Source organism: Myxocyprinus asiaticus, chromosome 1 (assembly GCF_019703515.2).
Source record: "Myxocyprinus asiaticus isolate MX2 ecotype Aquarium Trade chromosome 1, UBuf_Myxa_2, whole genome shotgun sequence".
Lineage (NCBI taxonomy): Eukaryota > Metazoa > Chordata > Actinopteri > Cypriniformes > Catostomidae > Myxocyprinus > Myxocyprinus asiaticus.
The window spans coordinates 28,322,495-28,394,583 of record NC_059344.1 but is presented as its reverse complement, the minus strand read 5'-3'; the positions used below and the strand labels follow the sequence as shown (position 1 = coordinate 28,394,583).

At 39.4% G+C, this 72,089-nt stretch overlaps 2 protein-coding genes across 10 annotated transcripts in view; both read left to right on the top strand.

Annotated features, from left to right (window-relative positions):
* Window positions 1-6,294, top strand: part of LOC127438995 (E3 ubiquitin-protein ligase Arkadia-like) — a 69,023-nt gene extending 62,729 nt beyond the window's left edge. For 6 of the 8 annotated variants that reach the window (XM_051695407.1, XM_051695005.1, XM_051695171.1 and 3 more), the window contains 7 exons: window positions 636-761; window positions 876-993; window positions 1,453-1,530; window positions 2,535-2,630; window positions 2,951-3,037; window positions 3,560-3,663; window positions 4,642-6,294. In XM_051695407.1, coding sequence (XP_051551367.1) covers window positions 636-761; window positions 876-993; window positions 1,453-1,530; window positions 2,535-2,630; window positions 2,951-3,037; window positions 3,560-3,663; window positions 4,642-4,759 — 727 coding nt within the window. In that variant the 3' untranslated portion in view covers window positions 4,760-6,294. The remainder of the gene's footprint in view (window positions 1-635; window positions 762-875; window positions 994-1,452; window positions 1,531-2,534; window positions 2,631-2,950; window positions 3,038-3,559; window positions 3,664-4,641) is intronic. The other 2 variants (XM_051695577.1, XM_051695490.1) reach the window with 1 other exon arrangement.
* Window positions 6,295-28,414: 22,120 nt separating this feature from the next.
* Window positions 28,415-58,426, top strand: LOC127447358 (SAFB-like transcription modulator). Of its 2 annotated transcripts, none has more exons than XM_051709298.1 (20): window positions 28,415-28,598; window positions 29,278-29,362; window positions 30,782-30,837; window positions 33,209-33,236; window positions 34,370-34,934; window positions 35,563-35,606; window positions 35,999-36,096; window positions 36,251-36,400; window positions 36,637-36,737; window positions 36,843-37,003; window positions 37,106-37,203; window positions 37,276-37,332; window positions 37,452-37,591; window positions 37,699-37,879; window positions 37,966-38,090; window positions 49,427-49,597; window positions 49,748-50,068; window positions 53,686-53,824; window positions 54,037-54,194; window positions 57,639-58,426. In XM_051709298.1, exons 1-20 carry the CDS (start codon window positions 28,464-28,466, stop codon window positions 57,733-57,735), a joined length of 2,910 nt encoding a protein of 969 aa, XP_051565258.1. In that variant the 5' UTR covers window positions 28,415-28,463; the 3' UTR covers window positions 57,736-58,426. The 2 variants fall into 2 exon arrangements, with proteins under 2 accessions (XP_051565258.1, XP_051565180.1); XM_051709220.1 differs by having other exon boundaries at window positions 28,416-28,598; window positions 54,034-54,194.
* The last annotated feature ends 13,663 nt before the right edge of the window (window positions 58,427-72,089 follow it).

The window sequence follows — 72,089 nt, the reverse complement described above, 5'->3', positions numbered from 1 at the left end:
ACTTCTTTTAATAATGTATTTTAAGGAACAGTTGATAAAACATTGTAAACATGCTGTCCTCAAATCATCTGTCTCACAGTATTGTTTTGAAATCTGCAACATTACAAAAGAATAAAACAAAAAACAGGTATTGGAATCAGCAAGTATCAAAATGGAAGCATCTGTACTCGTACTGTGTCTCCAAAAAATGGTATCGGGACATCCCCATAATTAAATTGTTGTGCTGTCTCAGATGTTCATATATTGACTATTTTAGAATGACTTCAAATGTGGCTCATCCAGTCAGAATTATGGAATCTGAACTGTTTGGAATCATTTTACAATTATTAGTTTAACTTTTTAGAGTCTTGTTTTTTAACTCATGTTTTACATAATGTGAAGCGATATTGTGATATATACCATAACTATGATATAACATTACTCATACTGTGATATAAGATTTTGGTCATACCTCCTACCCTTCATCTCAAAGTAATATGTATTAAGAGGCTCTCTGCTGCAGAGGAACTGTGTGCTTTAGTGCTTAATGTAATTAAGTAATCTATGACAGAGTCCAGAGTATTAGCTTAAGAAATGGTACAAGGTCTGTGGGTTATGTCTCTCAATCTCTCTAACAAATATTCTTTCCTTTCAAGGCGAGCACACGAGAGGCCTCCGCCACATCCCCATAGAATGCACCCTAACTACGGTCACGGACATCACATCCACGTCCCACAAACTATGTCTTCGCACCCTCGACAGGCTGACCAGAGGACAACATGGTAGAGTGCATTTAAAGTAGAAAATGTCTTTAAATGAATGGTTCAAATGGATTAAGAAGCATTATATTGTTTGCAGTATGTGATATGCTGTATTTTGGTCTTCTTGCTGTTTAGGGAGCTGGGCATCGAGGCTGGTGTTACTGTAGCTCCCTACCCTTCAGGGCACCTGCACCCCCATCTGTCTCACTATCATCCTCCACCCAGACTGCACCATTTTCCCATCCAACTGATGGTGAGTCCCCCTCTCCCCTCCATCAGCTGCTCGCAGCAGAAATATATGCATACATTAGCATGAATAAAAAAGGCCTGATTTGTTCTCAGGTATGCCGCAGATTAATGGTGGCAGCCCCAAGCCGTCCTATCAGTAACATCTGTTATTTCAGGAGTGATTTGTACAGATGCATGAATTATGCATTGCAAGTTATAATGGAGGCTCATTAGACATTTCAAGTGTGGAATTTGAATTTGATGTATTTGAAAGTTTAAAATTATATTTGAACCATACAATGCATGCACAAACATGTGAATAATGTCTGATGCCTCTCATAAATCTGGCCAATTTTGGGGAGTCTTTTACTGAGCTGGTTATATGTGTTAATGCTTAGCAATCTCTCCATGTGTATCTTTCTTTCTATCTGTTTCTTTCTCATACTCTGTGCCCTCACTTACTCTGTATCTCTGTTTCCTTCAGCACACTGGCATGTCTGAGGTGACATATCCACACATTCGCTACATCTCCTCCAGAATGACTTTTGGACGCACCTATGAGGTAAAGCACAGAGACCGAAATCATTAGTGATCAAAAGATGCTTCTTTACTTAAATCATTTTAACCGAAAAAAACAAACAAAAAAACCCCCAGCACAAATACCTTAAATTAAACTGGTTCTGGATCATATTGTCTTGTAATTTTGTGATAAATGATTCAGTCAGTCAATCCTGACATTACTCTCACTGACCTCAAGATTAGCATTTCTTTTAGTAAACTGATAATTAGTCCAAATGTTTTTTTAAATTTAACAATATATATTACAATATACACATTTTTATGGAAAAGTGATTTAAAAAAAGTGTCCAAATTAATGGTAGACCTTTCACTAATTTAAAGAATTTATTTTTTATTTGAATGGTCATGTGCAGTGCAATGAAACAATTATCAGTAAAAAAGATCATTATTAAAAAAATATTATTCACTGCTTAGCATTGTTTTTCAATCCAAGCAAAATGTATGGCTTTGTTTGCTTTGATTGTGGAGCAAACCCCTCCATCACATCACATATTTGTTTGTCCAATTCCACTGTTTGGATTTAGCCTTCCATTACTGATACTGGAAGAAACTTTTGGCAACTATATACTACTAAATGCACAGATGATAAAGGTATTAAGGCGGTAATTTGCTCTCCGTGTTAGATAGCGGCAGAATAGGCGCAGATAGGAAAGCTTGATGGTGTCAGCAGCAATAAGGGGAGCAGGACTTAGAGCATCATTTTCACACCACAGAGGATGCAGCTTCTTAACAAGCTCTTCCTCACTTTCTAAATGTAAAGTGATTGGAACACATTTTCCCTAGCATGCGATGGTATTTTGTATAACTGCAATACACAGACATTACAATACATTTTACTGGTTGATGCATTGTGCACAAATATTGTTTTAACTGGTAAATTGTCCAACCCAGTATGGACATACTTGAATTTTTTGATCCCATTAGTTGTATTAATACCAGTTGCAGCCACTGTTTAATGCACTAGTAACAGGTAATGTGTTTTAACAGGATCTGCTGCATTTAGAAGAGCGACTGGGGACTGTGAATCGAGGGGCCTCTCAGGGAACCATAGAGAGGTGCACCTACCCACACAAGTACAAAAAGGTGAGAACACATTCACATACAAACATCAGTGTGTTGTGTGAGGTGGTAAGGAGTGTGTAATGTCTGGTTTGGTGATAATGGACAGACAGTATTCAAAAAGACTTTATCTGAGGAAATGATACAGGAGCTTCCGGTTAGAAACAAAAAACTCAACCAGGAGCTGTAATTTAAAAACAATTGTCATCAAATACATCACAAATCCTCATCAAGTCCTTTATTGCTAAAATGTCACTGATATGTAGGAAAAGGTTCCATGCAGATGTCAGAATGCATTAAATATTTGAATGACAGTAATCTAAAACCCTGCCGCCCTGATACAGAAGGTGGTGGAGAGAGACACTGAGGAACAGTTAGCACCTGAAGCATGGGCATCTGTTGGGAAAAATATGCACTCAACCTCAAACTCGGTGAGAAAAAAAGTGTACAAATAGTTTGGGAGAATATGTTTTAGCTCAAATATTTTGTAGATGTTTATAGAGGCAGGAATAGTCAACAATGGCCAATGTAGTTGAGGAGCACATTGAAAACAAATATTTTTATTTTTTTATATATTATGTGGGTTGTCTGAAGTTAAGGTTTTGTTGCTGCTTGACATGCTGTTTAAATGATGAGCACAATGTTCATGGCAAAGAGACTATGTTCTTGTCCATGTTTTCACATGTGTTGAAGCAATCTCAAGTTTGTGTAACATGGCATGCTTATTGAACATGTTATGCTGCTCTTATTTAGTTACATATATAATTTTTAATTTTTTTTTTTTTACATGTACTTATTTTTTTTGTAATGGCAACATCAGCTGCAGCACATGATATTGAAATACCAAATTGAAAACATTCAGATAAACTATTTATATTTGGGGGAAGGAGTTTATCAGGATTAAGGTGCAGTGATGCTACTCAATGTCTGTTCTGCTTCTTTCATATGCACAGAGGAAGCTGCATGGTAAGCAAGAGGAAGAGGAGGGGGCAGAGGAAGACACAGAGGAGAAATGCACCATTTGTCTGTCTATACTGGAGGAAGGGGAGGATGTCAGGTAAACTCTCAGATCGCTGTGTGTGAGATTGTAGAATTTTAACTTTGCTTGATTCTTGCTCTTTTTCAAATAGTTTTAGAGAATAATTACCTTCACAACTTCAAGAAGACCACCTCTTTGTCATTTTGTTTTTTCTTTCAAGGATTCAGTTTAGATTTTTATATGTTACATTATAATGGACATGTATAGAAAGAAAACCCTCTATCTGCAAAAACTCATGAGAGTTGCATGTGACATTCATATGATGTATATTTGGAGTCCCACAGAAACCCTACACCCCATACCACAAACCCTAACCTTAGTAGTAGCAAATGTGACTCTCGTGGGACTTTGCCAGATCAAGGCATACCTTCTAGACATGACCCATTAGCTGATAAGGCACTCGATTGTTACGAATACTTTCTCTTCATATTCTCTGCTGCCCTCTGTTGCTGGAACATGTGAATTACTCAGTGTTCAGTTATATCAAAGGGGTCTTGTCATGCCTTTTTTTATTATTTTAATATGTTCCTTGAGGTTTACTTACAATATATTATATATAATATATTTGTAAAACATCCACCCTCTGTTGGAAACGCTTTGGTGGAGCTTCTTTAAGACTTGACCGTAAATGCCCACTGTTATGATTATCTCTCTGGTCTTGCCTGACCTGCTCTCTCTCCTTGCCATCTCACTGCTCACCACTACAGGGTTAGGTTATTGAAGTGATAAGGTAAAGTAGGTGTTGATGTGTTGTTGTGGAGGCGGTCAGATGCAAATGCCTACCACAGTGTGACATCACAATGTGGAGGAAGTAGAGGCCGAGTCATTTTGGCTGCTTGGTTTCAAAAAAGGCTATTTATTGGGGGGGGGGGGTTTAGTTCTGTAACTTACAGTATGTTTTTATGGCATTTTAGAAGCATTTTTTGTTGAAAAAAGCAAAGCAAGTAATTTGATGCATTTCTTTTTTCACTTAACAAAATGCTTGTTGTTTTGCAGGCGCCTTCCATGTATGCACCTCTTCCATCAACTATGTGTGGACCAATGGCTCCTCACTAACAAGAAATGCCCCATCTGCAGAGTGGACATCGAGGCTCAGTTATCTCCAGAGAGTTGATGCTATTTTTCTTGCAACCCTTTTGTCGGACGTTTATATGTTGTTTTCCTTTTAATTTTTGTCAATAACGCATTCAACCAAAGATGGCATGAAATACCTGCGCAACTATGGTAAATTAAAGAAAAACAATAATCCACACACACACACACACAAAAAAAGTATTGAGCCTAGCGTGCCAGCTATCATGTAGTATCAGTACATCTAGAAATAACATCACCTTCATTAAGGGGTTTGAATTGTATTGTATTTATAAAGGTTTATGTAGCTTTTGTCTTCATAATTGTTATTGTATTTTATTTTTGCATGGTTCCTTGCAATGCATTTCTTTGCACATATAATAAAATAGGCCTCAAAAGGCCTGAGAACTTGCAAATGAGGATTACTGCTCTAGTAAAGAAGCATTTTTACATACCTGATGCCTTGCTTTACTGGAATAGAATGTCAACCTCCATTTTAAAACATTGCAGGACTCAATTTATTGATCAGTATATTGATTAGTTTTGTTTTAGACAATGTGATCTGAAATAGATTTTTTTTTTAAGTGAATCAAGACATTCCTTAAATAGGAAACAAGATCATGGTTAAGAGATCAGCTGCTGTAACAGTGTTCACCCTCAAACAAATTCACTCTCGGCACGGGAACCTGGGGCTGGAGTCTGTTCCATTTCACTTCAGCTCGTTATCTGTACTAACTGAATTCAGGAAGTTTAACAAAAATACATGTTTCTTGTGAATTATAAATTATTTTCATTAGATTTTAAACTGCTAGAATTTAAATGAGTTCAACTCCAGTCCTGATGAGAACCAACTGCACACTTCACTTCCTTGAACGTTCACATGGTTGTGTTGTAATAGTCCCCTCTTAGCACCTCAATCGGCTGTCACATGTAACACACTTAATCTAATGTATTTTCAAAGAGATAGAAAAAAAATGAATGTCACCTCTCTGTATTCTGATTGTTGTTTTTGATAGTATATTGAGGTTTGATTAGGTAATTGAGAAAGTGTAATTCCTCAGACAAGCTCAATATGTTGACTTCTGTTGGGAAGAAACATGGCAACCGCAAATCTGGAGTACTGGGCGACAGCTAATTTCTCCTAGCTGTGTTCATTTATCTCTCGCTCAACAAATTAGAAAGTGACTCTTGTTAGCTGATTATTCCTTCTCATATATTGTCATTAACATGCATTTGTTCTGCAACTGTGCAGCAAACTGTTTTTTTTTTCTTCCCTTCTTTTTTACGCTGCTGTGAAAACCTAACACTAATATTAATCTCAACTAGCTAACTTGCATATACTTGCACATGAGAGACAAAAGACAGGAGTGATGTGAGAATGAGTGCACTGAGGCTGTGTATTTCCACTCTAATTGCCGAATTTTGAGAAAAACTGTAATAATTTTGAATGGAGTGTTGGAATGCTGTACTTAATGGCAGGAGTCCATGCATTCATAGACTTAATGGCCCCAGGATGATAATCCATGGGATTTATATTAGTTTTAAAATAATGAAATTAATAAAGTTAGGTAACTCTTTCATGTGTCCATTTTTTTGTGTCTCCTTGAACATTACATCCCATTCAAAAATTTACCATGAAAACCATAGACAATGCCAAAACACTGTTGTTATTCTTCAGTATGTGTGTGTGTGTGTGTGTATATATATATATATATATGTATATGTATATATATATATATATAAAAACTGGTTTCAGTTTACGGTATACTTTGATAATAATTCTAAAAATGGGAGATTCTCATGAAACCTGTCATATATATATATATATATACATTAATACATACACACACACGGGGTCAAAAGTTTGGAATAATGTACAGATTTTGCTCTTATGGCAAGAAATTGGTACTTTTATTCACCAAAGTGGCATTCAACTGATCACAATGTATAGTCAGGACATTAATAACGTGAAAAATTACTATTACAATTTAAAAAAAAAAAATTCAGAACTTATTAAATTACTTCAAAGAGTTCTCATCAAAAAAATCCTCCGTGTGCAGCAATGACAGCTTTGCTTTGTCTTTGAAGACTGTAGTGTACACCTTTGTATTAAATGTTCAGTTTATTGGCAATTTCAAGCATTGTATAGTCTTCATTCCTCAAAACAATGACTGACTGATGAGTTTATAGAGAAAGCTGTTTCTTTTTTGCCATTTTTGACCTTAAGACATGCCAGTCTATTGCATACTGTGGCAACTCAAAAACAAACACAAACACAATGTCAAGCTTCATTTAACGAACCAAATAGCTTTCAGCAGTGTTTGATATAATAGCAAGTGATTTTCTAGTATCAAATTAGCAATTTAGCATGATTACTCAAGGATAAGGTGTTGGAGTGATGGCTGCTGAAAATGGGGCCTGTCTAGATTTGATCAAAAGTGACTTTTGTTTTTATAAATAGTGATGGTGCTGTTTTTTACATCAGTAATGTCCTGACTATACTTTGTGATCAGCTGAATGCCACTTTGGTGAATTAAAGTACCAATTTCCTTCCGAAACAGCAAAATCTGTACATTATTCATAACTTTTGGCTGCCAGTGTGTGTGTGTGTGTGTGTGTATACAGGTGCATCTCAATAAATTAGAATGTCGTGGAAAAGTTCATTTATTTCAGTAATTCAACTCAAATTGTGAAACTTGTGTATTAAATAAATTCAGTGCACACAGACTGAAGTAGTTTAAGTCTTTGGTTCTTTTAATTGTGATGATTTTGGCTCACATTTAACAAAAACCCACCAATTCACTATATCAAAAAATTAGAATATGGTGACATGCCAATCAGCTAATCAACTCAAAACACCTGCAAAGGTTTCCTGAGCCTTCAAAATGGTCTCTCAGTTTGGTTCACTAGGCTACACAATCATGGGGAAGACTGCTGATCTGACAGTTGTCCAGAAGACAATCATTGACACCCTTCACAAGAAGGGTAAGCCACAAACATTCATTGCCAAAGAAGCTGGCTGTTCACAGAGTGCTGTATCCAAGCATGTTAACAGAAAGTTGAGTGGAAGGAAAAAGTGTTGAAGAAAAAGATGCACAACCAACCGAGAGAACCGCAGCCTTATGAGGATTGTCAAGCAAAATCGATTCAATAATTTGGGTGAACTTCACAAGGAATGGACTGAGGCTGGTGTCAAGACATCAAGAGCCACCACACACAGACGTATCAAGGAATTTGGCTACAGTTGTCGTATTCCTCTTGTTAAGCCACTCCTGAACCACAGACAACGTCAGAGGCGTCTTACCTGGGCTAAGGAGAAGAACTGGACTGTTGCCCAGTGGTCCAAAGTCCTCTTTTCAGATGAGAGCAAGTTTTGTATTTCATTTGGAAACCAAGGTCCTAGAGTCTGGAGGAAGGGTGGAGAAGCTCATAGCCCAAGTTGCTTGAAGTCCAGTGTTAAGTTTCCACAGTTTGTGATGATTTGGGGGTGCAATGTCATCTGCTGGTGTTGGGCCATTGTGTTTTTTGAAAACCAAAGTCACTGCACCCGTTTACCGAGAAATTTTGGAGCACTTCATGCTTCCTTCTGCTGACCAGCTTTTAAAAGATGCTGATTTCATTTTCCAGCAGGATTTGGCACCTGCCCACACTGCCAAAAGCACCAAAAGTTGGTTAAATGACCATGGTGTTGGTGTGCTTGACTGGCCAGCAAACTCACCAGACCTGAACCCCATAGAGAATCTATGGGGTATTGTCAAGAGGAAAATGAGAAACAAGAGACCAAAAAATGCAGATGAGCTGAAGGCCACTGTCAAAGAAACCTGGGCTTCCATACCACCTCAGCAGTGCACAAACTGATCACCTCCATGCCACGCCGAATTGAGGCAGTAATTAAAGCAAAAGGAGCCCCTACCAAGTATTGAGTACATATACAGTAAATGAACATACTTTCCAGAAGGCCAACAATTCACTAAAAATGTTTTTTTTATTGGTCTTATGATGTATTCTAATTTTTTGAGATAGTGAATTGGTGGGTTTTTGTTAAATGTGAGCCGAAATCATCACAATTAAAAGAACCAAAGACTTAAACTACTTCAGTCTGTGTGCATTGAATTTATTTAATACACGAGTTTCACAATTTGAGTTGAATTACTGAAATAAATGAACTTTTCCACGACATTCTAATTTATTGAGATGCACCTGTGTATATGTGTGTGTGTGTGTATACACAACCGTTCAAATGTTTGGGGTCACTTGCCTGAAATGTTTCTCATGATCTTAAAAATCTTTTGATCTGAAGGCGTATGCTTAAATGTTTGAAATTAATTTTGTAGACAAAAATATAATTTTGCCAACATATTAATTTATTTAATTACAAAACAAAAATTGTATTTAAAAAAAAAAAAAAAAAAATTTTTAAATTGATGACTTGGACCGAATAATAAAGAAAAGCAGCCAATAAGTGCCCAGCATATAGATGGGAACTCCTTCAGTACTGTTTAAAAAGCATCCCAGGGTGATACCTCAAGAAGTTGGTTGAGAAAATGTCAAGAGTACATGTCTGCAAATTCTAGGCAAAGTATGGCCACTTTGAAGATGCTAAAATATAACACAGTTTTGATTTATTTTGACAACTTCACGAAGTTACAACATAATTCCCATACTGCCATATATATCATAAAGAAAATTAAGCCTAACCAACATTTATATTTTATCATTAGCCCCTTTCACACATACAGCCTTTTCCAGAAAATGTACTGTATTTTTCAGGTTTGAGGTCATATATTAACATGACCTTTTGAAAATACTGGTAAATTTTGCTCTGGCAATTTCCCTTAATGAGAAGTTGTATCATTACCTATACATTTCCATGTTGATGGTATGTGTGAACAGCACATATGGTACATTTACCAGTAAAGGCAACCCAACGATTTTCCTGTAATTTACCTGGATGCATGTGTGAATGGGGCTATAGTTACATTATATTACACTTTGCCCTCCAATTATGGGAGTAATGAGTGTTTGAGTACTTTTAAGCAGGATTTTAGCAAAATTATCTAAAAAATGCTAAACATGTTGTTGCTGAGTCATTTGTAATAGTGACACGAGTTACCAAGAGAGGATAAACACAGTGTTTTTATTTATTTATTTATTTTATTAATCTTTAAATAAATTTGGAGTTCTGCAGTGCTTGTCAGAGCGAGCAACCATAACCAAGGGGGGCGGTCGGGCAGAGCTTAGCAGGGGGTCAATTCTCATAACTGCCATATGCTCGAGGCAACATTTAAATAAATGTCTAAATTAAACACTCTGGACACTTTTGTCCATACCGAGTGCAAATGCGAGATAGCGGGGTGTAACTTAACTTCTCCGGTTAGTTTGATAGAAAGGCTTTGCAATAGCGAAATAGGGAAAATAAATTCCTGTTCAATACAAAATCAGGGAGGGGCTCTCTCAGAGGGGAAAGAGGGCAACCCTGCCAGGTGCCCCTATCCAGAGTAAACTAATCGGAAATTAATTCATTTGTTTGTACCGCTGCTACCGGGTGTCTATAAAGTAACTTAATCCACCCAAAAAAAGTATTCCCAAACCCATACATTTCCAAAATCTTAAAAAGATAATCCCATTCTACCATATCAAACGCCTTTTCGGCGTCAAGTGAAATGGCAGTGACCGGAGTCTGATCATTCGCCACTGATCACATGATACTGATGAAACGCCTAATGTTATCAGAAGAGCTGCGGCCCCGAATAAACCCCACCTGATCTATATGTATAAGAGATGTCATAACTTTATTTAATCGGTTAGCAAGTATTTTTTATAATATTTTATGTCTAGCTGGATCAGGGAAATTGGACAATAACTCTAACACTCACTTGGATCTTTGTCTTTTTTAAGAATCAGACTGATCCGGGCTTGTGTCATGGTTGGCGGAAGCTTTCCATTCTTTAATGATTCCATATAAACTTCTAACAAAAGTGGAGTCAGTTCTGTAGCACAAGATCTAAAAAAATTCAGCGCCAAAGCCATCTGGCCCCCGGAGCCTTGCCAGTAGGTAGGGACTTAATTACCTCGTCAAGCTTCTCCAAGGTTATCTCAGAGTCAAGAGAGTTTTTTTGCTCAGTCGTCAGTTTAGGAAGATCTAATGGTTCCACAAAGTTTCTAATATCTTCATCAGTAGACGAAGATGTGGAACTATTTTGATTCACTGTTATTTTGCCCTGTGTTTTGCCTCTGTCATCTGTCACTAGTCTCCCTTGCACTACATTTCCCATAATTCACTGCCCTGATCACTACCAACTGTTCCCTGTTGTTCTCACCTGTGTTTCATTTACCTCATTTATCCCTGTGTATATACTGCCCTGATGTCTGTTTTACCTTTGTCAGTTGATATGTTTTCTCCAGTTTATGTACCATTTGCTATCTTGGATCACGTTTGTTTTGTTTTCCCAGTCCCTAGTCTTGCCTTGTTTCCAGTGTTTACCCTGCTTTTGTAATTTGATTTTTTTTTTCTATTCAATTTTAAGTTGCATCTAGATCCTGCTCTTGTGACTTTATTCAAACGTTACAACTATAGAGATCAAGATATAATTTTTTTAAAGCATTATTAATATCAATGACCAAGGTAATTATTTTACCACCAGCAGATTTCACTGAGGGAATGGTAGAAAAATGTTATATTTAGCCAAAAGCTTCCCTGCTTTGTCCCCTGACTCAAAGTATGATTGTCTTGCCCTGAATAGCCAAAACTCCACTTTCTGTGACAAAATAGTATTATATCTATATTTCAATCAGGTCAATTCTCTGAGGCCATCAGACGACATTCAGCGCATCAGCCCTGCCTTGGCACTTTTAATATTCCCTTCCAACTCCACGAGTTCTCATGCTTTGGATTTTTTGGTGAGTGAGGCATACTGTATGATCCGACCCCTAAGAACCGCTTTAAATGCCTCCCAAGCCACACCTACAGAGGACACCGAGGACCAGTTGGTCTCCATATAAACATTGATTTCAGCCTTGAACATTTGTTGGAATTCAGGATTTTGCAAAAGGTATACATTAAATTGCCAACTATGTGATTTATTTTTCTTCATATGTGACAACACCTCTAAACTCACCAGGGCGTGATCTGAGACTAAGATGTTTCCAATTGAGCAATCAATGACAGATGAAATGAGGGACTTAGATATATAAAAAAAATCTATTCTAAAATAAATCTTATGGACTGATGAAAAAAATTTATAGTCCCTACCAGATGGGTTCAAAAGTCTCCAAATATCTGTAACACCAAGATTTTTACACATCCTGTGATGCGTCAATGTTGCTCTAGGGGGCTTACTCACTTTTGCTTCACTATGATCAAGGATTGAGTCCATCAAAAGATTAAAGTCTCCTCCCAATATTATATCATGATGGGTGCCAGCGGCTTGCAGCATCCCTTCAAGATCTATAAAAAAAGCCCTGATCATCAGCGTTAGGTGCGTAAATATTAGCCAAAATCAACCTTTGCCCCTGAATTTCTGCTAAAATTTCTGACTCTTCCTAATTTATCTTTAATCTGTTTAAGACATTTTAATTGTTGATGCTTACTTATCAGTGTAATGACTCCCCTGCTCTTACTTGAGATAGCACTAAAGAAAACATGTCCACCCCATATCTTCCCAAAATGTTCAGCTTCCTGCGGGGAAAGATGTGTTTCTTGAAGGAACACTATATCATATTTCTTACATTTAAGAAATAACTTTCCTTCTTTTTATGGGGTGCCCCAACCCATTCACATTCCATGTGGAGAGAGACAATCCACTCATATTAACATTTGACATTTTGACATATTAGAAAAAATAGATTTTGTGTCAAAAATAAAATGATAAAGACCACATTCCACATTAGTGCAACAATCAAATCCCAAACTTCCCCCTGAACCAAACAAACAGAAAAAAGAAAAACATATGCATTAACCCTGCGCACGACAGTGCAAACCAATGTCCATCCCTCTAAACTCAAACAGTCCATGTACGCCTATGAGAGCCCCCGCGACAACTTTGCCATCGGATTGCTCAAGTCCAGTGTTTCTATAAAAATTTTGTAAGACAGAGTTACACAACAGAAGATAATCTATAAAACAAACTCCAGACAATAGGCGGAATAAGCACAAAAAACATGTAAATTCATCCACATAACAAACAAACTCCAGCCTCAAGTGGAACCAGCACACAAAAAATAAATAAATGTAAAAAATAAATAAATAAAATAAAAAAAGGCCTTTCAGTTTCCTCGGACAGTCAAAAAAATGTTCAGTGAGCCGGCCCATTCAACTGCTACATGAGTGCAACAAATGACCCCATCACTCCAATGTCCTGCAAGAAATACTCCACAAAACAGACTCCAACCAATAGGAGGCATAAGCACAAAGAACATGCAGATTTATCCACAACACTGTCCCAAAGGAGTGCTGCTACACAAAATAAACTCCAGCCTCTAGGCGGAACCAGCACAAAAAGAAACAAAAAAGGCTTCCTTGGACGATCAAGTGGATGGTCAGTGAGTCGGTTCACTTGGCTGCAATGTGAGAACCACAAAATAACTTACTCAGTCCATTGACTTTATGAAGGACATTGCTTGCTTGGGACATGTAAATATTTTACAGCTATCCTTAGTATCTATTCTCAATTTGGCCGGGAACATCAGTGCAAAAGCGACCTTCCGTTGATGTAAGAGTTTCTTGCATTCCTTGTAGTGATTACTTTCTCTCTTGTCGAATTCTCAAAGTCTGGGAACAAGAAAATGCTGTGGTTCTTCCAAGAAAGCCTTCTGTTACTCCTCGCGTAACACGAGATCTTCATCGGATGATCTCAGAAATTTGGCCAGAATTGATCAGGGCCTGTCTCCCTCAGCGGATCACCGAGCCGGGACCCTTTGAGCTCGCTCGATTTCCAGCTTATGGCCTGTTATGTCGAGCAGACTTGAAAAGAGCCCGTCCAGGAATTTCACCATATCCCGACCTTCTTCGTCCTCAGGAATTCCAACAATTCTGACATTATTCCAGCGGTTACGATTCTCCAAATCCTCCAACTTCTCCCAAACGCACTCCAAATCAACCTTGGTCACAGCGGATTAGCAGTTAATTCCCTCTTCGATGACTCCAGATAATCGATCCGTTTCTCGACATCCGCCACTCTTGTAACCACCTCAGTGAATTTTGTCTCCATGGCCGTGATCGACGTATTGCAGCAAGATCCTCCAAGTCAGCAATGATCTTTGTCAGCATTGCCGACACCTTCAACAATTCTCGCCGAATTTCCTTCATTTCTCCAGCCAAATCAACTCCCTGGCTCGAGGCCTCCGGAGGGGTGTCAGCTTGAGCACATAAGTGTCTTTTAATGTCTCCAGGATTTTGATGCCCAAGGATTTTGAATTCTTCGCCATATTTGTCTTCTTAGAACAGTTATGGATCAGGGTGTATCAAATCTCACCGGTTTATGACACAAAAAGTATCAAAACTAGCAAAGTGCACAGAACTCGCCGTTCACATGTCCGAACATCGCATGGCGTCACATGACTTCAATAATGTTCATTTCATTAGAATCCCTGAGGGAAAGGACGGTCAAGATATGGTACATTTTTTGGAGGGGCTCATTCCAAATTTGATCGACACAGCGGGCTGCCGGCTTGAGATAGAGCGCACGCACAGAACTCTCGTCAGCTTACCAAACAGGCGACAGACCCCGATCCATCATGGCAAGATTCTTGTGGTCGACAGACAGAGAATTTCTTCTACGAGCGGCGAGGAATAAAGGCAAGTTGTCCTGGGAGGACTGCAACATTATGGTTTTTCCAGACTTTGCCAAAATTACGCAAGTGTAGCGGGATAGTTTCAAAGAGTGTAAGAAATTTCTGCACGTACAGAAGGTGAGCTTTGCATTGCTTTACTCTGCTAAGCTGAGAACTGACACCAAGGATGCATGCAAGACTTTTACATGCCCACAACAAGCTATGGCTTTCATTAAAACAATGGTGTGAGTGGGTAACTTTTCCTGCACTTAATCAATAATCATGCACTACCCATGTGTATGTGTGTATGTATGGCACTAACCATGTGTATGTGTGTATGTGTATAATTAGTTTTTATTTTTTATTATTATCTATGTCTTGCTGCTGTTTTTGTATTGTTTTTGTATGGTTGTACACTGGAAGCTCCTGTCACCAAGACAAATTCCTTGTATGTGTAAGCAAACTTGGCAATAAAGCTGATTCTGATTCTGATTCTGATAATATATCAATAATATAGACTACACATTTTGTTGATGCAGTCTGAGGGTTTGTTATTCTGTTGGCTGCCCACTAACTCTTGCTTTTTTGCTCTCTCTCTCTTTCTTCCTCTATTGACTTATTGTTGGGTGTGGCAGCGGGGGCGTGGTCAAGCATCTCTCCCGAGAGAGAGAAAGCGGTAAGGGCGCTTACACCTGTCTCTAATTTCAGTGAGCACGGGGAGAGTGGCATAAATAGAGCGACACAGCGCTTAATCTGGTAACAATAGTGTCACGAAAAATCTCCTGCCGTGCATGGACCGTCGGATTTCCGGGGTATGGACAACAGTTGGGACTGTTTGGACTGTTGTGTGCAGGGATGATGTGCATCTTTTTTTCTGTTCTGTGGGTCATTAAGGATTTTATGGTTACATCAGTGTTGAATAGTGGTCTATATAATTTATCCTTGGGTACACAGTTTTTCTTTGCATGTCAATATGTCACACTTTAATATAGGTCAAATGTTTCTCTCCACATGGAATGTTAATGGGCTGGGGCACCCTATAAAAAGAAGGTTGTATCTTATCTTAAGCATGACATTTTTAGATGCATATAGTGTTCCTTCAAGAAACACACCTTTCTTCACAGGAAGCTGAAAAACTTAGTAGAGCATGGGGTGGGCATGTGTTTTGCAGTGCTGGTTCAAGTAAGAGCAGGTGAGTCATCGCATTGATAAGTATTTACAATTTAATTGTCTCAAACTGATTAAAGATAATTTAGGAAGAGTCATTATTGTTTTGGCTGAAATACAGGGGCAAAATCTTATTTTGGCTAATATTTATGCACCCAACACTGATGATCAGAACTTTTTTTATAGATCTTGAGGGAAATTTACAAGCAGCTGGGATCCTCCTTGATGTGGTTTTGGATGGAGTCTTCAGTCTTTTAATGGATCCGGTCCTGGATTATAATGATGCAAAAGTGTGTAGACAGACCCTTTAGAGCAACGTTGACACTACAGAGGATGTGTAAAAAACTTGGTCTTACAGACATTTGGAGACTTCTGAATCCATCTGGGTGCGACAACACCTTTTTGATCAGTTGATAGGATTTACTCTAGAATATAAATATTTTTTATATATATCCAGGACACTTATACCATTTGCCACTGATTGCTCGATTGGGAACATTTTAGTTTCAGATCATGCTTTGGTGTGGTTATGTTACCGCATATAGAGAAAAGAAAATCACATAGATGGCGCTTTAATACATCCCTTTTACAGAACCAAAAATTTAAAAAAATGTTAAAGACAGAAGTATATTTTTATGTAGAAACCAATTGGTCCTCAGTGTCCTCTGTGGGTGTGGCATGGGAGGCGCATAAGGCAGTACTTAGGGGTGGATCATACAATATGCCTCATTCATTACAAAGATCAAAGCACAGGAATTCATGGAATTGGAAAGGAGTATTAAAAGTGCTGAAATAGACCTGAAGCGCCGAAAGTCATCCAATGAACTTAGAGAGTTCACTCAGTTAAAATGTAGGTATAATACTATTTTGTCACAGAAGGTAAGAGTTTTGCTTATTGAGGGGCAACACAGACATACTTTGAGTCAGGTGACAAGGCAGGGAAACTGCTTGCCAGATACATAAAACAGAGAGAGTTTTTTCCCACCATTCCTTCAGTGGTCTTCTGGAGGCAGTATATTTACCTCTGCCACAGATATTAATAAGGCCTTTAAAGAAATCTATTTCGATATTTACAGTTCCACGTCTTCATCTATCGATAAGGATATTAACAACTTCGTAGCACCATTAGAACTTCATAAATGGACGAATGATCAAAAAGACTTTGATATTACTTTGGAGGAGATGGTTGAGGTAATTAAAGCCTTGCCAGCACTGGGGCTAGATAGTTTTGCTGCAGAATTTTTAAGATCTTATGTCACAGAACTGGCTCCACTTGTGTTAGAAGTTTACACAGAGTCATTAAAGAAAAGTGAACTACCACCAACCATGGCACAAGTCATGATCAGTCTCATTCTTAAAAAGATAAAGACCCAAATGAATGTAAAAGTTATCGTCCAATTTCCCTGATCCAGTTAGATGTAAAAATGTTGTCTAAAATTCTGGCTAATCGATTAAGCAGAGTAATTACATCTCTTATACATATAGATCAAGTGGGGTTTATTCGTGGTCATAGTTCTTCTGATAATATTAGACATTTTATAAATATTATGTGGTCAGTAGCGAATGATCAGACCCCGATTGCTGCCATCTCACTTAATGCAGAGAATGCGTTTGATAGGGTGGAATGGGACTATTTTTTAAGATTTTGGAAATTTACGGGTTTGGGAACACTTTTATTTGGTGGTTTAAGTTACTCTATAAACATCCGTCAGCGGCAGTGCAAACTAAAGTTTTAATTTCTGATTATTTTTGTCTTGGTAGGGGAACTCGGCAAGGATGTCCTCTCTCCCCTTTGCTGTTCTGTCTTGCCCTGGAACCATTAGCAGCTACAATAAGAATAAGAATAAGAAGGATGATTTTCCTGGTATTGTAGCAGAAGGTGTGTTGCATAAACTTTTACTGTATGCAAATTATATATTACTATTTGTCTCTGACCCTAAAAGATCTATGCTTAGCCTCCATAGAATTATTAATTCTTTCGCCACATTTTCAGGATGCAGGGCGAATTGGTCTAAATCGGAAGCTCTTACTCTGACAGCATGTTGCCCTACCACAGCTTTCCAACCTGGTGCCTTTCAATGGCAAAAGCAAGGCATTAGGTATTTAGGCATTTTATTTCCAGCAAATTTGAAAGAGCTAACTTTGACCCATTAATGAAAATGTTCTCATGTGATGTTGATAGGTGGGCTTCACTACATTTGCCTATGGCTGGGATGGTCAATGTTATAAAAATGAATTGTATCCCCAAATTCAATTATTTACTGCAGTTTCTCCCTCTAGTAGTTCCTCTTTTTTATTTGAAACAATTTAATAGAATATCTACGTTTTTTATTTGGAATGGTAAACGACCTCGATTACATTACAGTAAGTTACATAGACCAATTGACAAAGAAGGTTTAGGACTCCCCAAAATTTTGTTATATTACTATGCTTTTAATCTTAGAAACTTGGTCCATTGGTCTCCAACAGACAGAGCCCCTCCCTGGGACACCATTGAACAAGCGGTCCATGCCCCAATTTCACCATTGCAAAGTCTTTCTATTAAATTGCATCCCATTATTTCACACTTACATTCAGTATGGACAAGTAAGGTTTCCTGTATGTTCAAGTTTGATACTTACCTAAATGTTTCCTCAAGTATATGGCTGAACCCCAAATTATGAATCAACAAGTGCCCCTTTTGCTGGAAAGAATGGATGGAGAGGGGTGTTGCTACACTTGGTGACCTTTATGAAAATGGAGCTTTGAGATTATTTGAAAATATAACACAGCAATTGAGGATTTCTTGGTCTAAATTTTTCAGGCATTTACAGTTACGCCATTTCCTTTGTACTATTTTTGGTGGTAGTACACAGCCCCCTAAAAATGCAGACACTCTTTGTATGGTGGTAACAGCCTTTGGAAAGGTCATAAAGCATAGCGTACTACTCCTCGTTGATTCAGAGTCTGGGTGATGGGGCCTTAACAGCTCTTAAGAGGTTTTGGGAAAGAGATTTGAACTTGCTATTGGAGGATGGGGAGTGTGAAAGAATTTAAAACAATGTCAAAACTATGTCTAAGGTTGCAAGGGTACACCTTATTCAGTTTAAGATTTTGCCTCGTTCCTACTGGACTCCCTCTAGATTGTTTAGGCTTGGATTAAAAGACACACCTACCTGCCTGTTAGTTGGAGGATGGAGATATAGCCCATTCTCCGTGGTTCTGCGCTAAGATTCAAGAATTCTGGGTAAGAGTCATCTGTGAGGTATTAGATACTCAAATCTCATTCTGCCCTAGACTACATATATTGGGCGATGGGACGGTTATTAAAGTAGGTGACAAATATACAAAAAGATGGGTCCAAACTAGTGTAATGATTGGCCGACAGATAATTCTTAGAGGCTGAAGTCAATTGGCGCTCCCTTGTTTCAAGAATGGTTCACTGAATTGGGCAGAGTGGTGGCATTCAAAAAAGATGTCATATAAACAGCTTGGCAGATTAGGGAATTAATGGGGGATAATGGTTGACTCTGTGCATGTATACTTTGCTTTATTCTGTACTGAAACAAAAGAGGGAGAAACATTTGAGGCATGCCTCCCTCGCAAGTTCAGCTTGCGCAAACTTCACAGCACCTCAAAAAGGGGGACAGGCAGGTTTTTTCCCCAGGCCCTCCCCTGCGCAGCAGATGGCAGCCATAAACATGCAGCAGAGACTGGCTCAGGCAAAGAAGCTGTCCTTCGTGGCAGCAGCTGCCAAATATTGCCTTGCCAATCCCCAGGGAGAGAAGAAGAGGCGGGCGACCTAGCTGCATCTCAGATGGGAAAGAGGGGACAGTGAGTAGCACCCAGGGATTTCTGTACCCCTCCTCTCCTCATGAAGTGAGCAAACTATTCTCCCCTTCAAACAAGAAGAGAAGGGGGATGGAGCAGTCACTCTATTTGAGAAGGAACTGTTCAGTTCAAGTTCGTTTAGTCCACTTCACAGTTTAATTGGTGTGGAGGCACAAGTTAACGTAGTGCTCCCTGTGTTAAACCTCCCCCCTCCACCCGCTGGATTCAGTCCGAGGGGTAGAGAGTTCACAAGCATGAATGTGTTGAATGTAAAAATAAACATGTTCCCTGTGCATCCAGGTAGTGGCCGAGGGCACAGAACATTATCAAAATAAACACAAAAGAAAACAAATAAAAAATATCACTATAAGATCTGCAATTTCCAGCTCCGCCACTGGAGGCCATTACGCCACCAGTGAGCGAGAGCTCAAGTGGCCAGCTCGCTGTTCGGGTGGAGAGCTGGTGCGCATGCGCAGTCCAGTCTACCCCTGGGTACTGTCCACGATAGTAAGGGGTTATCGGCTGCAATTCACTGTGAAACCACCAAATTTCAACAGTGTGTTAATGTCAACAGCGGAAAGGGAATCAGCTCTGATTTTTGAGGTAGAAATAGCCTCATTATTGAGCAAAAGAGCAATACTATTGGTACTGGCGGAGGATAGCCGTCAGGAGTTATACTCCCGGTGTTTTGTCATCCCCAAAAAAGGGGGAGATCTCCGCAGAACCTCAACAAACATCTTAGAAAATACAGATTCAAAATTCTGATGCTCAAAGTGCAATCTCACTCTATTTGTCCCAGAGATTGGTTTACATCAATGGATCTCAAGGACGCATATATCCATATAAACATTTATACAGCTCACAGGAAATTCCTGAGGTTCGCCTATCAGGGCATAGCCTACGAATTTTTGAAATTCCATTCTGACTTTCATTAGCTCCGAGAATTTTCAGCAAATGTGTGGAGGCGGCTCTGACTCCGTTGAGGAGAGCGGGTCTCAGAGTGTCTGCATATTTGGACAATCTGCTCCTCTGTGTGCCATCAAGCAACAAGCAGAGAAAGACATGAACATGTTCGTGTCTCATATGGAAAACTAGGAGTTTGAGATAAACCTCACAAAGAGCTGTCTGGTACCATCTCAAGAAATAAATTATCTGGGTCTCAGACTGAACTCTGATCTGTATAAAACCTTTCTTTAAGTGGAATGCATCAGATCATTTCACAGTTGTCTATCCATTTTTCAGAGGGGGAGAATGGTCCCTTTCAGGATGTGTCTGTGTCTGTTGGGGTTAATGGCCTCAACAGTTTCAGTCATTCCTTTAGGACTATTGCGAATGAGAGAGTTCAGCACTGGATGGCAGCACAGCACTTGTGTCCCCAAAGACACTTAAACCAAAGAGTGTGAGTGATGTCAGAGGGGGTACACGCTCTCTGTCACTGGAGAATTACTGCTTTCCTCCACTAGGGAACCTCCTTGGGGGCGGTCTCTTTGAGGAAAGTGGTGACGACAGACACATCACTTACAGGTTGGGGTGCAGTGTGTGAAGGCAGAATAGTGAATGGGATTTGGCCCGTGTCACAACAAAATGCGCACATAAACTTTCTGGAGTTACTGACAGTGTTTCCAGCATTGAAATACTTTGTACAGTTCCTTCAAGGCCACCATGTCTTAGTCAGATTGGACAACACGAGTGGCATACATAAACAGACATGGGGGAAATCGTTCGCAGTGGCTGCACAGCTTTGCACAAAAGCTGATTGTGTGAAGCAGTGTGCACTTCCTCTGGTTACGGGCAACTCACGTCCCGGGTGTAATGAACTGGGGGCGGATTTATTGTCCAGAAGGAATCCCCTGTATGGGGAGTGGAGGCTCCACCCACAGGTGGTGAGTCAGCTGTGGGAGAGATTCGGGAAGGCTGCCGTAGATCCCTTTGCATCACATGTCTTGTCAACATGTCAACACTCATTGCCCTCAGTTCTTTTCTCTGGTGAGCGAAAATGCACCTATGGGTGTGGATGCGCTGGCACACCCATGGCCAAATGAGCTTTTATACGCATTTCCCCCTCTGAGCCTGATCAGCCCAGCTCTAAAAAGAGTAAGAGAGCACAGTCACTCAGTAATACTAATCGCCCCATACTGGCCGGGAAAACTTTGGTTGGCGGAGATAATTCAGCTCCTTTACGACCAGCCCTGGCCTCTTCCCCTGCGGGAACACCTGTCTCTGCACACAGAGAAATTTTTCACCCGCACCCAGACTGAGTAGCTCTTTGGGCCTACCCCATGAGAGGATTTAAATGCCACTGGGTTGCCTCCAAGGGTGATTGAAGTGATTCAGAGCACAAGGGCAGCCTCTACTCAATCATTATATGATTTCAAGTGGGGTGTGTTTAAACAGCGGTGCACTCAAAAACATATAATTCCCTTTTTTGTTCTGTAGCGGACATGCTGAGGTTTCTGCAAGACCTTTTGGATAAGGGTGGAGCATTCTCTACTGTTAAGGTATATCTTGCAGTGATATTGGCATGCCATGTTGGGTTTGACTCGGGAACGATTGGTCAACACCCTCTGGTGTGTAAGTTTATGAAAGGTGTGCAGAGGTTACATCCGGTCTCAAAACCGCTGATTCCGCAGTGGGATCTCTCTGTGGTTCTGAATGCACTCTCTTAGCCCCCATTTGAACCCACAGAGAGTATTAGTATGAAGCATCTTTCACTAAAGGCTGCTTTATTGTTAGCTCTCTCTACTGCAAAGCATGTAAGTGAACTACATGCTTTGTTGGTTCATCAATCTTGAATGCGCTTCACTCTGGGGTTTTCAAGAGTATTCCTCGAGACAAACCCCACATTTGTGCTGAAGGTGAGTGATTCACCATTTAATTGCCATTCAGTGGACTTGTTGGCTTATCACCCACTGCTGTTTTCCTCATCAGAGGAAGAAAGGCTTCATTGTTTGTGTCCAGTTCACGCCCTGCATGTGTACGTAGAAAGGATGCGGACACTGAGAAAGAGCAATCAGCACTTTATATCTTGGGCTAACTCTTATAATGGTAAACCCATATCACGCCAGCGTTTGTCTCATTGGGTCGTGGAGGCTACTATATTAAGTTATAATAGCACTGGTTTGCATTTTCCGGAGGGCTTGAGAGCTCATTCCACTAGAGGCATGGCCACCTCATGGGTGCTGTTTAAGGGCATTACAGTCCAGGACATTTGTGCTGCAGTGAGCTGGGCATCGCCTCCAACATTTGTGAGATTTTTCAGACTGGATGTTACCAAGCTCAGTTTTAATAGAGGTGTAAAGCATCTCATTCCATAACTGTTCCCTGGTGGCAATATAGTTTGGAGATGTTTCATACAATATTCTGAGTCAGTCTGCTTCGGACAGCATATCTGTAATCTGGGAGTTGTCCACATCCCATAGTGAGATACCGAATGAATGTCTGATAGAGAACGTAAGGTTACAAATTAACCCTGGTTCTCTGATAACAGAAGTGAGGTATCTCACCACACTTCCCTCTTTGTAGCAGCACAGGAAGAGATAATCTGAGAATGACATTAAGGCAGGTGACAGTGGCTTCTATCAGGAAGGCAGGGCTTCCTGGTCACTGCTGTGACTTGTCTGTCATTGGACAGACATGATGCTATAAAATTGCTTCCATGATTTCATGCATGGTTTTTAAATGTAAGGTATAACATTTGCAGAAAATGTCACAAAAATATGTGGCTGTATAGTGCCAATACTTCAGAGTCGAGATTATTTTTTATTGACAGTGCCTACACAGTGTGTAGATGACATGAAGCAATGGTCTGAGGTTAGTTACACTGATATTACTAACTACTTAGTTGTTATAATAGCCAGTAACTGCCAAGTTGAGCCTGAAATTCATTTTTACTCCAAACTTAAAGGTGGACTCAGTAATTATTTAATCCTAAAGAAATTAATTTTAATTTTGAAACATATGTATAAAATCATGACCACTCAGATGAGATGAGGACTGTAGTCATATCAGTAACCTTATAAAAGCAGTTTTATTCTATATGGGGGAGGGGCGCCCTCATGGGGGCTGCCATTTTAGAATCACATGACCAGCTGAATACTACTCACTTAATCTCAGTAACCATCTTATTATTGGACACTTTCACTCTTGGATTAAATTAGTCATAGCTGATTGTGAATAGTGAATTTCTACAATGGTATCTGTAACTGAAATCTATTGATTTTGAATGATGCTGCATCCACACCACTAGGTGCAGCACCGCTGTTCCCTATTTTAATATTATGCAGTCTGCTTAGGACACCAACTCCCTAGGGTGACACCAGAAACTCCACCGGCTGCACTTACTCGCATGTTATAAGTCATTCAAGGACCCGATAGAAGTCGCGGAACACCCCCACTCTGCGTGGAGCATCAATTTGGCCAGCGGTGGACAAGTCCAAGTCCAAGTCCAAGATGACACAAACAAAAAGTTACTGAGTGCGCCTTTAAATAGTTGTTGTTCTCCGTCTGGATCACTCGTTTTGGTAGTTTTTTACAGTGAGTCTCGAGACCAGAAACAGAAAACAGACAATTAGAAACATCATGGTGCCGCCCAGTGGTTGCTACGAGGTTGTTCATCGATGGTATATGCTTCCTTTGATGCCCTCCCTATGCGTTATTTCAACTTTATTGTTTAAAAATCATGTTTGATAGCGAAATTCATGATAAACAACTACATTACCCATGGTCCTGCAGAGAAAGCTTCACCAATCAGAGAAATTGGCCAACAAAGCACCGAGCCTGTGAAACATGACTCCATCATAGTGAATCCTATGATGCACTATGAATTACATAATCGAGTCGGTGTCTCTTCACCCTTAAAGGAATAGTTCACCCAAAAATGAAAATTCTCTCATCATTTACTCACTCTCATGCCATCCCAGATGTGTACGACTTTCTTTCTTCTGTTGAACACACAAACAAAGATTTTTAGAAGAATATCTCATCTCTGTTGGTCCATACAATGTAAGTGGATGGTGATCAGCACTTTAAAGCACCAAAAAGCATAAACAATCATAGTATAAGTAATCCATTCAATCAGGGGTTAAATTATTGTCTTCTGAAGCGATATGGTTGCTTTGGGTGAGAAACAGATCAGCATTTAAGTCTTTTCACAAAATTGTTTACTTCTAGTCACTTTCCAATGTACATCCATGAGGGGAATCAGTTCACGCTGTCTCTCGCATGGCATAAGCGTGCTGGCATGTTCAAATGATAGCAAAACCAATGAAGCTTGTGAACAGCTTTCTGTTGTAAATAAATCGAGCCGCACTTCCAGTTGTATCGCGTCTGTTCTTGCGTGAACATGCCAACACGGTTAAGCAGGGGTGTAGGAACGATCTGAAAACTGGGGGAGAGACACATTCTAACATCCTGTCTACACCGGACGCGAGCGTCGCGTCAAAAGCAATAGAATCCATTATAATCAATGTTGCTCTCTACAATGGAAGCGTCCGTTGTGGCGTGTTGCGTCATGCCGACAGTAAACAGGTGTCCCATTCCATTTTTGCGCTGCACGTGCTGGCGCTACTACTGCCAACAACACAAATAAACAGTTTAGAATGTTTGAGTCGATGCGTCCAGTGTAAACAGTCTCAAGCCGTTACATCACGTCAACAGATGCGCCCGGTGAGGACAGGGTGTTCTCATCAGCCTCTCTTCACAATACGACAGTTTTAAAGAGTTTTTTTTTTTTTTTTAATGTTTTGTTTTTAAGAATGTGATATCATTTGAAAGAAATCATATCAACTGAACATTTAAGAAACATCAGCATTTTTTATGATATAACTTCAATAATTAGAACTAAAATGTAGAAATCATGTATGAATGAAAATGTTCATATTAAACAAATGAATTATGATATAATTTAATGACTGCTGTCAAACATTTCAAATACTGGTCCAGTCTGCCAGATATGCCACAAACATCACCACTACCACTAATCTAAATTCAATATAACAGCCAAACAAAAAACATGGAAAAGTCAAAGAACAATATATTGTTTAGAAGTATACTATGACATTAGACCAATGTTGTCACACACATGACTCTATGAAAGAAATCCCAAATGTCTGTCCCCTCCAGTTTTTTTTTTGTTTGTTTGTTTTTTTGGCTGGTGGTTGTACATGAAACATTATTGGTCATTCAGTGTTTCAGTGAAAAAGACTAACAATAAAGAGGTCAAAGATTTAAAACTCGCTGAAAGTTACCAAAATGTAAAAAGTTTTCATCTTTTCAACAACATTAACAATTGTCAAAGATGACTTCTCTGTTTGCTCAAGTCTTTTCTTGTGTACATTGCAGCTCTGTCTTTGCTGAATGCTGGCAGGCTGTTGGGCTCATTAATATTAATCACGTTGTCTGCGTTCACTCTGATTTGCTGAATCAAAACGTGGACTGGGAGTGCTAGCCAATGGAATTGCCGATTTTGAGTTAGTTCCACCTACAGCCGAGTCAACCCCCCTGGGTCTTAAAGGATTCGGGTTAGGCGAACGGCTGCGTTTTTACCCCCCCTTGCACTACAGTTAAGCAAAATAAACGTATTAAAATGTCATCATTTTTTCACAAAAAGTAAATTATAACCCCATTATAATCCCTCATTTATAATGGTTCATATGCACTTGCGCTTAAGTCACGCGAGAGGCAGCATGAACTGATTCCCCTCATGGACACACATCAGTAAACTACACATAGAAAACCATTTTAGTAAAAAGGACTTAAATATTGATCTGCCTCTCACCCAAAGCGTTCACGCTTTAGAAAACACTTATTTAACCACTGAAGCCGTATGGATTATTTTACTACAGCTGTCTATGCTTTTTGGTACTTGAAAGTGCTGATCACCATCCACTTACATTGTATGGACCAACAGAGCTGGGATATTCTTCAAAAAATCTTCATTTGTTTTCTGCTGAAGAAAGAAAGTATTAAACATCGGGGATGGCATGAGAGTGAGTAAATGATGAGAGAATTTTCGTTTATGTGTGAACTATTTAAACTACTTATCTATTTGTACGTATCAGAATATATTGTAATAAACCTAAAATATATTGTTTCTATACTTATAATCAACAACCTAAAATGGCTTACAACTGTTTTATGAGGACTTTTATGAAAAGTCTATGGATGAAATGAAAAATACTTCCGGAACCCAGATGGCTGAATAAGGGGGCGGGCAGTTAAATTGATTAAAATAAGGGGTAAATTCTACTGATTCCCTTTTCACATCACGGTTAAGAAAATATAATAGTGACCATCTTTTTTGGAATTGCGGTTATGATATCTGGGGGGAATGTGCGTAACACTCATGAAAATAATGGCACAATGTAAAAATATTCGTATTGTCGGTGCCCTCGTGAATATGTTTGTTCGATTTGTCCTCACAGTTTTATTCGATCAATTAAAGCCTGCGACCTCAATATACGGGTACCGTCCTGCCAGTGTTGCCAACTCAGCGACTTTGTCACTAGATTTAGTTACTTTTCGACCCCTTAGCGAGTAAAAGAGCTATCTAGCGACTAGCGACAATTTTAGCAACTTTTGTAGTCTGCTTTAGCGATATTCTTGCACATCTGGCGACATAAAAAACATAAGCTCTATCTAAAATGATTTTTCTCCGTGTTCTAGCGCCCCCTGTGTTTCAAGTAATATGACTGACATGCATGCCATCATGAGCATACGGAGACGGATGTTCTTTAAATCAAATGACTGATGAGCTGACGTGCTGTTGGAATTTGTTGCAAAAATCTCAACCTCAATTCACGTGCATGCTCTCCGTTTAGAAAAGAAAAGTCAGCCTACAGCGATAGAAGAGCAATGAGAAATGATCTAGCAGGGCGAGAGAGAGAAAGAAAGAGAGAGATAATATGAACAGATGAGGCGTCACTGTCAAAAAGTAATTGTAACACAGTAACACTGGCACAAGTAATACACATTGATGGTTTAGCATCACACAACAGATATGTAAAAAAAAAAAAAAAAAAAAAAAAGATATATATATATATATATATATATATATATATATATATATATATATATATATATCATATTATCTCCAAAACAGCTCCACGTGAGTCATTATAAGGCATATAGATCCATGTTTAAAAATAAATAATGATAAAAAAAAAAAACATCCCCAACACTACACCGCTGCCTACCCATGGTTGCTATTGCTAGGGCAATTTTGGACTTTGACATTGTTCAATAATGCAGTTTAATTACAAAACAAAATAAATAAACAGAAATCCCCCACTGTCTGTATGTTTGACAAGTTAAATTAGTGATAGCTAAATGATTAGTAGTAAAATACTAATTGTTAAATCATTAGTTCAATTAACAAAAAAAAAAAAAAAAAAACAAAAAAAAAAAATTCAACACCTTTAAAGAATTGCCATAGCGCTTTACGCCAATTTATTTACATAGGTAAATTTGACGTCTTAAGTAATACATGACGTCATCACGTGATTTAGCTACTTTTAGCAACATTTCAGCGAGCCTTTGGCGACATCCCACAGGAATGTGCAGTAAGTGCAGTGAGCTAGAAACAGTTGAACACATCCTTATACATTGTACAGCATATAACAATGAAAGGCAAGTAATGCAGGCAAAGTTGCAGGAAATGGAAATTAATATTATCTAGAAACTTTTCTGGCTAAAAAGCATGGAGCAATGAAAGATGCCGTTTGGGGCTTTTTAAAAGCAACGGGAGTTGAGTCTAGAATAATTTCTTTTTTTTTTTTTACTTTTTAAATATATATATAGAGAAAGAGGGTAATAATTTTCATGTGCCATCGATGCTCCACACTCCAGTTCAGTTGGTGGCGGTAATACACCAAAAGCTGGTTTGCCAACCGCCAATAAACAGAAAAGAAGAAGAAGAAGATGCAGAAGAAGCCTTTGACAACGACTTCCCATGAACACTGACTCGCACTTGCGTCGCTGTCGAGCTCGCGCACACAGTCAAAATGTCGGCGGTGGCCATTTCAGCGGAGACTAAGAAGATTACAGATTTACGAGTTGTAGATCTCAAATCAGAGCTCAAACGAAGAAATTTAGATATCACGGGTGTGAAAAATAACCTAATCGCAAGATTGAAACAGGTAAAACTCTTTTAAAAGATTTAATCACGCAGGCGTGTGGTGGCAAATCTCGCAAGCTAGCTTGATGGCTAGTCTGTTAGCAAATCCGTTTACACAATGATAATGTTTGCTAAAACATGACATTAAAAACGTTGTTGCAATGCACGTATTTATGCACCGCATGAGATACCGTCGTAAACTATATTGTAGTGGGTTCAGAAACGGATCTGAGCAGGCCAAGTTCCATTAGCGAACTGTAAGACAATGCAGCTTCACGCGCTCAGGTCAGATGCTGCAACTTTAAACCAGTTCATCATCTGTATTTACAAACCTTATATGCAGTCATTGGAGAGTTGAAGAATCTAATGAGTGTGTTATAATAATATTGCATTTCACATTAATACATGCTGCTAGATCGCAAATAAGTCACGAGGTTTTGTGTTTGGCCTGTATGCTTTATAGTAGTTTCTGCTTAACGTTTAGTTTATTGCCTGTTAACCACACTTTATTTAATCAGAAATGGCGCTGCTACTGATCTCATACCTTCTGCAAGCTGTGTGATTAACTGCAACATCACATGAATTGTGCACAGCGATGCATTTACGTTCTGAGAATTTCTGACCTGAATATGCAGTTTTCCATTATCTAAATCTCCCATAATCAATATTTGAAATGAATTCTTGTGTCCCCTTGGGTGCAGGCGATAGAAGATGAAGGTGGCGATCCAGACAATGTTGAGTTCCCCGTGTCAGTTGAGACACCCACGAGAAAAGCCAAATCCAAAGGTGAACCCAAGACTGATAATTTCACACTCTGAACTCAACCCATATATTTCACCATATTTGTGTGTTTATATATATATAGATATATATAATGTACATAAGTCTGACCAGTGTTTCCTACAGAATTCAGCTCATGCCAATCGCTTGCAAATTATACAGTTATGCACTTTAGATTATAATTAAGAATATTAACTTTGTTACCGCCCCTGGAGTCGTGAGTTTGAATCCAGGGTGTGCTGAGTGACACCAGCCAGGTCTCCTAAGCAACCAAATTGGCCTGGTTGCTAGGGAGGGTAGAGTCACATGGGGTAACCTCCTTGTGGTTGCTATAATGTGGTTCTCGCTCTGGGTGGGGTGCGTGGTGAGTTGTGCGTGGATGCCGCGGAGAATAGTGTGAAGCCTCCACACGCGTTACGTCTCCGTGGTAAGGCACTCAACGAGCCACGTGATGTCTCAGATGCGGAGGCGACTGAGATTCGTCCTCCGCCACCTGGATTGAGGCGAGTCACTACGCCACCACGAGGACTTTGAGTGCATTGGGAATTGGACATTCCAAATTGGGGAGAAAAAAAAAAAAGAGAATATTAACTTTGTAATATGTGGCACAGGCCTAGACTATATCACACATATAGCCTGTTCTTTTTTTGTTATTGAAGTTTTAATCAGGCTGTTTGTCAGGTCGAAATAAAAACAATATGCGTTAATGTCTTTCCCTAATTACAAATGTATTATAATAACTAATAACAACCCTATTATTATTATACAAGTAATATTTCTCAAACAATTTCTTAATTTGTAGGCAGCATTGCTATGGGATCTTGTAAAAAAAAAAAATTATTAAACATTTTTATTTTCTGTGTGAAGTCACATTAATGAAAGCCTTTGAGCGCCTATGAATTCCAATATGGTAAAATGCTGTCATCATCTGTCCACAAAAAAACCTGGTGTTATGAGGTTTTTGATATGTAATTGTATAGTAACATATAGTGGCCATTTAAAGTGAATTTAGAGCACTGTAAATACAATTGAATGCAACACATCCGTTATTCTGTGCATGAGATGAGATTGATGGAGGGAGCACAGACAGAACCACCTTACGTGCATTCAGAACAGAGCTCCACAGAGCAGCGTGTGGCATGTGCAGACTGTTTGTTGATTAGATCACAGCCCTTTGCAGTTTAGTGTTCATAAGGTCATATCTTGATTTTGATTTTATTTCGATGGATCGTTCAGCCCTACACAATGCGATAGAAAGACGTGTTGTTTTTGCGTTATTTCATGGAACGCGTTCTTATCTCATCACATTGAATTCAGACTGCAAGCTCACAATTTGAGTATCATTCTATTGCCATGGCGCTGGAGATACAGGAGTGGTGCAGGAAACACTGAGTCTGACCAAATTGCATTATTGCACATATTCAGGAAAGAAGGCCGACCTGGACAAAGACACCACCATGGAAGAGGAATCCTTCTCAAAGGTAAACACTTGGAACTGTTGCTTTTAGTAAGAATAATTTATTGTATATTTCATTAATAACAAATTAACATGTTTGTATGCATTTTGGGGTACCTTAATAACACTAATATTTAAAAAAAAAAATACATTATTTTTTGCATTAGATAACTTTACACAGCTGGACATGGCCTAATAAAACATGTATTTATTCATATTTTTATAACTTTGCATTTGAGTGTTTATACACCTGATCTGTTAATTATATAATGTTTACATTATAAATGTCCCAGAATTAAACTTTTTTTTTTTTAATTTTATTTTTATCTTCATCTTCTCAATGGCTTTCTTTCAAAGATGAAAGCTGCTACACTTACATTGAATTATAATTCCAACAGTTCATGGTTAAATGTTATGTTGAAAGTGAATGGAAGTGATTTTGTGCTGTCGTGTTATAATCAGAAAGAGTTACAAACAGGATAATGTTCACACATTGAGTTTATGTTTGGGGCAAAACAGCAATTCTCTGAAAATGTGTTTAAATGTCATGTAGTGTTCAAGTCTCTGGCGAAATAATCCATTTGAGGTGTTATTTGAAGAATTTCTAAAACCAAGTGCATGCACACCCAAAAATGTAAAAAAAAGAGATTAAAATATACTTCTAATACTTATAAAATTTTTATGTTTATTTATACACATTCAATGAGCACTTTATTAGGAACATTATACTAATGATAGCAGTACCTCCTCCCTATACGCATATTGCGCAGTCTGCATAGGGCAACTGTCTAGGGTGGCACCATGTTACCCTAGGGGGGCACCAGAAACTCCACCAGCTGTCCTTACTCGCACTTATTCAAGGACCTGATAACATTTGCGGAACACACAATGTAGGACATCAATTTGGCCAGCGACAGCCCTGCTGGGTAGGGCCTCTCTTTGCTCTCAAAACTGCCTCAGTTCTTCATTGCGTGGATTCCATAAGATGTTGGAAACATTCCTTTGAGATTCTGGTCCATGTCGATATGATTGCATCACGCAATTTCTACAGATTTGTCAGCTTCACATTCTTGCTGCAAATCTCCCGTTCTACCACATCCCAAAGGTGTTCTATTGGTTTCAGATCCGGTGAATGGGAAGGCCACTGAAGAACAGTGAACTCACTGTTATGTTCATGAAACCAGTTGGAGACGACTTTTGCTTTTTTGACATGGTGCATTGTCATGCTGGAAGTAGGCATTACAAGATGGGTAAATTGAGGCCATGAAGGGATGCACATGGTCAGCAGCAATACTCAAATAGGCTGTGGCATTCAAGCGATGATTGATTGGTATTAACTGGCCCAAATTGTGCCAAGAAAACATTCCCCACACCATTACTCCACTGCCACCAGCCTGGACTGTTGAAACAAGGCAGGTTGGGTCTATGGATTCATGCCAAATTCTGACCCTACCATCTGTGTGCCTCAGCAGAAATCAAGATTCATCAGACCAAGGTTTGACGTGTTGTGTATTCTGAGATGCTATTCTGCTCACTACAATTGTACATACAGAGTGTTTAACTGAGTTACCGTAGCCTTTCTGTTAGCTCGAACCAGTCTGGCCATTCTCCGTTGACCTTTCATCAACGAGGCGTTTCCGTCTGCAGAACTGCCGCTCACTAGATGTTTTTTGTTTTTGGAACCATTCTGAGTAAACTCTAGAGACTGTTGCACATGTAAATCCCAGGAGATCAGCAGTTACAGAAATACTCAAACCAGCCCGTCTGGCACCAAAAATCATGCCACGGTTGAAATCGCTAGAATCAATAGCTCTTGCGCCTCATGGTAAATGCAGTAATTTGTATGTTTTGTTTCACGACTTAATGCGTGTTTCCACCTAATTTTCACACAGAATTTCACTCAAATTTCAGCTCCATACTGAAAAAAAAAAAAAAAAAGAACAAATGGACTCCAGTTGAAACACTGAGCATGCTTTTAGCTCTAATACATGAAATCTCTAGGTTTTCCCACACATCTTTGAGTCTGCGTGCAGTCCGCGGATGTTTTTTCCATCTGCGCAGGAGTAATATCAGAAGGGTGCATGTGCACGCAGCTTAGAGGGAACGGTGACTGAGATCACATTTTATCCCCCATTCTGATGGTTGGTGTGAACATCATTAATTGAAGCTCCTGACCCATATATGCATGATTTTATGCATTGCATGGCTGCCACATGATTGGCTGATTTAGATAATCGCATGAATGAGTGTGTACAGGTGTTCTTAAGTGCTCAGTGAGGTGTTTTTTTTTTTTTTTTTTTTTTTTTTGTATTCATTGGTTACAATGGCTGAAAAATATTGAAGTTGCTGTAGTATATTTTTCAAAATTCCTGTATATTTGTTTCTTTTCTTTTCAGGAGACAGAGGAGGAGGAATCAGAAAAAGGTATGTCTGATCACCCTTTGGGATGGAGGCTTAACATTTGTTTTTCAGGTTTTGCAGGCTCTTTGGTTAAAAGCTTGGACTTCTTGTCCTCTCTTTTTCTTTTGTTCATTTTGAAGCTCAATGTGCTCTGATCACAAATATTAAAAACAAGTCTTGCAACAAATCGTGGACACTATCACATCCAGCACATGTGCTGCATTAAAGGACAGATATCGCTTCACCATTTGTCTTAACATCTGTAATGCACCTCATTTCATCATCTAATTTGTTGAAGAACATATTACCCTGTTACCACAATTTATCAGCAGAGGATTCCTTTCATCATCACAGTCTCCAAGTTAGCTCTGTTCAGAACACCGTCAGCAGCCAAAGCTTCAGCAGGCCTCTTTGTTCTTTTGTTGAAAAAGGACTTCCCCTGAAATGTAGAAGGCTTCAGGCAGCATGCCTTTGACTGTTCAGAGCATGACACATGTGAACCTCATTCTCCATATGCTTGACACTTCTTTTTGACTGCAGTATATCCCACATGGCTTACGTGGACATCAACTTCAGTGGTTCATCGCTGCTTGTCAAGACTGGACAGCTCATTGGAATTCCATTTCTAGCAGTGTTACATGACAGGGTGGATTTCTCCAATGGATCAAGGAAGATTTGGCACCCTGTTTTTGATTCTACTCTATCAGCTGTAAAATGAGATGGACAGTCAAAAGCAGTGTTTGAAAGAAGACCCTGGATGTGACCACGTGGCTCCTCATGGTCTAAGTGTGATGTCTGGTTGGAGGACTTATTTTATGGGACAGTTATGCAGTTTTACTCTGACTGAATCTGTGGCCCTGAAGCAGAGAAGTGTATGTCAGTCTCACCCAAATAAATTGGAACCCAAAGCTTTGAATACCAGCTCCAATGGCACTCTTCATCCAAGTGATAAGTGAATATGGCTATAATCGCACAGAAGATTGTTCCTCTACGTTTTTCTCTAAGGAATGTGTTTTTGTGTATACCTGTGGTTTCCTCCCCCAAGATGACCACTAACACTAAACTTGCTCTCTATTCTACTTTCTAGGTCACAGCACAGAGATGTGAATGTTAAACAATGTGTTTTTGCCATGTTTTATGCTTGTTAAATCCCTCAGATGTAACTGATACTGATGATGCTACTCGTGAAAATTCTAAAACCTCCTGTGAAGACGGCCTTGCAGAGCACGAGGCTGAGGCAGGGGCAGAGCCTGACCTTGAGGCTGAGGCAGAGGTGGAGCCTGAGCCTGAACCCGAGCCTGAGGCAGAGAGAGAAGCTGAGCCTGAAGTCCCAGTGATGGAGGCCTTGGAGAGCGAACATACTCCTGAACCTGTAAAAGAAGTTGATGATGACAATATATCCGTCACCATCCAGGCCGAAGATGCCATCACACTGGATGTGGATGGCGACGACCTCCTGGAAACAGGTAAACATGTGAAACTTCCAGATTCTGAGGCAGGCTGCGAAGAAGCTGAGGCCTCTGCTGAGATGGGGCAGGAGACCGACTCGCTGGCCAAATCAGTAGATGTCCACAAAGATGGTAAGAGTGATGACAGCCTGAAGTCTGACGCCGCCAAGAAGGACAACAGAGAGGTCTTGAAGAAAGGAGAAATGGGAGACAAGGAAAAGGATTCTGGGAAGAAAGGCCCCTCTTCAACTGGGGCAACAGGTCAAGCAAAGAGGTTTGTCTTTCTATGTCAGTTCTTTAAGATACTACTACAAAGTTCCAGCTCACTCAGAACTCAGCATTGTGGGTAGCGGCAAGAGTTTTTTCATAACGAGTTGTTCGTTGTACGTAATCCATGCATTTGGTTGTCTTTTGGTTTGGTTTGCCCTTTTTTGAAGTTTGGTAGTTGGTGGCATTAAACGAGGAGCTGAAAACACGTCTGTTACGCACACATTTCCAGCACTTGCTTTTCCAGTCTCTACTTGTGGGTTAAAAAAAGAGCAATAGATCCAGTGATGTCAGAGGGGTTTGTCAGTCCAATGAAGAGATTCTCTCTCAAGTTGAACACACTCCCGAGGATTTCATTGGTCAGGGGAATAAATTGGCAGAAATCCTGATCCACCATGCTGCTGTGGAAAAGCAAGAGAAAGAAGCCATATTGGAGTTTTGTCCAAGTCCAAGCCTTGCCTTTTGGGGATTTTTGTTTCTTGTTTTGTTTTTCCTTATTCTGTAATGCACCATAAATGTGTATAACTTGTTGATTGTTTGTAGATGTACCTCGGTGCCCACAGTCCTATCTCATGTTCTGGTTCTCATTAGATTATTTCTTTCTTCTTGTCACTCTCATAATATTCACACTTTAGTTCTTCAAAAGACAGAGATGGAAAGACTTCGAAAGATGAGAAAGGTGAGAGTTGAGATTTTGTCTGACTTTTTTTTCCTAAAATGAATTTCATTGTTTCATCTAAATCCAATAGTGTCTGATTGATATAAGCCTAATTCTTTGTGACATGATACAACAGACTTACTATAGTTTGATCTTACTATGTTCTTCGTTAATCATACTTTCTAAGTTGCAAATGTTATTACACACAACAGCAGGCCTATGTCATGAAACATCAGTATTACAATACCAAAAGTCTGCATTACTTTGTTAAAAGCTGAATCATTTGGAAAGTTATTCTACTTGAATTCTTTAGTGTCATTAAGTGCTGAAGATAACGAGTTGGTAGATGTCAGATAAAGTGTGTATGAATGAGTAGTTGAATGTCTCTTCTAAACTCCAACTATTTGTTTTAGGAGGCAGCACCAGCTCTTCTCGCAATCTGTGGGTGAGTGGCCTGTCCTCCAACACTAAAGCAGCTGATCTCAAAAACCTCTTTGGCAAATTTGGCAAGGTAAGACTTTTTTTTTTACAGCTCCTTGTTTCTCCATTTATGAAAATGTTGCCAATAGCTTGTCTTTGAACTTGGCTCTAAGGTACATTGTTGTGATTGCATGTTCCAGTCTATGAAATAATTATCAGCTTTTTTTGTTAACTGTTTCAAATAGGTTTTTAGTGCTAAAGTGGTCACTAATGCTCGTAGCCCAGGAGCCAAATGTTATGGGTTAGTCACCATGTCGTCCAGTGCAGAAGTGGCAAGGTGCATCTCCCACCTGGACCGCACAGAGCTCCATGGACAGCAGATATCTGTGGACCGGGTAAGAGCCATACCACTATGCCATATGAGTAAGATACTGAACTCCTATGTCTCTGTGGATTCTCATTTTGTAATGAAGGATTTTTGAACAAAAAAAAGATGGGAGATTCTGTTAATTGTGAGAATTTAAAGGCTTTAGATACTGCAGCCATAGAAAGCTGTCAGTAGTGTGTGCTTTTCTGAAAACAAGTGGTTCTCTCATACTAAATCTCTGATCTCACGATGTTGTTCTCACAGGTGAAAACTGACCCCTTCAAAAAAGAAGGGGAGGAGAAGACCTGTTCCAGTAAAACTTCTGGAGAAAAGCGCACTCCAACTGGAACAAAAACCTCAAGCAAGTAAGTGCTCATGAATCCAGGCATCACTTTACATGCTTTTGGAGAGGATAAGCCTTCAGCACATCATTTCACTGTTATACTAATTTGTATTCTATTTTTTTATAGGTCTCCAGCTTCATCAAAGAAGGAGGATAAAAAATCAGACAAACTCTCTGAGAAAGACAGCAAAGACACCAAAAAGCAAGACTTAAAAAGCAACAAATCTGATGCACCATCTTCCAACTCGGGAGCCGACACCTCCAAGAAAGATGAAAAGAAATATGGAAGTATGTTATGGTTTTATTCGTGTTCTTGTGCTGAGAAACTGACGTAACTTCATAGTTACATGATGTGTGATATCTGCGTCCCTCCCTCCCCCCCATCCACAGGAAAGAGTCCAGGCAAGATGATGGGGATTGACCATGCTAGAAGAGAGCAAAACTTTAAGTCTCGACCTCCTTTCAGAAGGGGTGGGAGATTTGAGAAGGTAACGCAGACAACCTCAATGTGTACTGTATAACTATGATAACGGGTTATGCAATTCTCTATTTCTTTGCAGCCTGGTGCACCCAATACAATGGGCAGACGGCCCAGATGGTTTATACCACCTAATGAGGTTGGTTTTCTTTAATCTTAGAAGACACAGACAGTGAACATTTTACATAAATTATCTCTGAATTGGCATACACTCACTCTAATATTGTGTTTGGCCTGTTTGTTGTTACATGTTTTCAGATGGAGATGAAGAAAGGGAGGCCCCTGCCTAACAAAGGTGGCAACAAGGAAATCCTACCTTTTGAGAAGATGAAGGAGCAGCGGATGCGTGAGCGCATGGTCAGGATGGAACGTGTTCGTAGGGCTGTGGAACTGCGCAGGTAATCGTACACGCACTTGTTCACTTACCGGCTTTCTCTCTCGCTTATGCTGATTTTACTAAATTGCTGAAATGCAGTGTGTAATACTGTTTTGGTGTGACATTCAGACGGCGTGAAGTAGCGGAGCGAGATCGCAAGGAGAGGGAGCGGATCCGGCTTCTACGTGAGCGGGAGGAAAGGGAGAACCTGATGAGAGAGCGGCAGAGGCTGGAGATGGAAAGACAGAAACTTGAACGTGAGCGCATGGAAAGAGAGAGACTGGAGCGGGAAAGAATCCGCATTGAGCAGGTACAGCCACTATACACCAGCCTGTGGATCTCAGAGATGGATTGTGTCTGTAAGTTGATGTGCTGAAAATGTGTGTGTGCATGCAGGAGCGACGCAAGGAAGCAGATCGTTTGGCTCGTGAACGTGAGGAATTGAGACGGCAGCAGGAGCAGCTGCGTTATGAGCAGGAGAAACGAAATAACTTAAAGAGGGGCCGTGACGTCGACCAAAGGTGTGTTCATAATTCTGTTGATGTTTGACGAATATTCTGAGGAATTGCTTCAGTTTATTGGTATAACAAATATTAAGAGATATTAATTCTCAATATTCTGAATGTACAGGGTTCACGGTCACAAAAAGCCTTAAAATATCAGGGAATTTTACAATTGTGTTTTCAATCCGATTGAATTTGCACAATCCATTTACATTTATTCATTTGGCAGACGCTTTTATCCAAAGCGACTTATAAAAGAGGAAAACAAGCAAATCATCTTAAGGAGACAGTGGTATGAAAAGTGCCATATTACAAAGTTTCACTAGCATCAGAATAGTATTCAAAACAGAATAACATGCAACAGGATTTGATGAAGGTCAAATGGAGTTGGGAAGGTCGTTCCACCAACGTGGTATGATGAAGCTGAAAGTGCAGGACTTGACCACATAAATGTGTCTCCGCCAAACGACTATAAATTCGATCTTGAATTCCAGCGCTATATGCAGATAAAACAAAGTTCACATCCATGATTATGCTAATGCCAGGTAGCAAATTTAAAAAATTGAATTTATTATTTGATTCCAAGTGACTTTGCCCAGTGCGTGGGTAGCTGTGTGTGCGCGCACCCCATGGGGCTTGTCGTAGGTAAGATAAGTCCATGTGCACCAGGTGCGCTTGTTGGTGTTTAGTTTCAGTTTTGTCAACAATCTGCATTAAATGGAGGAAAAAAGTTGTCTCCTACAATGTCCATCCATTTCTAAATGTGGTGTTATTGCGTGACGCGAGCTCTATTCAATTTCTCGGTAGCAGCTGTAATGTTATATTTTCCCTGTGCTGACATAGTGCTGTTTGGGCAGAGTAAAGTTTACATATGTGGCTGGAACAGCCAGATGCATTTACACTTGACCGAGTTTCGAATGGAATGAGTACCAAACAACCTCCGGCGGTTTAAGGTGAGTGGATTCATATCCTTCTCTAATCTGGCTTGGAGGGTTCCCAAATGTGCTGGAAAACCTGAAATTTCACAGTGCAGTTTTCCAATCACGGAAAAGCCATGAAAGATTTGAAAAAATACCTAAATGTTGTGGAAAATGTTTTAATATAGTGAAACTCAGTTTTTGTTACAAGTATTGAAATAGTGTACTTTTTTTTTTTTTTTTCAACACCGCTGTAGTGTTAACTATAAAACCATTTGAGTTGTAAACTTTAGATAACAGCGACGGTAGGACCGCAGATTTTCTTTGAAAATGAATTCACACCCTTAGGTGGCAGTGTGGTGATGCAGCCTTTACCCCTCGGTATGAAAATTACTTCTCAATTATTCAACGATCTGAGTCTGCTTATACCACCGTTACCACATTGTGGGGCCCTATGATTTCCGCGATGGAATCAGTGAATCCAGTCATAAAAATTGCATTTGCTATAAAATGCAGAATGTCATGGAATTTGACATATTTGGGGCGAAAATTAATGTTTGAATGCATAATTCATTGAAATCACTATGTATAAGTGTTGTTATTAAAACACAAAAGGCTGTGATTTAATAAAAAAAATTTATAATCTGCACATGCTGCATGCATCAAAATGAACGTGTGATGCCGGCTCGTACGCTGAAAACACCTCATCATGAGCATCACGCATGCTCCGGGTGTGTGTATCTGTGTAGTAGGTGACAGTGAGCAGAGTATTCTGAAGCATGCAGCACATACAGACTATATATTTATTTGAATGAAATCATAGCTTTTTGGGTTTAATAATGTTTAATAATCACACTGGGTCATGTAGCAAACTGCTTATCCGGAGGTGCGAAACTACCATCAAAAACACACAGAAACGACAAAATAAAAGCTAGATTTAAATGAACGCATGAAATGGGAAAAACAATAATATTAATAATAAATGTATTAAAGCAATAACTCACATCTGTGATGTTCTGTTGTGCAGCACTTCATTTCACAAATATCTTCAGTGTTTCAGATTGTGCTGTGAGGATTTAGTAAAAGAGCACTTCATTTGATAAAAATAATGCAAATGTTTACAAATGTAATTAAAATAGTTATATTTTCATTTGATTAAAGTTTGACAAAATTAATTTGATTATATACCATTTTGATTTAAATTTGTGTGTTTTTACACCATGTGACACAAGTCCTTGAAAATTGTGGAAACCCTGACTTGGTCTTTCAATGATTGTGATGATAGCAATCTGATCAGTAAAAACTAGTAATGGTTAGGAGACACAATGTGTGCTGTCGAATAGGGCTGGGTGATATGTACAAAATATTTTGCCGATAATGGCCTTAAATATTGCGATATCCGATTACATCGTCAACCCAACTGCCGAGGGTCTGTGAATTTGTTTTTTTTTTTTTTGCTTGATTTTGCTTTAAAAAAAATACAAAATATTCATTTATTGAAACAAAAGACATTTCTAAATTCAAATAGCAGTTTAAGCTAAATGAATAAAGCATTAAAATAACAAAGTGATCTTATTTAACCACCTCCCCAAATCCAAACATTAACTGTCTCCAAGGGCCCCATTTGCCATCACGCAAGCATCCGTCAATGACATCTGGTGGAAAATTACTAATAGCGTACAGATTAAGAAATTTTTTTGGGGGGATTTTTTCCCCTTTTTCTCCCAATTTGGAATGCCTAATTTCCAGTGTGCTTTTAAGTCCTCTTGGTTACGTAGTGATTCGCCTCAGTCAGGGTGGCGGAGGATGAATCTCAGTTGCCTCTGCGTCTGAGACCATCAACCCGTGCATTTTATAACATGGCTTGAGCGCATTGCCATGGAGACATAGCGTGTGTGGAGGCTTCACGCCATCCACCGTGGCAACCACGCTCAACTCACCACACGCCCCACCGAGTATGAACCACATTATAGCGACTACGAGGAGTTTACCCCATGTGACTCTACCCTCTCTAGCAACCGGGCCAATTTGGTTGCTTAGGAGGCCTGGCTGGAGTCACTCAGCACGCCCTGGGATTTGAACTGGCGAGCTAGCGAACTCCAGGGGTGGTAGCTACAGATTAATAACTAATAAATTCCCTTGTGTTCCCAAAATAATGCTGCCCTATGTGTGTTCTTACCGAATTTGTGTTTGTATTACATTTTGGTATTTCAATTAATGCTGCCAAAAGAAAAGTAAATAATACTCTATTTTAAGTTCAAGGTGAATGTCTTGTTACTTTGATTTATTCACTTTAGTCTGTGTTTCTTTAATACAAAGATATATATTACTGAACCTGCAGAGGTGTTCACAATGCATGCTAACCGTGTGGCAATAAATTGAACTAAAGTCACAGCACCTCCTGATATGATCAGAGATCTTTTGAAGCTGTATGGGAATATAGCTTGGGCCTGTAGACCAGTAGGCTTGGAAAGAAGACCAGGAGTCGAGGTGTCAATCAAATTAGTTGAATTTTACTGAAGAGAGTTGTTTTCAAAATCAAATGGCAGAAGTCAGCAGTACAAAAGCCTCTGAGTTTGAAGACAGGAGAATCACAAACTGAACTCAGGTCCAAAAACATCAGTACTTAGTCAGATGCAGCATCAAGTTGATGTTAATGCTATAGCTTCTAGAATTCTGATTGGTTACAAGCATAGATAACTATAGAACATTTTTGAACATGGTCATTGTGTACATCGTTTATCTCATTGATTGTTGGCATGACGCTTTAGTTCCGTATATAGGCTCCAATGGTCTGAGTCAGGTCATAGGCCACGGACAGTCTTCCCTTTATGGACAATAGTAGGTCTCTGAGGTCCAGTTGTCCACCTCTCGACTGATTCTCACTTCACTGAATTCCTGAAACAGAAATACTTTGGAGAAACACACAGTTTCTCCTGTTCATGGTCTTATACTACAAAGCTTCTGTTGGAGACTGGTCTTATCTTATTGGAACTTAAAACATAGAGATAATTGTACTTACTCTCAGGGCATCTGAAGTGGTGTTCTTATTAAGCTGGCAGAAAACATTCACAATCAATGTACGTTGTTATGTCATGTAGACATGAGAAGCGGCCTACGTGACCTAGGCTTATTAGTCAGAAGACACACTGTCTCCTAAAGTATGAAGACAGATATGGAATGGTCTCAAACTGCTTATACGAGCATGACGCCACAAAGAACACAATATTAAGATACTTAGAATAATAAATCATTTGCTCAAAAGGATATATGTGATTAAAAAAAAAAAAAAAATACTGATTAGTTCCACTAAAATAATTCAATTAATCACATTAGGTTAAATGCTGATCAGTTTAAATTTAATTCACTCAAAGGATATATATATATATTGAAGAAGAGGGTGGTGATCCAGGCATCCACCCCTTCACGGCATTCTCATAGACGACAGTATTCTTGCAAACAGTTTTCAGATGAATGAAATGGGAAAAAAAGAACTCTTTACATGCGCTTGATCCACGAGACCTGTTCAAGCTCGCGCTGCACGCCTCTGAACAAACAGCGAATCAGACACAAGCAGTAGCTATGTTTTCACCCAAGTTGTGAATTTAAACTGAAAAAAATATAAATGCAACATGCAACAATTTCAAAGATTTTACTGAGTTACAGTTCATTTAAGGAAATCAGTCAATTGAAATAAATTCATTAGGCCCTAATCTAATGTAATAAATGTGTATAGAAAATTTCTGGGATCTTTTATTTCAGCTCATGAAACATGGGACCAACATTTTACATTTTGCGTTTATATTTTTGTTCAGTGTAATTTATGCAGAAAAATCTGAATATCTCAAAAACGATGTGCAGAAAAAGCAGCGTTTCCATCCCTTGCGTTCAAAAGAACAAAGTTGTCACTTCTGGGGAAATTGTAGCGACTGCGTGTCACTCTTCTTGATAAAATACTCGCTGTTTAGGACACACAGACAAAACACTTTAATAAATCTTTTCATGACTGGAAATGACTGTGTGTCACCGTTCTGGGAGCACTGTGTGTGCGTTCCTCCATCATGAATTTGCAGTGTGGATCTATAAGATGATATTTAAAAGTATCAATAAACCTGCTCTTAAGGAAAAAGTGGAAGTTTGTGTTACTTTTTTGCTCTGTAAACTATGCAGGCTTTGGATTTTTAGGACACCAGTATTTCAGAATGACCAGGGCAACAAATCAAACAATGATAGGTCCGCTGGTTCATCCAGTTATGAATTATTCAGTTTTTGATGCACATCTTGTATTCCTGTTAAATTCAATAGGGGTTTATTCGGTAAATGTGTTTCCATCATAGTTTTTCCACATTTCTTCTTATCGAATAACAAATGTATCCACCACAAGCGAGCGTATATGTTTTCCATTCACATTTTGGAGATTTTATTTGCATCTTGCTGTTTCCATCCAGCAGATTTTATACAATATCCTAAAATGCACATAAAGCAATGATGGAAACATAGCTATTGACTGCTTTTCTTTTGTCTTCTTAAAATATAATAAAGTGGAGTCACGTGACGCCATGCGAGGATCGGACGTGAATGGCAAGCTTTGTGCACTTTGCTAGTTTTAATACTTTTTATGACATAAATCGGTGAGATTCGATACACTGTTCCATAACTGTTCTAGTAGGACAATATGTCAAGCCTGGGAGTCGATTTTGTCAGAGGTGCGGGAAATGCGGAGAGAGATGCTGAACGTGTCGGCAATGCTGATGAAGGTCGTTGCTGACTTGGAGGATCTTGCTTTGATACGTTGATCGATCACTGCCATGGAGGCGAAGTTCACTGGTGTGGTTACAAGAGTGGTGGATGTCGAGAAACAGATCGATTACCTGGAGTCATCGGAGAGGGAATTATCTGCTAACACGTTAGTGACCAAGGCGGATTTGGAGCATATCTGGGAGAAGTTGGAGGTTATGGAAAACTGTAGCCAGAGGAATAACGTCCATATCGTTGGAATCCCTGAGGGAGCAGAGGGACAGGATACGGTGAAATTCCTGGATGGGCTCTTTCCGAATCTGCTCGACATAGCAGGCCATAAGCTGGAAATCAAGCAAGCTCACAGGGTTCCTGCTTGTCGATTTGCAGAGGGAGACAGGCCCCGATCAATTCTGGCCAAATTTCTGAGATCATCCAATAAAGATCTCATTACGTGAGGCGAGGAGTAAAGGAAGGCTTTCTTGGAAGAACCACAGCATTTTCTTGTTCCCAGATTTCGCGAATTCGACGAGAGGCGTGGTCAATTCAAGGAATGCAAGAACCATTTACACCAATGGAAGGTCGCTTTTGCACTGATATTCCTGGCCAAATTGAGAACAGATGCTAAGGATGGCCGTAAAACATTCACATGCCCACAGCAAGCGATTTCCTTCATAAAGTCTCGTTGTACTCACGTTCCGCCTAGCGGCTGGAGTTTATTTTGTAGAGTGTCACACCTTCAAGACAGTTTTATGGATGAAGCTACAAGCTCTTTGTGCTTATTCCGTCTATTGGCTGGAGTTTGTTTTATAGATTATCTTTTGCTGTGTAATTCTGTCTCTCAAAATTTGTATAGAAACACTGGACTTGAGCAATCCGATGGCAAAGTTGTCGCGGGGGTTCTCGAAGGCGTACCTGGACAGTTTGAGTTTGGAGCGATGGACGCCGGTTGGCACTGTCGTGCGCGGGGTTAATGTGCGTTTTTCTTATGTTTGTTCGGTTCTGGGGGATGTTCGAGTTTTGATTGTCGCACTAATGTTGGAATGTGGTCTTTATAATCTTGTTTTTGACACACAATCTATTTTTTCTTATGTCAAATGTTAAAATGAGTGGATTGTCTCTTTCCACGTGTAATGTGAATGGGTTGGGGCACTCCATAAAAAGAAGTAATGTTATGTCTCAAGCATAAGAAATATGATAGTGTTTCTTCAAGAAACGCATCTTTCTCCGCAGGAAGCTGAAAAATTTGGAAAGATATGGGGTGGGCTTTTTTTTAAAATGTTTTTATTTTTTTTATAGTGCTGGCTCGAGTAAGAGCAGGGGACTGAGTCCATCAAAAGATTAAAGTCTCCTCCCAATATTATGTTATGAGGGGTGCCAGCTGCTTGCAACATCCTTTCAAGATCTATAAAAAAGCCCTGATCATCAATCTTTTGATGGACTCATTCCTTGATCATAGAGAAACAAGTGTGCAAGCCCCCTAGAGCAACATTGATGCTTCACAGGATGTGTAAAAATCTTAGTTTTAAAGATATTTGAAGACATTTAAACCCATCTGGTAGGGACTGTAAAAAAAAAAAAAAAAAAAAAAATTTCATCAGTCCAAGATTTACTCTAGAATAGATTTCCCTCATTTCATCTGTCGTTGATTGTTCAATTGGAAACATTTTAGTCTCAGATCACGCCCTGGTGTGTTTAGAGGTGTTGCCAAATATGAAGAAAAGAAAATCATATAGTTGCCACTTTAATGTATCCCTTTTGCAAAATCCTGAATTCCAACAAATGCTAAAGGCTGAAATAAGTGTCTATATGGAGACCAATTGGTCCTCCGTATCCTCTGTGGGCGTGGCTTGGGAGGCACTTAAGGCTGTTCTTAGGGGCCGGATCATACAGTATGCCGCATTCACCAAAAAATCCAAAGCACAAGAACTTGTGAAATTGGAAGGGCATATTAAAAGTGCCGAGGCAGAGCTGAAGTGCCAGATGTCGTCTAATGGCCTCGGAGAATTGACTCTATTTGAAATACAGATATAATACTATTTTGTCACGGAAGGTGGAGTTTTGGCTATTCAGGGCAAGACAGTCATACTTTGAGTCGGGGGACAAAGCAGAAAGCTTCTGGCTAGATATATAAAACAGAGTCTTTTTCTACCATTCCCTCGGTGAAATCTGCTGGTGGTGAAATATTTATCTTGGCCACTGATATTAATAATGCTTTTAAAGAATTCTATATTGATCTTTATAGTTCTACGTCTTCATCTACTGATGAAGATATTAGAAACTTTGTGGAACCGTTAGAACTTCTTAAACTCTCAGCTGAGCAAAACAATTCTCTTAATTCTGAGATAACTTTAGAGGAGCATGGCGAGGTAATTAAGGCCTTGCTTACAGGCAAGGCTCCGGGGCCAGATGGCTTTGCCATTGAATTTTTTAGATCTTATACTACAGAACTGGCTCCGCTTTTGCTAGAAGTTTATATGGAATCATTAAAGAATGGAAAACTTCCACCAACCATGACACAAGCCCGGATCAGTCTGATTCTTAAAAAGGACAAAGATCCAAGCGGGTAAGAGTTAACGTCCAATTTCCCTGATTCAGCTAGTTGTTAAAATATCAAAAATTTTGGCTAACCGATTAAGTTATGACATTTCTTATAGATCAGGTGGGGTTTATTTGGGGCCGTAGCTCTTCTGATAACATCAGGCATTTCATCAATATCATGTAGTCAGTGGCGAATAATCAGACTCCAGTCGCTGCCATTTCGGAGTCAAGTGAAAAGGCTTTTGATATGGTAGAATGGGATTATCTTTTTAAGATTTTGGAAATGCACGGGTTCAGGAATACTTTTATTGGATGGATTAAATTACTTTATAGACACCCGGAAGCGGCAGTACAAACAAATGGTTTAATTTCAGATTATTTCATTCTGGATAGTGGCACCCAGTAGGGTTGCCCTCTTTCCCCATTATTGTTCTGTCTTGCCCTGGAACAATTAGCAGCAGCGGTAAGAAAGGAGGATGATTTTCCAGGGGTGATGGCGGGAGTTGTGGCTCATAAGCTTTAACTTTACGCAAATGATATTTTATTATTTGTCTCCGACCACACTAGATCTATGCCTTGCCTCCACAGAATTGTTAATTCCTTTTCAAATTTCTCAGGAAAAGTCAGTTGGTCTAAATCCGAAGCTTTAGCTCTGACAATGTACTGCCCGGTAACGGCTTTTCAGCCGGGCACCTTCCAGTGGCCCAAACAGGGCATTAAGTATTTAGGTATTTTATTCCCAGCAAATTTGTGATTTATTTAGAGTTAGTTTTGACCCTTTAATAAAATGGTTTGAGTGTTGTGGGCAGGTGGGCTTCATTACATTTATCTATGATTGGGAAGGTTAATGTTATTAATATGAATTGTATTCCAAAATTTAACTACCTGCTACAGTCTCTCCCTATAGATGTCGCCCTCTCTTATTTCAAGCAATTTGATAGCACAGCGAAGTCCTTCATTTGTAATGGTAAACGTCCCAGATTACATTTTAATAAGTTGCATAGGCCGATTGACAAAGGTGGGCTAGGTCTACCCAAGATTTTGTTTTATTATGCATTCGGTCTCAGACATTTGGTTCATTGGTCGCTTCCACCTGAGAGAGCCCCTCCCTGGTTTTGTATTGAACAGGAAGTTCTTGCCCCTATTTCTCCATTGCAAAGTCTTTCTATTAAACTAACCGGAGAAGTTACACCCCGTTATCTCGCATTTGCACGCGGTATGGACAGAAGCGTCGAGTGTTTAATTCTGACATTTATTTAAATGTTGCTTCGAGCATATGGCTGAACCCAAAGTTATGTATTAATAAGTTCCCCTTCTGCTTTACAGAGTGGATTGTGAGGGAGGTTAATACGCTCGGTGACCTATATGATAGTGGAGTGTTGAGATCCTTTGAAAATATGGTTCAACATTTTGGGATTCCCAGGTCTCAATTCTTCAGGTATTTACAGCTGCGCCACCTGCTTTGTACTATTTTTGGGAGTAGCATACACACACCTGGAACGGCAGATACTCTGGGAGTAGTGATTACTGCTTTTGGAAAAGGTCATGAGGTGTCTTACATGAAGTGTATTACTCCCTGCTAATTCAGAGTCTGGGGGACGGAGCTTCTGCTTCTCAAGAGAATATGGGAGAAAGATTTAAACTTGGTATTGGAGGAGGGAGTGTGGGCTAGGATTCTAAAAAAACATCAAGTCTACATCTAGAGATGCAAGGGTGTGCCTTATGCAATTTAAGATTTTACATCGATTCTATTGGACCCCCTCTAGATTGTATAGGCTTTGTCTTCAAGACACACCCACATGCTGGCGATGCCAATCGGAAGATGGGGACACAACCCATGTTTTTTGGTGGTGTGTTAAGATCCAAGAGTTTTGGTTGAGGGTTCAGAGTTTTATGTGTGACGTATTGGGCACTCAAATTTCGTTTTGCCCCAGACTCTGTATTTTAGGCAATGGGCGGTCATTAATATAGGGGATAAATGCATAAAAATTTGGGTCCTAGCCAGTGTTATGATCGGCAGGCAGATTATTCTTAGGGGATGGAAGTCAGCTGGAGTGCCATCATTTCAAGAGTGGTGCACAGAGTTGGGGAGGGTAGCAGCTTCGAGGAGGTGTCATATAGAAGGCTGGGGATATTATTTATATATAATGTTTCTATTTTAAAAAATGTTTTTTTTAATTTATTTTTTATGTTCGTGTGACCACAGGGATATTTGTTGAAGGTCAGGGTGGGGTTGGGGATTGGGAGGGGGGGAAGGGAATAATGGGGGTTAAATGTTGTTTCTGTGAATATATGTTTTGCTTTTCTGTGTCAATTGTGTGAATCAATAAAGTGTTAATCAGAAAAAGAAATAAAGTGTGTTTCCTCATGCGCATGTCTTTGTGACTAACAGCATTTCTTGTCATGTCATTCCAAGACGTCTTGTATCAGGTCCCCTGCCTGTTGCGGGTAGATGAGCAAAATTACCCACTCTTGAAATACATTTGGAGGAGCGGGTGAACTGGATTCAGCTTCGTTGCATTTGGCGGGTGCTAGTTTCACACCCTGGTCACCGTTTAATAAATTTGGCGACTTTCCAGATCCATGGTTTTGCCATTTCCCGATATTGTAGATCATGTTTGTTTGGAATTGCATCGGGATCTTTAAGTCATCGTTGATATCTGATTACATCGTCCTATTGCCCAGCCCTACTGTCGAAGTGAGTGTTCATATAGTCACTTTTTTTGCATGCCTGGCTTCAATTTGGAACACTTATCTGATCAAAAAATAAAAATATGCGTCGACAATATTCATCCCTATTTTTATGCTCACTTCAATGATGACCGATTTAGATACAGCAAATCAGTGTCAGTGATCCCCATGAGGTGTCAGTGATTGTTTCCATTTCACCTCTAGGGGCCGCTGTTATATTGTATAACCAAGCCATTCAAAATGTAGAATCCTCTAGTGTCGGCCACAGAGGAATAATAAATAAAATAAAAAAAACTCTTGTCTGCATAGATTTTTGGCGATAACAGTTCCAGTAGTTCTGAAAAGCAACTATTGCCACTGATTAATCGTACAACCGAAATATCGGCTTGCCTTTAGAACCTGTATGTATGTATGTATGTTTGTATATAACGGCTATTTTGCTCAAAGTTTATCTTTTGGTGTGTGTAGAAGGGAGGACCCTTACTGGAATGGTGGTAAAAAGATGCAGACTGTGCCAGAGGGGAGAATTAGTCAAGGCTCTGCCTACAACAGCCGCCAGCAGAATCGCTTCAACTTTAATCCCAGAGACCGTACCCGCTACCCTCAGACAGCAGCAGTGCAATCTAACAACTTTGATAGGTAGGCATTCTTGTACATTCATGTATTTCCCAAACACAATAGGAGAGGAATAGGAGACAGATCTTGGCCTGCTTTGAGCACTTTTCCACAACTGGAGGTGATAAATGGAAATGTGAGCTAAAGAAATAGTTGATGTATCTTTCTCTGCAGACGGAACCGCTTTGAGAATGAAGCTGATTCAAAGAAGAATAGATCTGCTCCACGCCGGGAAGGATCAGGATTTGACCGTTATCCTAAAGACTTTGAAACTGTGCGTAGAACAGAACCACCACCTGCTCCCCGCACTGAGCTGCGAGATAGCGACCGCCGAGAGATCCGAGATCGTGATGAGCGTAGGCAGGTGGCCATGCCTGAACGAGCAGCCGGAGGCAGAGCAGCGCCTCCAGTCATTGCTCACTCCAGGACTCCCAGAGACACAAGCCACACTGGCTGGAAGACTGATGGGGGAATAAATACTAAACAAGATGTCAGGTAGGGGTGAGCACCTGTATGTGCTCCTTCTCTTGCAAAAAAAAAATCTGTATGTATGTGTTTGCGTGTGCGTGCGTGCATATATATATATATATATATATATATATATATATATATATATATATATATATATATATATAAATGAATGAATGAATGTACTGAAATTTCGGCTGCTGAAAATAGCATAAAATTCTATTTTCAGTTTTTGGCTGAAAGAGAAGCAAAGGAAGAGAATTTCAACAGAGATATTTAAACTTTAAAATCTGGTAATAAAAACTCGCGTGGAGAAAAAGCATTATTAATGTTTATGCAGATTAAAGCTCACATTCCCACAAGTGATCACTCTCTTTGTAATTAGTACATTTAGAGAGTTTTCTAGTGCTCTGATATTGTGTTGTTGTTGTCATGGTTGTAAAGGGCTTTGCACATGAAAGGTGTTGCTATTATGAGAGGCGAATCATCTGCGAATGGCACTTTGCACAAAATAAGTGACGTGAATGATTGCCGTTAATGTATTCACACCTTTACAATAGGTGGTGCTAATCAACAAGCAATTTTACCCCAGTACAATAGGTGGCACAAAGCACCTTTGAGCTGGTCTGCCCTCCGCCTATGACTGATAATAACCACTTGACAAGCAGATCGAAAAAAGAAAACTGATTTCTCTACAAGCTGCAGCAGCAATGATGAGTTTGTTGTTGATTTGCTGCTCAGAGAAAGAAAACATTCAAGACACATTCACAAACTATTTCAGTTCACCTGCTCGACAGGTTGACTGGCAGTATTATCATGTGTACAGTCTGAGGGGTGATTAGAATAGAATGTGTTAATTAAAAAAATGAATGCACATTTTTGGTATGCAAAGGCATTTTGTTACAAAGACATGTATACAGTGCACTGCAAGTCACAACAGTAGTATTAATATGATTAATAGTTGGCAAAGAAAAACACAAAATCATTAAAGTTGTTTATGAAAAAAGGTGATACAAAGGCAAATATGCTGCGATATGTTTTATTAGAGATATAAGAGAACTGGCGTTAGAATAAATGCAAAAGCAAAAATTGCAGTAATATGGAATACATTATGAAGACAATCCTCGTAAGATCAGAGTTTTTTTTTTAACGGTATGCAAGGCAGTGATGCAGCAATATCATTTACATGTTAAGAGAACCCATATGGGAATTTTTATTTATTTTTTATTCTGTTTTTAAGGCATTTCATGCAAATGAAACACATCCTCACTAGTGGTCGACTGATATATCGCCGAGGCCGATATTCTGAATTTTTTAATCTGCATCGGTCGATTTGTTTCTTGAGGGCTCTGAGAATCGCCTGCTTGCATGTGAAGCAACTGAGACATGTAAACGACCAGTCATGGTTCGTTTTGTTGTCATGAGCCTTCTTGTTACTACAATAATAGACCTGTGTGCAACACAGTGTCATTTTAACGGTCCTCATATCAGAACCGCGGCAGACGCGTTTGAGCTCGTAATATTAAAGTGCTCGCCAGTTTCATTCTCCCTCTCTCTCCTCAACAGTTCCCTGTAACTTTTAACTGTCTTGTCTAAAACTATCACATTCTGTCTGCGAATATGCACATCATGTTTAACAGATGTAATAAACCAACCTCACACAACTTCAGCAGATCCAGCATCCTGTGGAGCTCTCATTTATTTACCTCTAAAGCATGTATTCTAACAGTCTCTCCTCAACAGTTCCCTGTTACTTTTAACTTTCTTTTCTAATGATAAAAGGCTAATATCAATAAAACTTCTATTACATACTATCTGCAAATATGCAGATCTCGTTAAAACAGATGTAATTCACGAACCACATGAAAATCCAGCGTTTTCTTCCCTTTGAGCGCTCATCTACAGTAATCTCTTCCTCTGAAGCGTATATTATCTCAGCCAGAATCAAAACTTCAGTATCAAGATCAAAAGTTGACGGTCAGTCCGTGACAATCCAAGCAGGTGATCCAGGCCGTTTAAACTGTCAGGAGAGTGCTGCTCGCGTTGGATCTTCAAAAGTAAAAGTACTTCACGTGCTATGAGTAAATGTCTTCACTATGCACTGTATGTACAATAATGTTTGATTCTGTATTTTTTGAGAAAATGCGATTGCTTATGTGGACATGCCATCCATGGTTGCTGGACTGCTGTGTGTGGTGTTATTTCTTTCCTAATATATAAACAATTTCTTCAAAAATGTGATGACTAAACAGAAATCAGAAGAATATGCTATCTACCATTTAAAATGCAATATAATTTTTTTGGATTCTTTTTTACAAAGTTAAAGTTTTGTGTGAAATTGAGAAAATATAGTGCTAAATAAGAGTTTATTAATTTTAGCAATTTTATGTTTCTTTACTATATTAAAGTATGTGATATATCAGCATTGTATCAGCCTGTCGCCACCCTGCACTCTGGATATTGGCATCGGCCATTAAAAAAAAAAACATATCAGTCGATCCCTAATCCTCACTGCTGGTTCAGGATTTTTTCCTTGAGTTCCTTCAGTGCTTAATGTGTGCTTTAGCACCACCTGTTGTGCTGTGTTTGGTAACTGCAACATCTCCTGACATATGATCCAAAGCTCATATTTTATTGGTCAGGGCATTATCGCTCTGCGAAGAAAAAAAAATTAACACACCATAAAAAAAGAAAAGCTCAGCTTTGTTGGCTGTTTACGGTCAATCTCCAATATGACATTAAAGAAGCAAAGGAGCACCATTATGTAGTCCCTATTACTCGTGCATTATATGCCTCTTGAAGCCATACAGTAGTTTTGTAAATTGCAAAGGATAGGTTTAATTTATAAATATACAACTAGTGCTGCTACATGGTACGTGTGGCGTGTGATCCGCTAATAATGACAGGCTGCTTCCTTGAGTTTCCCGCAAAAATTAAAGCCAGAGGGTTTTAAAGCTAAAAGTACAACTGAAATTTTATTATTGTATAATGTAACTATATTAAGAGATTCAATAAAGAATCCATGGTACATTCCAGGTAAACATACAGTGTGACAAAATTTGCCAATAGAGCTGGCTTTGTTCATCTTCAAGATTTTCACTCAAATTAGTATTGATTTTGCTTCTGCATTATTCAGTAGAGTACTTTATAAATTTTTCTTTGTCATTATTGTCTGTCTACTCTACTAAAATATGTAGTTATAGATTATATGGTTTCAGTGCATCCCAAAAATAATTTAGAAATTTGTTTAATTATTCAAAACAAAGTCTAATTTAAAATGATCATTTTTTTGTTTCTGTTTTTGGCCCAATGTGTCGGTTTCGGCAAATAATTTTTATTTTTCATTTTTCCAAACAATGAAATATAATTTTCAAAAATATAATGCGTAATGGTGTTGTTGGGTGCCATTATTTAGAGACCCACCAAATGGTGCTATTTATCGGCAGACCCGGTATATTAAAGAACCGATAACTGGTTATGTAGAAGTTTGCGTATATCGGTTATAAAATATCACTCGTATCTCTACTCGTGAATCTGTCATGAACTCTTGAGTTGTCACTTCATTCTTGACTTGCTCACTGAACCCTAATTATTATTTTATTTTTTCGAAAATTAACCAAGATCTGGTGGTGTTTGAATTGTAGAGGACCAGGGCGGATGCGTCCAGAGCGACCAGGAAGAGAGGGACCCAGTCCTGCCTTGAGAGGAACTTCCACAGCTAGCCGCGGCAGGACAAGCTTCAACAGCCGAGACGGAGGCAGACCTGTGGTTATTGGAGAGCAGGTAAGAAGATAATATACATCTGACCCTCATTTAGCATTCTTATGTGCATTTTTATCTCCAGTTTAGTATAGAATTAAATGAAAATTGTTTTCCCCTCAAATGTCATTTACTTTCCAGCCTTATGCTGATCGATGTGCATATATGCAAATCTAACATTAACTAACCATTCTTTTTTTTTTTGTTGTTGTTTTTTTTTTTTTTAACCACAGCAGCACTTTGGCAGTGGCAGGCAGGTGGTGGTGGAAAGGCATGGGCGTGATCAGGGCCCCAGAAAAGATTGGCATGGGCCAGCAGGATCACAGAGTGGAGGATTCCCAGATAATCGTCGAATGGGAGAGAGTCGGCCTGGCTTGATGGCACCACACTCCAGGTTTGTTCTAATCTGTAGTGCACATTTCAGTGGCTATGTTTGGAATGGAATACTAGCTTACTAATTACTGTGCTATACATTGTATACTGACTACTATATAAACTCAGCAAAAAAAGAAACGTCCTCACTTTCAACTGCTTTTATTTTCAGCAAAATTATGTGTAAATATTTGTATGAACATAAAAAGATTCAACATCTAAGACATAAACTGAACAAGTTTCACAGACATGTGACTAACAGAAATGGAATAATGTGTCCCTGAACAAAGTCAAAAGTAACAGTCAGTATCTGGTGTAGCCACCAGCTGCATTAAGTACTACAGTGCATCTCCTCCTCATAGACTGCACCAGATTTGCCAGTTCTTGCTGTGAGATGTTACCCCAATCTTCCACCAAGGCACTTGCAAGTTCCCGGACATTTCTGGGGGAATAGCCCTAGCCCTCACCCTTCGATCCAACAGCTCCCAGACGTGCTCAATGGAATTGAGATCCTGGCTCTTCGCTGGCCATGGCAGAACACTGACATTCCTGTCTTGCAGGAAATCACGCACAGAACGAGCAGTATGGCTGGTGGCATTGTCATGCTGGAGGGTCATGTCAGGATGAGCCTGCAGGAGGGGTACCACATGAGGGAGGAGGATGTCTTCCCTGTAATGCAAAGCGTTCTGATTGCCTGCAATGACAACAAGCTCAGTCCGATGATGTTGTGACACACCGCTCCAGACCATGACAGACCCTCCACCTCCAAATCGATCCCGTCCAGAGTACAGGCCTCGGTGTAACGCTCATTCCTTCGATAAATGCGAGTCCGACCATCACCCCTGGTGAAACAAAACCATGACTCGTCAGTGAAGAGCACTTTTTGCCAGTCCTGTCTAGTCCAGTGAAGGTGGGTTTGTGGCCATGGCGACGTTGTTGCAGGTGATGTCTGGTAAGGACCTGCCTTACAACAGGCTTACAAGCCCTCAGTCCAGCCTCTCTCAGCCTATTGCGGACAGTCTGAGCACTGATGGAGGGATTGTGCATTCCTGGTGTAACTTGGGCAGTTGTTGTTGCCATCCTGTACTTGTCTCACAGGTGTGATATTCGTATGTACCGATCCTGTGTAGGTGTTGTTACACGTGGTCTGCCACTGCGAGGACGATCAGGTGTCCTTCCTGTCTCCCTGTAATGCTGTCTTAGGCGTCTCACAGTTCGGACATTGCAATTTATTGCCCTGGCCACATCTGCAGTCCTCATGCCTCCATGCAGCATGCCTAAGGCACGTTCACGCAGATGAACAGGGACCCTGGGCATCTTTCTTTTGGTGTATTTCAGAGTCAGTAGAATGGTCTCTTTAGTGTCCTAAGTTTTTATAACTGTGACTTTAATTGCTTACCGTCTGTAAGCTGTTAGTGTCTTAACGACCGTTCCACAGGTGCATGTTCATTAATTGTTTATTGTTCATTGAACAAGCATGGAAAACATTGTTTAAACCCTTTACAATAAAGATCTGTAAAGTTATTTGGATTTTTTACAAAATTGTTTAAAATACAGTATCCTGAAAAAGGAACTTTTTTTTTTTTTTGCTGAGTTTTTATATTTTTTTATATATATATATATATATATATATATATATATATATATATATATATATATATATAGCATATATTCCATATATTGCTACAAATAGAGTTGAAGTCATAAGTTTACATACACCTTAGCCAAATACATTTAAACTCACTTTTTCACAATTCCTGACATTTAATCGTAGAATACATTCCTTGTCTTAGGTCAGTTAGGATCACTACTTTATTTTAAGAATGTGAAATGTCAGAATAATAGTAGAGAGAACGATTTATTTCAGCTTTTATTTCTTTCATCACATTCGCAGTGGGTAAGAAGTCTACATACACTTTGTTAGTATTTGGTAGCATTGCCTTTAAATTGTTTAACTTGGGTCAAACGTTTTGGGTAGCCTTCCACAAGCTTCTCACAATAAGTTGCTGGAATTTTGGCCCTTTACTCCAGACAGAACTGGTGTAACTGAGTCAGGTTTGTAGGCCTCCTTGCTCGCACAGGCTTTTTCAGTTCTGCCCACAAATTTTCGGATTGAGGTCAGGGCTTTGTGATGGCCACTCCAATACCTTGATTTTGTCCGTAAGTCATTTTGCCACAACTTTGGAGGTATGCTTGGGGTCATTGTCCATTTGGAAGACCCATTTGTGATTGAGCTTTAACTTCCTGGCTGATGTCTTGAGATGTTGCTTCAATATATCCACATAATTTTCCTTCCTCATGATGCCATCTATTTTGTGAAGTGCACCAGTCCCTCCTGTAGCAAAGCACCCCCACAACATGATGCTGCCACCTCCATGCTTCACAGTTGGGATGGTGTTCTTCAGCTTCACATTTGGGATGGTGTTCGACAAAAATCGAACTGTTTGGCCATAATGACCATTATGTTCGAAGGAAAAAGGGTGAGGCTTGCACCTCACCCTTTTTCCTCCAAACATAACGATGGTCATTATGGCCAAACAGTTCGATTTTTGTTTCATCAGACCAGAGGGCATTTCTCCAAAATGTAAGATCTTTGTGCACTTGCACACTGTAGTCTGGCTTTATTATGCCGGTTTTGGAGCACTGGCTTCTTCCTTGCTGAGCAGCCTTTCGGGTTATGTTGATATAGGACTCGTTTTACTGTGGATATAGATACTTGTCTACCTGTTTCCTCCAGCATCTTCACAAGGTCCTTTGCTGTTGTTCTGGGATTAATTTGCACTTTTTGCACCAAACTGTTCATCTCTAGGAGACAGAATGCGTCACCTTCCTGAGCATTATGATGGTTGCGTTGTCCAATGGTGTTTATACTTGCGTACTATTGTTTGTACAGACCCACTTCTGACCCACTGGAATTGTGATAGTCAATTTAAAGTAAAACGATCTGTCTGTAAAGAATTGTTGGAAAAATTATTTGTGTCATGCACAAATTAGATGTTCTAATCGACTTGCCAAAACTATACTTTTGCTAATATGAAATCTGTGGAGTGGTTAAAATGAGTTTTAATGACTTCAACCTAAGTGTATGTAAACTTCTGACTTCAACTGTATATAAATGACTATATTCCATAATAAACAGTAGTAAAATAAATGTACTAGCATTAGCATTGCATACTGCATACATTTGAAATATACTGTACATTTTGGGAAATGCAGAAGGTCATTTGGTTCTATGCATACAGAAAATTTGCATACTGTACACAATATAAATACTTTAGCAACATTAAAAGTAGTGTGTTAGTATGCTATTCTGAGCATAGCCGGTGATCGCTGTCTCTTCATTTGGCTTTAATTAATTACATTAAAAGTTAAGTATTTTAAACTTGTAAGTCTTTGCTTCACATGTTGGTTTTGTACAAGTGTAATGTGACAAGTCATACTGGCTTTCTGTCTTGTCTTTCTGCAGCCATTCCTCCACTGGAATAAACAGAATTGTGCAGATCACTAATGTTCCCATGGCCGGCGGCAGTGGAGGATTCAAACCTTTTAAAGGGAGGTTCTAGCATCAGAAATATTTTAAATTTTTTTTGGCAACAGTTTTTTTTTTTTGGTGGTTTTAATTGGCTAAAAGATTATTTTAAAGAGACAGTTGGAGTTTTTCTTTTTTGTAAAGAGCTTTGTTAGCCTACATTTTTGCCCTGAACTGTTCTCTGTTGACCTGTAAACGCCCTCTGTGCACATACATGTTATCCTGACTTAGCGTAGGTGCAACCTGTACAGTTTATTTCTTAACCAGTGGTTGTGTATTGTTGAAACTTCCTGTCCAAGACACTTCTGCTTTTGGCAGACTACTGTGTTTGTAGCACTGGACATGTCTCTTAATTCCATTAACATTTCAGTTAGTGATTTTTGTTTTGTTTTTTTTGTTTTAATTATTCTACAAGTTATTAAATTATAAAGATTATAACTGTCTCTGTATAATCTGATTCTGTGTATGGAGCCACACGAGAAAAGCTTTGCGTGATGTACTTGGCAAGTTTTGAAGACTGAATGAATGTTAAGGACAACACAAACCAACAGACTTCACTGACCAGATTTCCTTTAATCAGACATATTGCCCCTCATCTAAGGCATTTGTAAGAAAAATGTCCATCTACTCTTTGACATGGTTGGGCTACACATGTTTTGGTCTTTTAATGAACCTTTCCCACAATGGTAGATTGACCCTTATAATATCCCGTATTTTGTAAGAGGGTTTTTTTTGTTGTTGTAAATATACAAGTATAAAGGATAAAAAATAGAAATTATAATGGAACTTTTACATCAGCTCACTAGGAGTAGTATTCAGATGGTAAACATGCATTACAACTGCATTTCCATTATGGACTAACCTGGTAAATTCCCATTCAAAGACTGAACCCACCAAGTGAAACCTTTCCAGTATCCATCCATTTGTGGCAGAACACATTGTGTCAGCCAGAGGCATTTTAATATCAGTAAAGTATAATTACCCCCTCTGGTCAATAGTTATGATCAACCAAGGTAATGTCCTGCCATTGTGGCCTGTCTAAAAGCTCAGCCCTACATATATATATATATATATATATACTATATTGCCAAAAGTATTCGCTCACCCATCCAAATAATTGAATTCAGGTGTTCCAATCACTTCCATGGCCACAGGTGTATAAAATGAAGCACCTAGGCATGCAGACTGCTTCTACAAACATTTGTGAAAGAATGGGCCGCTCTCAGGAGCTCAATGAATTCCAGCGTGGTAATGTGATGGGATGCCACCTGTGCAACAAGTCCAGTCGTGAAATTTCCTCGCTACTAAATATTCCAGTGTCAACTGTCAGTGGTATTATAACAAAGTGGAAGCGATTGGGAATGACAGCAACTCGAAGTGATAGGCCACGTAAAATGACAGAGCGTGGTCAGCGGATGCTGAGGCGCATAGTGCGCAGAGGTCGCCAACTTTCTGCAGAGTCAATCGCTACAGACCTCCAAAGTTCATGTGGCCTTCAGATTAGCTCAAGAACAGTGCATAGAGAGCTTCATGGAATGGGTTTCCTGGCTGCATCCAAGCCATACATCAAGTGCAATGCAAAGCGTCGGATGCAGTGGTGTAAAGCACGCCGCCACTGGACTCTAGAGCAGTGGAGATGCGTTCTCTGGAGTGACGAATCACGCTTCTCCATCTGGCAATCTGATGGACGAGTCTGGGTTTGGCGGTTGCCAGGAGAACGGTACTTGTCTGACTGCATTGTGCCAACTGTGAAGTTTGGTGGAGGGGGGATTATGGTGTGGGGTTGTTTTTCAGGAGCTGGGCTTGGCCCCTTAGTTCCAGTGAAAGGAACTCTGAATGCTTCAGCATACCAAGAGATTTTGGACAATTCCATGCTCCCAACTTTGTGGGAACAGTTTGGGGATGGCCCCTTCCTGTTCCAACATGACTGCGCACCAGTGCACAAAGCAAGGTCCATAAAGACATGGATGAGCGAGTTTGGTGTGGAAGAACTTGACTGGCCTGCACAGAGTCCTGACCTCAACCCGATAGAGCACCTTTGGGATGAATTAGAGCGAAGACTGCGAGCCAGGCCTTCTCGTCCAACATCAGTGTCTGACCTCACAAATGCGCTTCTGGAAGAATGGCCAAAAATTCCCATAAACACACTCCTAAACCTTGTGGAAAGCCTTCCCAGAAGAGTTGATGCTGTTATAGCTGCAAAGGGTGGGCCGACGTCATATTAAACCCTATGGATTAAGAATGGGATGTCACTTAAGTTCATATGCGTCTAAAGGCAGATGAGCGAATACTTTTGGCAATATAGTGTATATCTTATTGCAAAACATGTGGTGGTGTGTGTAAATCAGGTTTTCAAATATAATCAGATACTCTGATTTCTAAATTTGTATAAAAAGAGGTATCTAGTGCATTCATTGTAACAGTGAATAACAAATGACTAAAATGGTCTAGGATATCCTTTTCCCACTATAAATGTGACATTTCAGTATTTACCCAGCCAACACATTGTTACAATTTCTACGTGTATACTCTCGGGTCATTCCACACGTCTGTCATTAACAAGATTATTTTAGAAGCAAAGGTTTAAGCTGAAGCACAATACAACAGAATAAATAAAAAAAAAAAAAAAAAACATTTCAACACACCACGTCCAGTACAACACCTGTAAGACGCCTTCTCCCAGCTCTATAATGCCTAGCTTGTGCTCCCTACTATATGCCACCAGTCTGAGGTGATGCAAGCTCGCTGACATTTATGAATCATATTTATGGTTCTTGTAGTATGAAATGGGAAAAAAAAAAATGGCACGACTAACACTGTGTTGTTCACCCTTCGTATCTAAACCAACACTGGCTATATACGATATTGCACACCAGCTAATACACTTCAAAAAGCAGCATTTCAGTGCTTTAAACCCTACTTTTGAGCTGCAACCATTGGGCCCTTAGAGGTATTTAGAAATAATGACTTCAATGCAGCCATGTTTTATTTTAAAAGCCTATTTCCTGGGGTTGAAATGGTGCCGTTACAGCAATAATGTACTATAGCACGTGAAAAAAGACCTTTTCAAATTGAACCCTGTATTTGACATTGGTTTCAATCTATATTCTTTACCAAGGCAGATAATACACATCCCACTGTATGCAAGACACTCATGGATATGTTCGTCTGTGAAGGCCTGTGCGGTTTTCTGTCTACAGAGGTCTACAGATTGTCTCCGTCTTGTCTTGCACCTTTTTTTTTTCCAGTATAAAAGATACTCTAAATATTGTAAGGCTTCTTGTATACATGAGTATTTGCCACTGATGGATCAAACGTCAAAGGAACACCTTCAGTCCACAAATCTGTCCAACAACTATGCTGTCATTTTCAATGAGCTTGGAACTTGTTTATTCTTGCATTGTGAGAACAGATCAATAGTTTGCTCACAGAAAGGTTAGTGGTTCTGAGATTCACACTGCTCAGATTAAGGCATATAGATGGAATGTTTTATATAGAAAAAGACATTGTCTTTGAGGAGGCAGCACTATAAAGGATGGGCTTGAGTTATCCTTTTCTTGCTCTACCTTACATCCATGTGTGTATATATTATTTTGTTTCCCGATTAAAACTTTTATAGATTCACACAATTGAAACAGAAAAGCAAAACATATATTCACAGAATCAACGTTTAACCCCCATTATTCCCTTTCCCCCTCCCAATCCCTGACCCTCAACAAATATCCCTGTGTTCACAACTTGAGTATACACACACAAAAAAGACCATGTGTGTATATTTATAAGTAGATTGTACATTAAATAGTGTGGGAATTTCATAGCTGTAGTACAATGAATTATTAATTCAATGAAAGAAAAATTGAAGTATCTAAAGTTTTGGAGCCAGAGCATTGCTAGTTCAATGGGCAACACCGGGTATTCAAGTGAAGTGATTTTTATAGAATTCTATAAATATATATATATATATATATATATATATATATATATATATATATATAGGACTATAAGACTACAAACAAATTGGGGAAAAAATTTGATTAATCGACTCTTGTACTGGAACAAGGTTTGAACTTAAGTTCAAAATTACCTAACGAATACATGTGAACAAATGGTACATGAAATATGGCACAGCACAAAGGCAAATATGAACTGTAACATTCAAGGGGTGAGGAGAATCATTGGTCACATATATTTTTATAATGGCTACTGATCATGTCATTTAAAGCTATGGACTTTAATGCTAGTGTCAGTTGTTTGCTCAAATTAACAGCAGAGTTTTCCTGTTACAGACAGGTCCAGTGTAACTAAATGGACTTATATCTGCCTTAATTGTTCTAAGGGAAACATATTTGAACTCAATCATTTTAATAAGGATTTTTTAGAGAGGTCACTCCTGTGAATTTGCACAATAATAGTTATTTTGCCTCACACTGCCAGGCAAAGAACCAGTGGCCTACATCATGTCCTGAGACATTACTTTGCTGAGCAACCTGTTGGCCTGCTACCTGCTCTTTTGAATGGCATTTCTCTGATATCCTTAAGTCAATTAACATAAATTGAATAATTCAACTAGTCTATATTTGTATAGATACAGTTGAAGTCAGAAGTTCACATACACTTAGGTTGAAGCCATTATTATTATTATTATTGTCATTAACAATTTTTATTGATTCCACACTCAAATCAACACAAACAGCACATGAAAACACGGAATCAACTTTCAACAAATATTACCCCCTCCCTCCCCTCCACCCAACACACATCCCAGTGGTCAGTCACCGAATAATAACAAACACACATACAAGCAGGCAGTCCAGAGAAAATACTCAGACATAAAAAATAAAAACACAAAAAATTTCCCAACAAAAAAGGAAATGGGTTCCACACATCAATTAATTACATACACACCATTTATACTGTCCCTCTCCACTGTTCCTCCATGGCGATCCTCCAAGAAGGCCAAATAAGTGCCCCACTTCTCAAAGGCACCCAAGCTGCCCAGCCGTCTATGCGACATCACTCGGTGCACCACTCATGAAATGAAGGATCACTTTCCTGCCAATCATCACACTGGTAAGGACCCAGTTTTTAATGTGTGTATTCCTTAAGTTAACCCCCGCCCCATCACCCAAAATACAAAGTCTGGGGCAGAATGAAATCCGAGTGCTCAGGAACTCACAGACATAACTGAACCCTTGACCAAAACTCTTGAATCTTAATACAATACCAAAAAACATGGGCTATGTCCCCATCCTCTGATTGACATCGACAACAGGTGGGTGTATCTTTAAGGCAATCTAGAGGGAGTCCAATAAAACGATGCAGAATCTTAAATTGAATGAGGTGCATCCTTGCATCCCTGGACATAGACTTGACATTTTTTTAAATCCTACCCCATTCTTCATCCTCCAGTACTAAATTCAAGTCTTTCTCCCATCATTTCTTGAGAGATGTCAGAACCCCGTCCCCTAGACTCTGAATTAGCCAGGAATTGTACGCTGAAGCCTCGTGACCCTTTCCAAAAGCCTCTAGTACCATCTCAAGAGTATCTGCAGCTTTAGGGGGCTGCGTACTACACCCAAAGATGGCACAAAGTAGATGGTGCAGCTGTAAGTACCTGAAGAATTGAGATCTGGGAATGCCAAACCACTGTGTAATATTTTCAAAGGATCTCAATGCTCCATTTTCATACAGGTCACCCAGCATAGCAACTCCCTTCTCAATCCATTCTGTCCAGCAAAAAGGGGACTTGTTAATACACAATTTAGCGTTTAACCAGATACTTGCGGCAACATTCAGGTAAATGTCTGAATTGAGCATGCGGGAAACTTTCGTCCACACTGCATACTGTGAGATAACGGGATGTGTCTTTACTTCTCCGGGCAGCTTGGTAGAAAGAACTCCTGTTCGATAAAAACCAGGGAGGAGCTCTTTCAGGCGGAAGCGACCAATGCGCCAAATGTCTGAGACCAAAAGCATAATAGTAAAACAATACTTTGGGGAGACCTAACCCACCTTTGTCAATTGGCCTGTGTAACTTGTTAGAATGCATTCGAGGACATTTACCATTCCAGATAAAAGATTTAGCAATACTATCAAATTGTTAAAAATAAAAGAGGGGAACTTCAATGGGGAGAGACTGTAATAGGTAGTTTTTATAACTTAAACCTTCCCAATCATAGATAATTGTAATGAAGCCCACCTTTCCACATCACTCGAAACTTTTTTATTAAAGGGTCAAAATTAACTCTGACTAAGTCACATAAATTTGCTGGGAATAAAATACCCAAATACTTAATGCCCTGTTTGGGCCACTGAAAGGTGCATGGCTGAAAAACCGTTACCGGGCAGAAAGCTGTCAGAGCCAAATCTTCGGATTAAGACCAGTTAACTCTGTATCTCGAAAATTTAGAGAAGGAATTAATAATTCTGTGGAGGCAAGGCATAGATCTAGTGGGTTCAGAGATGAATAATAAAATATAATCTGCGTAAACCAAAAGCTTATGCGCCACACCTCCCACCACCACCCCTGGAAAATCATCCTCCTTATCGTGGCTGTTAATGGTTCCAGGGCAAGACAGAACAATAATGGGGAAAGAGGGCAACCCTGCCGGGTGCCCCTATTCAGAGTAAACTAATCTGAAATTAATCCATTTATTTGTACTACCGCTACAGGGTGTCTATAAAGTAACTTAATCCAACCAATAAATGTACTCCCAAACCCATACATTTCCAAAATCTTAAAAAGATAATCCCATTCTACCATATCAAACGCCTTTTCAGCATCAAGTGAGTGGCAGCGACCGGAGACTGATCATTCGCTACTGATGACGAAACGCCTAATGTTATCAGAAGAGCTGCGGCCCCGAATAAACCCCACTTGATCTATATGTGTAAGAGATGTCATAACTTCATCGGTTAGCCAAAATTTTTGACAACATTTTTACATCTAGCTGGATCAGGGAAATTGGACAGTAACTTTTACACTCGCTTGGATCTTTGTCCTTTTTAAGAATCAGACTGATCCGGGCTTGTGTCATTGTTGGGGGAAGCTTTCCATTCTTTAATGATTCCATATAAACTTCTAACAAAAGTGGAGCCAATTCTGTAGCATAAGATCTAAAAAATTCAGCAGCAAAACCATCTGGCCCCGGAGCCTTGTCTGTAGGTAAGGACTTAATTACCTTGTCATGCTCCTCAAAGGTTATCTCAGAATCAAGAGAATTTTTTTGCTCAGTGATCAATTTAGGGAGTTCTAATGGTTCCACAAATTTTCTAATATCTTCATCAGTAGACGAAGACGTGGAGCTATAAAGATCAAGATAGAATTCTTTAAAAGCATTATTAATATCAATGGCCGAGGTAAAAATTTCACCACCAGCAGATTTCACTGAGGGAATGGTAGAAAAAGACTCTTTCTGTTTTATATATCTAGCCAAAAGCTTCCCTGCTTTGTCACCCGACTCAAAGTATGACTGACTTGCCCTGAACAACCTAAACTCCATCTTCCTTGACAAAATAGTATTATATTTGTATTTCAATCGGGTCAATTCTCTGAGGCTGCCAGATGACATTTGGCACTTCAGCTCTGCCTCAGCATTTTTAATATTCCCTTCTAACTCCACGAGTTCTCGAGTTTTGGATTTTTTGGTGAATGAGGCATACTGTATGATCCGACCCCTAAGAACTGCCTTAAGTGCCTCCCAAGCCACGCCCACAGAGGATACTGAGGACCAGCTGGTCTTCATATAAACACTGATTTCAGTCTTTAACAGTTGTTGGAAATCAGGATTTTGCAAAAGGGATACATTAAAGTGCCAACTATATGATTTCTTTTTCTCTGTGTGGCAACATCTCTAAACACACCAGGGCGTGATCTGAGACTAAGATGTTTCCAATTGAGCAGTCAACAACAGATGAAATGAGAGACTTAGATATATATATAAAAAAAAAAAATCTATTCTAGAATAAATCTTATGGACTGATGAAAAAAATGTATAGTCCCTACCAGATGGGTTCAAAAGTCACCAAATATCTACAAGACCAAGATTTTTACACAACCTGTGAAGCGTTAATGTTGTTCTAGGGGGCTTAAACACTTTTGCATCACTATGATCAAGGACTGAATCCATCAATAGATTAAAGTCTCCTCCCAATATTATAACATGAGGGGTGCCAGCGGCTTGCAACATCCCCTCAAGATCTATAAAAAAGCCCTGATCATGAACGTTAGGTGTGTAAATATTAGCCAAAATCAACCTTTGCCCCTGAATATCTGCTAAAACAATAATGACTCTTCCTACTTTATCTTTAATCTGTTTGAGAAATTTGAATTGTAGATGTTTATTTATCAGTGTAATGACTCCCCTACTCTTACTTGAACCAGCACTAAAGAAAACATGTCCACCCCATATCTTCCCAAATTTTTCAGCTTCCTGCGGGGAAAGATGCATCTCTTGAAGAAACACTATATCATATTTCTTACACTTAAGAAAATAAATAACCTTCCTTCTTTTTATGGGGTTCCCCAACCCATTCACATTCCACGTGGAGAGTAATAATCCACTCATATTAATATTTGACATATTGATATAATGAAAAAATAAGATTATACAGACCACATTCCCCATTAATGCAACAATCAAACCCCCCCAAAAAAAAAAAAAAAAAAAAAAAAAACATGCGCATTAACCCCGCACACAACAGCGCCAACCGGCATCAATCCCTCTAAACTCAAAGAGTCCATGTACACATATGAGAACCCCCGCGACAACTTTGCCATCGGATTGCTCAAGTCCGGTGCTTCTATACAAATTTTGTGAGGCAAAATTACATAACAGAAAATACTTTGTAAAACATACCCCGGCCAACAGGCAAAATAAACACAAAGATCATGTAGATTAATTCACAGAACTGTCTCGAAGGTGTATTCCTCCACAAAATAAACTCCAGCTGATATAAAGCCGTTCAGTTTCCTCGGGCAGACAAACAAGTGTTTCAAGTGTTCAGTGAGCCGGTTGTTATGAGTGCAGCAGATGACGTAATCATTCCAATGTCCCGCAAAAATACTTCACATAACAAACTCCAGCCAACAGGAGGCATAAGCACAAAGAATGAACAGATTCATCCACAACTGACCCGAAAGAGTGTTATTCAACAAAACAAGCTTCAGCCGATAGGTGGAACCAGCACAAAAAACAAACAAAAAAACAAACAAACAAACAAACAAACAGATATCCCAGTTCCTCGGATGATCAAGAGTAAAATTCACTCGAAGGTCGCGCAAAAAAAAAAATACACCATGACTTACTCAGTCCGTCAACTTTATAAAAGACATCCCTTATGTGAGTGTGTAGATATTTTGTGGTCATCCATAGTGTCTATTCTCAATCTGGCCTGGAACTTCAGTGTAAAACTGATCTTCTGTCAATGCAAAAGTTTCTTGGAGTCATGCCACAAAACAAACTCCAGCCGCTAGGCGGAGCCAACGCAAAAAGAAACAAAAATGGCGCCCAGCTTCCTCGGACAGTCGAGACACTGAACAGCGAGTCAGTCCACTTACATTAGAAACGCCCAATGGTTTACTCACCCATAGTTTGTATGAAGGCCTGTGCCTTTTTGGGGCATAAAAATACTTTGCTGTCGTCCTTGGTGTCTATTCTCAGTCTGGCCAGAAACATCAGTGCAAAAGTGGTCTTCCGTTGATGTAAGAGTTTCTTACATTCCTTGAACCGATCATGTTTCTCTCTTGTTGAATTCACAAAATCCGGGAACAAGAAAATATTGTGATTCTTCCAAGAGAGCTTTCCTTTGCTCCTCGCCTGGCGCAACACGAGATCTTTATCGGATGATCTCAGAAATTTGGCCAGAATTCGAGGCCTGTCTCCCTCAGCAGATCCGCGAGCCAGGACTCTGTGAGCTCGCTCGATTTCCAGTTTATGGCCTGTTATGTCGAGCAGAATCGGGAAGAGCTCATCCAGGAATTTCACCATATTTCTGCCCTCTTCATGCTCAGGAATTCCAACAATCCTTCGGCTCATATTTTCAAAATATTCAAATTTTTCCAAAATAGATTCCAAGTCTGTTTTGGATGCTGGCGGATTAGCGGATAATTCCCTTTCCGATGATTCCAAATAATCGATTCGTTTCTCAACATAGGACACTCTTATGACCAATTTTGTTTCCATCGCCATAATCGATCGACGTATTACAACAAGTTCTTCCAAGTCAGCAACAACCTTCGTCAGCATCACCGAGATGTTGTACAGTTGAATTTCATCTCCCAACATGCCGTCCAAATCGAGTCCCTGGCTCGCAGTCCCGTCAGAGGCCTCAGCTTGAACACGTAAGTGTCTTTTAATGTCTCCAGAGTCTGAGGATTTTGACTTCTTTGCCATGTTTACCTCAAAGAGCTAATATGTAACTGGGTGCATCGAATCTCACTGGATTATGATAAGAAAATAATTAAAAAACTAGCAAAGTGCGTAGAGCTAGTTGCTCACACGTCTGCTCCTCGCATGGCGTCACGTGACTCCCAGGTTGAAGTCATTATTAATTAAAGCCAAATGAAGAGACAGCTATCACTGGCTATGCTCAGAATAGCATACTAACACACTAATCTTAATATTGCTAAAGTATTTATATTGTGTACAGTATGCAAATTTTCTGTATGCATAGAATACCCGGATGACCTACTGCATTTCCCAATTTTTGGCAAGTCGTTTAGGACTTCAACTTTGTGCATGAAACGAGTAATTTTTCCAACAACTGTTTACAGACAGATTGTTTCACTTTTAATTGACTATATCACAATTCCAGTGGTTCAGAAGTTTGCATACACTAAGTTAATTGTGCCTTTAAGCAGCTTGGAAAATTCTTCTGATAGGTGGTGTACCCGTGGATGTATTTTAAGGCCTACCTTCAAACTCAGTGCCTTTTTGCTTGACATCATGGGAAAATCAAAAATATTTGCCAAGACCTCAGAAAAAAATTGTGGACCTCCACAAGTCTGGTTCATTCTTTGGAGCAATTTCCAAACACCTGAAGGTACCACGTTCATCTGTACAAACATTAGTACGCAAGTATAAACATATTGGGACCACGCAGCCATCATACTGCTCCGGAAGGAGATGCATTCAGTCGCCAAGAGATGAACTTAATTTGGTGCAAAAAGTGCAAATCAATCCCAGAACAACAGCAAAGGACTTTGTGAAGATGCTGGAGGAAACAGGTAGACAAGTATCTATATCCACAGTAAAATGAGTCCTATATCGACATAACCTGAAGGTCTTGGCTGATTTATTTTGATTTTCCCATGATGTCAAGCAAAGAGGCACTGAGTTTGAAAGTAGGCCTTAAAATACATCCACAGGTACACCTCCAATTGACTTCAGTTGGCCAATTAGCCTATCAGAAGCTAATTGGCTAATTGCCTAAAGGCTTGACATCATTTTCTGGAATTTTCCAAGCTGCTTAAAGGCACAGTTAACTTAATGTATGCAAACTTCTGAACCACTGGAATTGTGATATGTACTGTGTGTCATGCACAAAGTAGATGTCCTAAATGACTTGCCAAAACTATAGTTTGCTAATATGAAATATGTGGAGTGGTTAAAACATGAGTTTTAATTACTTCAACCTAAGTGTATGTAAACTTCTGACTTCAATTGTAGTAGGTGAAACTTACGATTGCACCAGTTTATTTTGTAAATGTTTTAAGTTCTCTTCTCAGCATGTATGTTTGACTCATGCAGTTTAAAATGTTTAACTCCCATTGTGTTCATGTTGATAGGAGTTTGATTTCAATTACAAATGTCAGTTGTTTCATTGGGTGTTTATTCTGTTCTTATTCATATTGTTTGAGACCTTTCTCCCGGTGAGTGAAGGAGCAAGTGGCTTCGGACAGTTCTCTGGAAGTGCATATGAGTTATGCCTGCTGTTTGCTCCGTTTGGTGGGGTGAGGGGTGGGTTTGTGTATTGTGGTAATACAGGGGTCACCTTTTATGTGTTTTTTCACATATTGTGCCATTTTACTGTTTTTGTATTATACATGCCACAGTCATGATCTTTGTGTTATTTGTCCCCAGCACTATAGCATATTAATTGTGTTCACTTGATTATTGTATGGTAATTTAATCTTTCGTACCTTAACATGAGCGCCTCTGACAAGAATGCAGGGGTTAATGCAGTTAAAGTTATTTCTTGGAATGTTGGGGGTCTGAAAGGGCCAACAAAGCATTCTAGAGTTTTTTCCTATTTGAAGGGCATAAAGGCAGAAATTATGTTTCTTCAGGAGACTCACTTGCGTGCGATTGATCAAAAAAGATTATGTAGGCCGTGGATTGGACAAATCTTTTATTCAAATTTTAATGTTAGGGCTAGAGGTGCAGCTACACTGATAAACAGTAAAGTCCATTTTACAGTAAAAGACTGTTTATAACCATAATGGTCGGAACGTGATAGTGACAGGTTTTCTTTATCAAACTCCAGTCATCCTAGTCAGCGTTTACGCATCAAATTGGGATGATGTCTGTTTTATGAAGAAATTTTTGCCCTCCCTTCCAAATCTAAGCACCCATTTATTGATATTTGGGGGAGATATAAGTTGTGTGATTGATCCCAGGCTGGATAGGTCTAGTTCTAGAGCTACAGCTCCTTAAAAAATGTCTCAGGCATCTTCCTTTGGATCAGTATGGCTGTTTTGACCCTTGACGTTTTATACAGACAAGAAATTTTCATTCTTTTCACATGTACATTGCACATATTCCCATATTGATAATTTCTTTATAGATAAAGCATTACTTTCTTCTTTAGAGTATGTTGAATACTTTGCAATCGCCATATCTGACCATGCACCAGTAATCCTTAATCTCTGCTTTAAGATGAAATCCAAAGAAACCAGTTTCTGGAGGTTGAACCCAACATTATTATCAGACAAATATTTCTGTATAAATATTTCAACAGCTATTCATCAGTTCTTAGACACTAATAGAGGTGATGCTTCTCCCTCACTTCTATGGAAGCCCTCAAAGTGTATATAAGGAGTTGCATAATTTCATATACTGCCCATTCAAATAATTTGTGTAAACAACGGTAACAAAAATGAATAAATTCAATAACAGACCTGGATAGTCATCTCGCTGAGACTTCATTGCCAGTACTCTATAAAGAAAGACTCGGCCTACAGGCAGAACTCAATCTGTTAACCACCACTGAAGCAGAACTTAATATTCTGAAATTACAGGCGATGGTATACAAACATGGAGATAAAGCTGGTCGTCTTCTTGCATGGCAGCTGAAGAATAGATCAGCTGCACAGCTAATACCCCAAATTTTACAAACTCCGGTACTCTGACAAATGATCACATGGAAATTAATAATACTTTTATGTCATTTTATCAAGAGCTATACACTTCTGAATCACTACCAGATGATACTGATTTGTTAAAAAAAAAGTGTAATTACAATATACCAAAAATTTCTCATGAGTTCAGAATTAGCCTAGATGCTCCGTTGATGCTAAGCGAGATCTCTGAGTTTATTAAACTAATGCAGAATGGCAAATCTCCAGGCCCTGATGAGTACCCTGTGGAGTTTTTTAAGAAATGTTCTGCCCAGTTAACCCCTCTGTTGCTAGATATGTACAGAGATTCTTTGCAGCAGTCTAAGCTACCTCCTACCTTAATTCAGATATACTCAAATATCAATGTAAATGTGTGCACAGTTAGATTGATGTGCTCTCTTTCATAACAACAAAAAAGAAGGCGGCGGCCTCAGATGGTACTCTGAGTCGCAGAAGTTCCTGTCACCATCAACATTATGCAGACTTTCCCAAAACACCTTCTCTTCAGTGAGAAAACCTTAATCCGTTACAGCTGGGCCTGAGGAACACAGAGAGAGCATTCATACACAAGAGCTGCCTCACAGCTCTCATATGACAATCTTTCAGCATTCACAGATTGCGTTGTCATGTTCTGTAAGAGTATGCTGAAGAGTTTACATGAGGATCAAAGAAGAGTTTTATCTGTGAGTAAAGTGCGCCTGTTGCTACAGACCAGCTCCACTTCCCCTAAGATAACAGCGAGAGGCTTTACAACCAGCTTGATAAGGCAGTTTGTGGTTATGCAGTCACCATTTAAAATTCCCTATTCATGAATATTGACTCTCAGATTCTCCTAGGTTTGGCCCTGAATGAGGGCACTTTTACAACACATTCATATGAGGGAATTAAAAGTCAACATGAAATGACATACTATCCATTTTACTTCCACACTGTGATGAATTTCAAGGTGAAACAGGATATTCAGAATGAAGCCAGACCTTATCACCAACATCCATTTTTAAGGAGGTTTTTTGACTGGGAAATGGAGACTGAAGGTCAAGTTCATTGTC

Coding starts and splice junctions, on each gene's coding strand:
- LOC127447358 (XM_051709220.1), top strand. CDS start 28,464: ATGTCGGCGGTGGCCATTTCAGCGGAGACTAAGAAGATTACAGATTTA. Junction 36,738..36,842: donor GGAACAAAAACCTCAAGCAA/GTAAGTGCTCAT, acceptor ATTTTTTTATAG/GTCTCCAGCTTCATCAAAGA. Junction 37,333..37,451: donor GGTTTATACCACCTAATGAG/GTTGGTTTTCTT, acceptor ACATGTTTTCAG/ATGGAGATGAAGAAAGGGAG.